The sequence below is a fragment of the Olea europaea genome, chromosome 15 (genome assembly GCF_002742605.1).
Source record: "Olea europaea var. sylvestris chromosome 15, O_europaea_v1, whole genome shotgun sequence".
Taxonomy (NCBI): domain Eukaryota; kingdom Viridiplantae; phylum Streptophyta; class Magnoliopsida; order Lamiales; family Oleaceae; genus Olea; species Olea europaea.
The window spans coordinates 297,840-359,289 of NC_036251.1; the positions used below are offsets into that span (position 1 = coordinate 297,840).

The 61,450-nt window shown below is 35.4% G+C and overlaps 4 protein-coding genes and 2 pseudogenes across 4 annotated transcripts; 2 read left to right on the forward strand and 4 right to left on the reverse strand.

The window, feature by feature from the left end:
- Positions 1 to 12,531: 12,531 nt before the first annotated feature.
- Positions 12,532 to 13,824, reverse strand: LOC111409743 (annotated as a pseudogene).
- Positions 13,825 to 14,515: 691 nt separating this feature from the next.
- Positions 14,516 to 15,645, reverse strand: LOC111410923 (annotated as a pseudogene).
- A 3,018-nt stretch (positions 15,646 to 18,663) lies between these two features.
- On the reverse strand, positions 18,664 to 19,924 carry LOC111410924 (acidic endochitinase-like). The gene has a single exon (XM_023041518.1). The coding sequence runs from the start codon at positions 19,677 to 19,679 to the stop codon at positions 18,783 to 18,785; it is 897 nt and encodes a 298-aa protein (XP_022897286.1). The 5' UTR covers positions 19,680 to 19,924; the 3' UTR covers positions 18,664 to 18,782.
- Positions 19,925 to 20,666: 742 nt separating this feature from the next.
- Positions 20,667 to 23,886, reverse strand: LOC111409744. The gene is made up of 2 exons (XM_023039752.1): positions 23,364 to 23,886; positions 20,667 to 21,494 (listed from the first exon to the last, which is right to left on the reverse strand). The coding sequence occupies exons 1-2, from the start codon at positions 23,726 to 23,728 to the stop codon at positions 21,011 to 21,013; spliced, it is 849 nt and encodes a 282-aa protein (XP_022895520.1). The 5' UTR covers positions 23,729 to 23,886; the 3' UTR covers positions 20,667 to 21,010.
- A 7,593-nt stretch (positions 23,887 to 31,479) lies between these two features.
- On the forward strand, positions 31,480 to 32,175 carry LOC111410907. The gene is made up of 2 exons (XM_023041504.1): positions 31,480 to 31,554; positions 31,657 to 32,175. Exons 1-2 carry the CDS (start codon positions 31,480 to 31,482, stop codon positions 32,173 to 32,175), a joined length of 594 nt encoding a protein of 197 aa, XP_022897272.1.
- Positions 32,176 to 37,099: 4,924 nt separating this feature from the next.
- LOC111409745 (protein ABIL1-like) lies at positions 37,100 to 52,026 on the forward strand. Its single transcript, XM_023039753.1, has 10 exons — positions 37,100 to 37,106; positions 48,551 to 48,555; positions 49,521 to 49,610; positions 50,045 to 50,195; positions 50,274 to 50,373; positions 50,480 to 50,569; positions 50,657 to 50,741; positions 50,941 to 50,993; positions 51,083 to 51,156; positions 51,455 to 52,026. The coding sequence occupies exons 2-10, from the start codon at positions 48,551 to 48,553 to the stop codon at positions 51,605 to 51,607; spliced, it is 801 nt and encodes a 266-aa protein (XP_022895521.1). The 5' UTR covers positions 37,100 to 37,106; the 3' UTR covers positions 51,608 to 52,026.
- The last annotated feature ends 9,424 nt before the right edge of the window (positions 52,027 to 61,450 follow it).

Below are 61,450 nucleotides of genomic sequence, written 5' to 3' on the forward strand. Positions count from 1 at the left end.
GTGCTTAGTGCAGTCTTTGAGATTGTAACGTGTGTAGGTTATAGATCTTGTAAATAGAGAGGCTATAGAGATACCAAAGAAATCTTCGATTGCTTCGAACATTTGTACTAATTTTTGGTTGATATTAGTGGATGTAGAGCACAATCTCATGGTAGTTGCTCAACGGGTGACTAAGTCTAATGACTGAACGTCCGGGCCCTATTCTAGGGCAAAAACATATCGTTTGTCTTGTGTTCTTTTAATTTTTGCAAATTTTACTTTACTGTTTTTACAAATCAATCATTCATTCAAACGTTTTTGAATAACAAATAGGATGAAGATCCTTTCAATGGGACTTGCACGGTTGTTGCAAAGAAATTAGTGAACTGAACTTCAAATTGTAAAATTCAACCAACATTATAGACATAATTTGAATGAAAGGACATTTTGTAAAAAATAATTTTGATTTTTGAATGATTGAGGTATGGAACTGAAAGACAATATGCATAGCCATAGTCATGGCCTTTCTCAAAAGATGCAAAGTTGGAGAAGAAAAGATGTAATGTAAATAACTTGAATGTTCATGGGTTAGGAATAACGACGGCAATGGAGGAAGGCGGTGTCAGGGCGACCATTGCTATTTTCGCTTTGTCAAGGATTTTGGAAGGAGGGATGGTGATTAAAAAAATCCTAATTTACTGTTTCATTTTGTTACTTTTTTGTATTTTAAAATATAATTTAAATTGAAATAAATAAAATAAAAAGATTCAGGGCGGGATTTGTGACCGGGATTATCTCTCATTTTCAGAAGTCAAATTGTTCATATTTTTCACAATTGATACATACAAAATCAACATTTTTTTTTACTCTTCATAACAAATTGTCATGGATGAATGTTTGAAGTGTAAGAACATAAGCAATTTCTATATGAATGAATATGAACATTCTTTGTTGGGATGCTATTTGTCATGATTGGTCTTTCACAATCAATTATACTTCCTTATCTCAAATGTTTCCATTCAGAAATAATGTTTAACTGTTCACTTTATTTTTGGTACTTTATGTTATCGTGCACAATGAATATCACAATGCAACGAACCTAAATTTTTGGTTCGCATGTGCATTCATGTTAAAGTTTCCTAGCTTCACTGTCTGCATTTAGTTCTACTTTCTTAATTATCACATATATGTTTCACTTACAAAAGACATTATATAGTTTACATTTTCTTCTGAAATTATTCGTGGTCGTTTATATTGAATATCACAATACAATGAACCTAATCGTTTGTACCCAAACATGTGCATTTGTGTCAAGAAGACGACCCCTAAATGGCTTCATTTCCGACATGCTTGATGCTATGTGAATGGCAATGTCTTTGGTCCCCTCATTTGAGTTAGGAACAGTCTCTGTTCATGCCAAGAAGAAGCAATTGAAGTTATAGGCCACAATCTCGACTTGGCTAAGAGACGTCAACTCTTAAAGATAATATAAAAAGTCTCATTACCATATATTTTATGTGTTAGATATTTTATGAAGATAATGAATTTGGTCTTCACACGAGGAGGTGTTTTGAAGGTCTAACAGCATAAGTTTTTAAATGTGGTGGTACTGATTAATTATCTTATTCCTAATTTTTAGCTTGACAACGAATCATAAACAATATCGTCCATTTTATACTTCGAATAGAATCATTGGTGTATGATGCACTTTGAAAAGATTATTATTATTATTGTTTGTGAGTGAGTGCTGGAGTATGAACTACAAAATGTCATAGATGAAAGTCAAAAAATAAATTTTTTTAGATGGATATGCAGTCATAGTCTAGATAAGATAACGTATAAGAATATAAGATAGCGAGTTAGAGGTGCGCCATTAAAAGATAAATAAAGAGGATGATGATATAAGTAGGTTAAACTTGTCTTGTATAGACCTAAAGAATCTCTTGTTCCCTAGAGTAACTTGATCTCATGGTATAAGGTCCAATTCAAATTTATTGACATGTAATCCACCATTGAAATGAACCAACATAGCATTTTGTTCTCTCCAAGAATGAAACAATAGTAATCATGTTTGACTCGAATCTAATGAGATGTAAATTTATGGAAAACAAGAATTAATGTTTTTGGGAGAGCTTTATGGGAGTTGGAAAGCAATTCTTTATAAGAATGCAGTTGTTTGATTGTGGTCAAAGAAATGCTTACTGAAAAAAGTCTTAAGAGTGTATTTGATTGATATGAAAAATATTTACCTAAAGAAGAATTTTTTTCCTTATTTTGAGGAAAATAAAAACCTACTCCCCTCAAAGAAAATATTTTCCTTAAAAAGAAGGAAAATTAGCCATATTTTTAAAAGTTGGAAAATATTTTCAATGAGAAAAAATAGTAATCGAACACTCCAAAGTAGGAATTTGGATAAAAGATTTATATTTTTATGGAAAATAAATGCAATCTAACATACTCTAATTTGTTTTAGAGAGGTTCCAAATTGAAGCTTTTCTAAAAAGCTTTGTAGAAACTTGAAATCTACATTATTTTCCTTATTAATTTGTAGTAAATACGAACATATAAAGATTATTTTGAACGCTGAATTTGACTCTCAATTTTTTTTTATTTGTTATTATTTTCATTTGTTAATGAGCGATATATTTTAGAAATTAAATTTAAGATGATACAATAAATTTTATCATATCGTATTTTGTGATATTTTGTACGTTATGTTTCATATTTTAAAATCTTGAACAAAAACATTTGAAATAATACGATTTACAATGAAATTTTTTTTCTGACAATTTAATTAAAATATTTGATTTTATAGATTTTAATTAGTAAAGAAATAATATTTAGTCAAATAATTATGCAGTATGTAAAATTAATAAATCAAAACAACTTTTCAAATTATGCTCAATTTAATGTCTCTAACGATTTTTTATTGACAGCTAAATAATACTTAGTTATTTTTTTTATTTTCGTAATAATTATTTTTGGAAAAACTCTATTTATAAAAGTTCTATTGATAAAAGCTCTACGTACTCACAACATTTGTGCCAAGCGGACCCTTAGTCTTAAGGATTTCTCGTCTGTAAGAGTAAGTTGATATATGTAGTAGTGTAACACGCCCAACTCAAATTTATTAAGAATAAGATTTCGCTCTTTCTTGTTTGTTGATGCGTAATTCTCCATTGAATTGATTGTACTTGACATTTTGTTATTTGAAAGAATCGACTGACAGTTAGTGGAGACAAGTAGGTTGTCTTGAAAGGTTGGTCCCCCCACAACCTAGGCTATAAAACTTTTATATACAAAAGAGCATCAATTAGTGATTCAAAATTGTGCTGCCTCATCTTCTAAGGATATAGATAGAGGTACACACGAGAAATTATGTCTTTTTCTCCTAGCAAAGTTTGTCCTATGGACCCCCTTTGTTTCTTATAACTAATTTGAAGTTTTTCCCCACAGTTAGAACGTTTATGTTTCTTGCAGAAATGAGAATCTTTAATTGGATGGTACATTGTTCACATAATATGTCAGATATCGTGGCTAGGCCTAGAGAAGGGAACTTCTGGAAATTTTGTTTTCCGGAGGTGAAGTTTTACGTCTCCTGTGAAATTTTGTAAGTTACTTTTGAATATATTTGGATAATTCTTTTGAAAAGTACTTCGTCTAACTAAAAAAGGTTTTAAAGAAAACTGACTTAAGCTAACTTCCCCATAAAGCTCTTCTAGAAAAAGTAAAAGTAGAAACAGAAACCCTACCAAATGGGTTCTTAGTGATTTTGTATCCTACTATAGGTATAGCAATGAATGGAGCGAAGTGACAAAAATAGATTCACTGTAACCATCTCCAAATTTATAGGAATAACGCTGTGTTGTTATGGAGCAGTGTTCATTTATTGGAACTATAACAAGGGCATAACAGAAAAGGTTCATATTTTCGTCGTTTCTATTGTTGAGAAGTGGTATTCCTAGTTATTTAGACCGTTTAATCTATCTAGCACTGCATTGAACTAAGTAGTGGAGAATTACTAATGTAGCCGACTACAATTTATTGAGAGCAATGCTTAATTTTGTTGTTGTTATTTAACCAATTTTGAACAAGTTAGTAGTATCAAGCGTACGGTATGGGTGAAATGCAAGACAGCATCTTAATATCCTTGTTTCCCATCACATCTAGTTTGGTGCAAGTTCTTGCCAACACTGTTGAAAAATGAAACAAAAGCAAAACATAATTTACAAGGCTTATTAGCGTTCGAGTGGCTTCTCTTTTAAAGTCAATTTGAAGAGTGACTTCCACCTAATTTGCCAATAATGTGTCTGATAGTTGTGATAGAAATTGTCTCGTGATCGTTACGGAGAAGGGAGGTTGTCCTATCAAGGCCATTGAATGCATTATTATCTTCTCAATATCGACTGTTTTCTATGATATTTACCAACAATAAGGCAATAATTTGTGGGGGTGGGGGGGCCATCCTGCAGAACTTGAAAAGCAGAGTTCAGTGGGTGAATCTGTGAGTTAAAGCAAAACTTTAGAGCCCTAGAGACACTTTAGAAAATAAGTCTCCTCAAGGTTATAAAAACATTTTGAAAGAATCTCCACGGTCTAATGCGGTTTTTATGAACACATTGGTTAAAACTCATTTTCAAAACTGGTTTGCAGGAGACGACTCAGAAGTTAACCAGGTGACTCAACATGACTAATCTTTTACTGGTAGTAGCCTTTTCAGCAGGGCCGGCCCTGAGAAATTTGAGACCCTAGGCGACTAATAATTATGAAACCCTTATATATATCAAAACATGATATGTCGTCGTGTTCACATCTTCGAGAAAAAAACATTAACATGCTCCTAACAGACAATATATCTTATGGAATTAAACATGTTGCGAAACGATGTAATATTTTGCATTTTTTTACTAATTAAGAATAAATTTTTGCATCACTATGTAGGAATATGATATAAGTTGTTTAATTCGCCATTTGAAAAAGCAACTGTAACATATTGGTGTATAACATACAAAGAAACTTATGGAATAAAATAGAATATGAAATCATGTTACACTACACATTTTTTCACTATTTTTTAACATTTAAAAACTAAATAGCAAAATATCAAAATTGGATTATCATCTTGTTGAATCGTGGTTCGACATAGTGTCTTGATCTCTTGTACTTCCGACAGAGTTTTTGAGCAACTATTCAAAATCCCATAAATATATATTACATGATGATATATAAATGTATATTATATACCAATCAATACTTAAATTAAATATTTATAAATAAATAATAGATGACGAAATAATACTTAGAAGTACAAGAACTACATATATGGGTTCCAATTGTTATGGAAATCCGATCTCCCCAATTTTAGCCATAATTACACGAATTTATTGTCATATTCAATTTGACCAATTCTTATGGAATTGTTTTGAAAGATTTTCCATTTATGCGGAGTCAATGTTAGTTTCCTTAATTAACACTATAAATAGATTCCAATTGTTATGAAAATTTAACCCAAAATTCAAGTATTTTGGGAATAAATCTTCGTAATTTTAGAATTTCTTTCTTTTTGTAGGGTACATCGGGAAATTTCCCTTTCTTTTTTCTTTGAGGCCCCTAGAATGTTGAGGCCCAAGGCCGTTGCCTAGTTGGCCTTGGGTCTGGGCGGGTTTGCTTTTCAAGTCGCACCATTTGCTAGTCTTTAAGAAGTCGTATTCTACATTCTAATAATACTTTAACAGACACATTGGATGGAGCTCAGGAATGAAACTAACCTACAAAACAAGCATATTTTAAGCAATGTGGAATTCAAAAGTAGTCGTTATGGTGTTTTTACCACATCCTAAAGTATTAGAATTACAAGCACCATTAGTGGACCAAGCATCAATGGTGTTGGAGAAAGGCCTCACAAAATGGAATAACAATTGTCACAAAAGAACAAAAAGAGATAATGGAAACATGTGAGGGCCCTTTAAAGCCATAAGAAATTGATGCACCATTATTCAACAAGATGCCAAAAATATATACATAATCAGAAATGATTTATTTTTCCAACACAATTTTATTTTCTAAAGAAAAATTAATAAAAGTGTGATGATTAATGATTCATACTCTCAAGAACTGAAATATTGCTCCAAATAAATACACTGGGAAGAAAATTCTGGTTACAACATCAATCTAGACTGATGTCTTGAACACATGAATTTGTTTACATACAGAAGTTTTCTAATTACAACAGCAAGACTAATGCAATATTTGATGTTCAAATGATAATAAAACATAGATTGTATTAACAAGTACTGATTGATCTTTTGCAGTATAGAATTGCTTCATTGATTGAGCTCTCGTTGTCAGCACAAACATTACAAGAATACGAAGAACTTATTCGTGGTGATTCTTGTGGAGAACTTTTTCGACTCTTATTCTTCTTCAGTTCATAATAAAGGTCGATTTTATTGCCTGTTTCTCCAAAATCTGCCCAATCAACCGCGGAATAAGCCGTACTCGGACGAGGCGATGCCTGAAGGGAATTGTTCCAACTCTGAACCTCACAAACTTTTCTCTCAAGATCATCCACTCTAATGTGTTTTCTAGAACAAGCTAGAGTTTCATAAAATGGCCTAACAAATCCAAAACACTTCTGGAACACTCTTTTCGATGATTTCCTCCATTTTCTGAGGAAAAAATACCTAGTACTCCTAGGTTGTCCCGGAAATTTCTTTTCTTGTGACCCTTCGGGAAGCAGCTCAAATCTACTCCTCATAGAATAAGAAGAAATAGGTGTGCCAGGAGCCGAGGTCGAGGTACTAAACGACTCGGATTTGGATCTTTCAAAATATATAGGCATAATATGGCCATTAGAGAAAATTTCATCAGCATGAGCTAGGAGAAGTGGGGATGCTGATACCGGAAAATCAAATTTGAAATTCTGTTCTTTCGATCCAACTTCAATCGAATTCCCTGAAGATGGTTTGAGGGAATTGAGAAAGAAATCAGAAGAGGGATTATTGTGTACTAACCAACTGTATGAAAAACTTTCAGTGGCTAGTGGATTAGAATTTTCCATGTTTGCAAAAAATTATAGTTTTGAGAGGAAAATACAGGAGAATGCTTATATATACACACTAAATGGGGATGGAACTCACGTGAGAAATTTTCACATTGACCGCAATATATAGTATGGTTCACGGTACCCATAGCTGCATGGATTACACACACACAAAATTGGGTATGTGTGTGAAAAAAAAATTCACCATCAACACATTGCATGTTCCATGTTTATCTAACACCAATTTGGTCAACTATATTTTAAATTAGCTACATTTTCATAATTATTGTTATAGCCATTCCTTGGGATGTATGAGACACGAACATTATATCTCTTTCACCCACTTTTATTCAAGAAATGAATTAATCCTTTCCACTCTCGTGGATTATTTATGAATCAACAGAAAATAGAGTGGAATTGGCTACAAGTGTGACTTCTCGATACTAATTAAATTCAATCAATAGGCCTAAATTAGTAGGCATGTGGAATAACTAGGGGCCAGATGAATGCCCTAGGTAATTGAGGCACGTACCTAAGCTAATAAGGCCCAACCACTACCGAGCATATGTATGGAACCAACAACTCTTCTCACCATGAACTATTGAAGCTACTCTTCTGCCTTTGTATGACCTCAGTGTCGACCAGATTGATGACAGATAACTCATGGTCTAATATTCATATGTTCAAAACTACTGCAACATCGGCCTAACCACTCTTATGCTACAGTAACAAGACATAACTTGATAGCTAATGCATATGTACCGTGGCACATAAACACATGTAAGCCTTAGCGTCGCAATCTAAATTCCTATAAACATATGGCAGTCATTTTATGCTGCTGTATATAAAATTTGATAGATTCGTCAAAAGTTTCCATTTCTCTTTGCTGAAACAACTATCGGTTGACTTCAGTATCAGAGTACACCCAGCCACCACTACAGCCACTAACACCTGGTCATGAACAAAACACTTCAGAGCTTTTAGCTCTTGGCATCAGTTGAAAGGTACAACCGTCCAAGTAAATTTTGACGACTCCACACATCGTGGTTTCTTTGTAAGAAAATAGTGGCAATATTGATCAATTCAAACGGAGAAAAAAAATGCAGGCTTTTAAATTAGGCGATAAATATTCAAGAAGTCCCTATTAGAAGGTAAAAAAATAGTATAAAAACTGTCAATATATTTGGCATGGTGCAGAAGGTTGGACTCCAACCCAGAAGCAAGATTAAAATAAAAAATCTGTGTTGTAAACAACTAAATAATGAAAAACAATGGGACCTGAAGGAGATATTTTAAAATGCACAGTTCATTTTTCTTTATATAATTCAAAAGTTTTTGTTGAAATTATTATGGGAAAATGTTAAAGAATAACGAATGGACCGTGCATTCAGACAATGATATTCATTGCTTCATACATTTAATTGGTATAAATAAATGGTTGTCTATCTCATGCTTTCTAGAACATCAAAATTACCTATTTACATGTTACACAGCTAGCTGTGGCTAATCTGCTGGATTTATATTTCAATATCATAATCATAAACAAGAAAACAGTTATGTATATTAACTAGAAAAATCAACTCCCAAATCGATCAATAATATCAAAATCTAATAAACCAGCCAAAACCGGCTTACTAATGGGATACCCTATTTCGTTACAAAATTTCGCTTTAGCCAATAATCCAATCAAAGGAATAATTGGAACATTTCAGGAAAGGAGGCGATGGAATACACTATTGTGGTAGCTGAAACAGCAGATTCTATATTACAATACCTTGCTCCTTAAATAAGGATAAAAATTTGAAAATCTATAAAATAATACGCCATTTTCATGTGATATATATATTTTTTAAATATAAGTTACTCCGAATAACTTTTTATTTTTAAATGTGTTTTGATATGTTACTTTTTCTTATTTTGCATTAAAAAAGTTACTTAGTGCTTGTTTAGGATGATTTTGAAAATTGCTAAATAGCTAAAGTCAAAGTCAACAATTAATTTTAATCACATATTTATGATATGATCATAATTTCTATCATTTTCGATAATACATTTCATTAACTTTTATCGATGTCTGATTAAACTTTTATCAAAAGCTTTGTCAAGCAATTTCTTAATTTAAAAGTAGCACCTTATCTAATTGAAGAAGAATAATTTACTGCAAAAGATTATTTATTTTATTACGTATTTAATTATAAGGGAACTCATGAGTAAACTTTTTTAAGCATTGCCAAACAATGTGACAATAAATCAATGATGAAAACTTCATGAATCTCAAGACTTGTACAAAATTAATTCTGACTATAAATTAGAAATCTAAAAAGTCTTGTTTATAAGGTTAAAGATAAACGTTTTATTAATATTAAGGATTAATATATATGTACTCACAAACTTTGACAAAATGGGTTACACACACTCACAAAAAATGCGGACCCCATATGAATTCAAAAATGCTGGCTGCGTGGTCTCCACCCCTATTGTGAGTGTATTTAAAACTTTTTGGACAAAAGTGTGAGTGCATGTAACATGATCCTAATATTAATTACACGACAAATTTATAGAAATAATAAAGGAGAATGGAAAAAAAAATCATGGCACTGACACCATTCCAAGAGCAAGAAAGGTCCTGTTCTTTTCAAGCTTAAGAAATTGTAATTTAAATGGAAATAAAACAGCAAAAGTAGCAGACAGGGGTCCCTATTCCTTGGGGAAATTAACAGAAATGAAAGGTAAATGTTGAAGGACCAAAAAACAAGAGTGGAAACAAGACACAATCTGTCAATATAGTTGTCTGTTCAATGCATCACTAATTGTGACATAAGATTCCAAACTTCCAAAGATTTCATATTTGTGTGCATTCATCCTGATTGCTTTTCATATTGACTACGCATATATTTTTGGGTTCTGAAAAAAATGTCAGTTTTATTGAGTGTTGTGTGTGGTAGGGAGAAGTTGCGAGGTTGTAAAAACTATTGTATTGTAAATTTTATAGAGTTAATAATTCTCTTACTTTTATGGTCATTGATGATTTGCTCAACCATGTTTAGTTAGCATTATTATTTCTTTTCTGCACTTTTTTTTTTTCTCTCTCTCTCTCTCAATGAGTGGTAACAAAGCTTACAGTTCAAAACTCCGGGATTCCATTGTACATTATGGAAAGTTCAAAGTTTGAGGTGGATTGTTTCGACGGAAAAAAATAATTTCAGTATTTGATGTAGAATATTCAAAGATGTTTTGATGCAACAAGACCTTTACAAGGCGTTACATTGTAAGACGTCAAAGGGTCGAAGGACACAACATGGGAAGAACGGGAAATGAAGACAACGGGTACCATCAGGATCGTTCTTGCTCTCGAGGTAAAGTATAATATTCATAAAGATAAATCTCCTTTTAAGTTATGAAAAATGTTAGAAGAGTTGTATATGTCTTACTAAAAGTTTGAGATCATCTGAATAAATTTAATAATATGTGGGTGATTGAATTGTTAAATGTTGCTCTTAAGATTGAGGACGAGGAAAAGACGACAATATCGATGTCTTCCTTGTCGAAGACATATGAGACCATGGTACCCTTGCTACTAGTTGAAAGACCAACTTGACTGTGAATGACTCTACTGCTTTATTAGAGACATGCAATATCAAGAAGCCCAGTGGTATTTGTCATGTTGATCAAGTTCTCATGGCAAAGTCTAAAATGTGTGTTAATGGTGATCTGAGAGGATATAATTACGCTTGGAGGGAAGATTGATCTCATTCTCATTTCAAGTTAGATGCTGAGTGTTACTATTATATTAGGATAAATTGTTAAAAGTTGTAGAAGCTAAGAACAGTGGAGAGTCTTACGAGGCCTTCGATGATATGAATGTGGCGGATGATGAAAGGAGATGATCTCTACTTTGTCTTGTATTATGATTCTCTCTGTGGTTATTAGATTATGGAATATTCTAGATGTTCATATCGTATGTACCGCACAAAGAGTGGTCTGAGGATTATAAACCACGTGATGTGCATAAAGTTATAATGATCGATAACCAAAAATTGATGGAATTGAATGTTTGAATTATGAGTATTCTATTTATGTTTGAATTGGATTGATGAACATGAGGAAAGATATTGGGGAGATAGATTGAAAGGTAAAACTGTACAAGCTTATAGGGAAGACAATTTGGGTGAAGTTATTGCAACAGTCACGCCAAGGTGCAACTGTGGTAATGGAGTCATATCGAGGTAAAATTGTCTTGATCAAACTGCACTGTAAAACGTGCTTGCATGCTTTTAACGAAATTCCAAATTGTAAAACTTACTTGAAATCACCGAAACAAGGTTCAATCACTTGCCTTTTCTTTGCTTGGCTTCCAGACCGTCTTGTACCGGCTTCTTGGTTAAAAACTCGATCACCAAGGAAGAAGTTGGATGTTCACAATCCAAGAACCAGCTTTGAGATGTTATATTTCCAAAATCAAGCCTTTTCACTCATGTATATTCCTTCTCCTCTTTATACCCGAATTTTGTATGTATCTTTCATGTAAAAATGGAGTAACGAAAGTTGCATAGGAGTTATTGATGGTGGGGAGGTTAATTTTCAAACTCAAAAACTCAACTCCTCCCTCCATTTGTTTTTATGCAATTCGGGTCAGATTAGTCCACATGAGTTAATTATTTCATAAGAATAGACCGATGAATGAAATAAGCCTAACAACTAACTCCATGAGCTACACTCGTTCCAATTGCATTCCCTCTTGGATGGTTTGAATCTTGGCCCGTTTAAGCCCCTTAAAGGTCCAACGAAAAGCATAACCCTTGAGTATATATAAGGATATATAACCCTAGCCACTTTCTTGCATGATTTGTGTGGTTTTGTGAGAAAAATAGAGGAATTCCCTTTGGTGTGTGTAAAACAACACCTAGAAGTGTCCAAAACGATTGTTTACTTTGTGTAATTGGTGGTTCCTTCATAGTATACCTTTGTGGTGTCTTCTCTTAGCTTTTGTGGCCACAAATCATGACTTTTTCTTGTCTTACGTGAGTAAGATTGAATAGCAATCGAGGTGAATTATATTGGTTGTGGTTTGGAGCCAATTAGATTGATTGTTGGTAGAAAAATGTAAGTTGAACTGAGCTCGAAAATCACCGATTTAAATATCTTTGAAGAGAGCTTCCGCAACATCTTAGTAATAAAAGTTTCATTTGAATTCCAGTAGCCATATATTATTTTCCTTTTTATACTTTGAAACTTGTGCATAGTTGAAATACATCATCAACCTTTAAAATCTAACTTTGAGTCTCCATTATTTAGTTCCATTTGCATAATTTGTTCTTTTTACATATTTAGAATGTGTAATGTGATTGGGAATCTTTTTATAATGTGCTTCAATCCGTAGTCAAACGAGAAGATTGTTAGGAATATAACCCTTCAGGCTAATTTTTGTTTCTTCACATTGAGACTTTTCTTGATTCAATAAAAAACATGACTTATTTATTCATACCATGCAATTTTTTGAGCTTTGTAGGACCTACACTTTCTGGGAAATTATAACTTCACGAACGGTTTATGTCTAGAAGATATAATCCCAATGTTGAGACGTTCCGCCTTCGATATTGAAGTCAATCCCATCCAAAACAGCATTCCGAGAGGGCGAGACGAGGATTTCCCACCCAAGAAGTTGTTCCAAAGGTAAGTTGCCAAATCCCTTGCATCCCTGAGTCGAGGCGAGGATATACCCTCTGGCCCCTCCTCCGATCGAAAGTATCACTTTGATTCCTTTGGCTTGACATGATTTTATTTTGGAACTCAATCCAGCACAAACATTGCTGTATGGATCGCAGTGTCCGGTTAGATTGATCATCGGTTTCTGACCATTTCCCAATGTTGCAAGAAACGAATTTGTAGTTTCCTGTGGCACAGGTTTCAGCAAGTATCCCTTCATTCCCATTCTGTCCCCAATATATAGAAATTCTACCAGCTTCTGAACCCACCACAAGTATAAGCAGTAGCAATGAATGGAATGCTGCAGACATTGATTTTCTAAGAGCCAATTTATGCCTTTACTGTGATGTTTTAGCAGAATGCTATGTTTCTTCTTCTATGCTGCACCACTGCAAAGGCACTCGCCTTTTATAGGGCAAAGAAAATTCTTAATTGTAATAACACAGTATCTTACTGATCAGTAGCTACTAATTTGTGCTTATGCTAAGTATGTGTGGCTGAAAAGCTATAGTAGTTTAGTTAATCTAATACTACACTTTGGCCCCATATGGGATTGCCTTTTGAGCCGAGATTCTGACTATCAAAAGAGTCGCAGTTATTTTAGGTGTTTGTTAAACTTAAAATATGCTTGGTGAAATGTAATTACTAAACCAAGTTAAATTCGCGCTTTCAGGCGCTCAATGGAAATTTTGCACGTATGTTTCGAGCATAGAATCTGACCTGCACATAAAAAGGCAAGTTGAAGTCATTCCTTCCTAGAATTCTAAACTCTCAGATGAAGTGTTTAAACGTGGCCGTTACCTACTGTCTGTTTTTGTGTCACCTAAACTACTTTTAGTAATTTTTTTGGCTAAAGAGTGCTTTGATAAGATATTATTGTCCTCTATCAGATGTCATTTAACTATTGTTAATGGTTTCTATTTAAAGTTTAGCTATTTAAACTACTCCCAAAGTAACAATGAAGTGTGTATCTTGAATAATACATTGGCCAGATCTTGGAAGAGGTTTTCTGCCATGATTTTGTATCTAGTGGAAAAATACAGATGATGTCAATTTGTCTAACAGTCAACAATTAATGGATTATCATGCATAAACAATGTTATTTTGTTTCAACTAGAAAATCGTGAATCGAACTAAAAATTGGTGAGGATATAGGTGAAAAATCAAAAAACATAACCCTTTAGAAAACATCCTAGAATCAGCCGGTTTTGACTAGTTCGCAGCCAAAACCAGCAGGTTCATTTCCAGATGAGCCAATTTAAAACTAAAATTAGACTTGGAAGGTTCAAGTCAAAAAATTGTTCCTCTGTTCTTCGCTTTTATTGCTTTGCTTTGTTTTTCTGGTAATTTTTTATTGCAGATTTAGCTGTATTATTCATAGAAAAGCTTAAAAAAAAAAAATAAAAAAAAAATCTGTTGAGTTAAAATAGACAATATTGGATAGAATTAAACAAGAGAGAAGATAAAATATTGTGTATTTATACTTTCTATAATGATCTAATAATACATACCAAACATACATTTAATTAATTTAGCTCATATACACATGCAAATGTAAAAGAGCTGTAACAACCAGTGACAACCTTTGCAAATACACTCTCATCATCACTCATCGTATCTCTTGAGTGTGTCACTCTGTAGATTTTGTATCAGAATCATAAACACCATGCGATATGTATGACACCACATCTAGGTTACTCAGCAACTGAATTATATACAGTCATAGCTGAAATAGCATAATTATAATGAGTTTTGAGTGTAATTTCAGGATTAGTCGAGTTAAAAAATAAGTCACTTTGAAATGGTGAAACAGAAATTTCACTTCAAATAAAACAGGAAAAGGGATCATCATTTATTCATAATAAAATGCACACAAGATACAGAATCCAGCCAATAGTAGTACAGATTTTAGACATGGAAGAGCTATACAGTTTGATCATCATAGTACTTGGACCCTAGCAAATCACCTCCATACTTTTTAGAACCCTTAATAGCTGGAAGAACGGTTGAAGTAAGATCAGACACTGAGATGAAGCCACTTCCAGCGGCGTTTGGGGCTGCATGTAGTCCTAGGAAAAACTTGGTTGCAGGAATTGAAGAATCCAATGTTTCCATGCATTTTTCAGATTGGAAATATTTCCAGCAGCATACTGACAAGGAGTATTATTGAAAAACTGAATCCAGACATAGTTGAAAACACCTGTTGTCAATGCAACCCCAACATAAGCATCAGGGAACGGGCATTGAGGAGCAGCGGTTAAGTACACCTTCTTACCTTGGGTGCTGTACTTGGAAAGATACCTCGCGAGTTCGTCCCAGTGTTGTGAAGTTCCACCTTCAATATCGAAGTCAGTCCCATCTAAAACAGCATTCCCAAGAGTGCGAGACGAGGATTTCCCTCCCAAGAAGTTTTTCCACAGGTAAGTTGATAAATCCCTTGCGTTCTGAGATGAGGCGAGGGTATACCTTCCGACCGCTCCTCCAAGTGAAAGGATCACTTTGATTCCTTTGGCTTGACATGATTGTATATCGGAACTCAATCCGACACAAATGTTACTAGATGGATCTCAGTGTCCAGCTAGACTGATCGTCGGTTTCTGGCCATTTCTGAAGGAAGCAAGAAACGCGAGGATCACTAATGTAGTTGCCTGTGCCACAGGTATCAGCTAGTGTACCTTCATTTCCATTCTCTCCCCAGTATATGGCAATTCCTCCAGCTTCAGAACCCACCACTAGTAGCAATGCCAGTGAAACAATTGCTAGAGAAATCGATTTTTGAAGTGCCATTTAAGACTTGACTGCTATAGATTGCAATTGTCAATAATTTTATATGTTTTGTGCTGAACCATTACATAGGTGCCTGTTACAGGGGCAAAGAGGATTCTGCTCATACACTATCTTGCTGATGCTTGAAAGTGATGCAGTGTGAAGCAACAAAAACAAGGGACAAAATGCTTCAAAAACAAGAGACAAATTAAAAAAAAAAAAAAAAAGAACCTCGTTGATTCTGTAAATACTGGAGTGAAAGACGAAAGAGCAATTAAACAAACTCATGACATCCGTGCTCATCTTCGTCAGATTACTGTTTTGGCTTATGCTTGGTATGCATGGATGAACAATCAGTCAATTTTAGCTGATCGAATACTATATCAAAGGAAATTGTTTAAGGTAGAAGCAGTTCGAGAATGTGAAATATTTTCAGCTAAAATTGGTTGCTTTTAGAAGATATTATGTCCTTTAGCTTCTGCTTTAATAAATTTGCATAGAGTTTAGCCATTAAACCTATTCCCATAGTAGTAATCAAAATGTGTATCTTGTATAAAAATTTCTCCAGATCCTTCAGAGGGTTAAGCCAGAGGTTAATTAAGACGTGAGGTCAGTGATCTGATGCCAGAGATTAAACTAACTGAGTACAAAACCCATGTACACAGACATGTAGTTAACCCTGTGACACAACTGATCCTACTACTCGAATTTTACTATAATAGTAGGAAGCAGGCGTGCTCGGTTAATTTTCTAAAAAGAAAATTTACCTTACACGTACTGTAAATGTCCAAGATTTTGAGCCCAATTCAATATCAACACCATACAGATTTGATACAAATTAAAATTCCTGGGGCTTTTTGTTAAAAGGATAATTTGTAATCTATTTTCAACTAATCCAAATCCAAATTGGAAACTTCAACAACAAAGGAAGATTCAAAGAGTTCAAATTCAAATTGAACACTTCATCCTTCAAATGCTTGATTCATTGAATGGTCAAATGGATAAGGTTTTCAATTCAAGTTGTACACTCAACTTATGCAAGCTGGAAATGAACATAGGCAGCAATCTGATGTTCACTAAAAGCTGTAATCTGGAAATTACATGATGGAGCAGCCATTTGACACTTCTCATGTTCAAACACAGCTGTAATTGAAGACATAATAGCTGCAAATGATGAAGAAAAACAGCTATTATCTAGTTGTGATTGTAGTAAATTCTTAGGTATAGTTTACTCAATGTTTTCTATAAATATGAAGGCATCCATCTAGTGTCAAGTATGTAGAAGAAGTGAGAAAAAACGTCTCAAAAAATAGAGAGAAAGAGTGTGCTGTAGCAACTCATTTGTAATCCCCCAAATTTCATTAGTAAAATCTCATATTTCTCCAATCTCTATCGTTCTACATCCAACACTTTACACGTGAGTAAGCAGTGGAGATTACCCTGGATATACATCGTTTAATTGCCAAGCAACATTGACTTAAGAATTATGTGAAAACCAGGTTCTAGTTCCAATCAGGATATACGGTGTGAACGTGATATATATAACCCTTGGTTGCAAAAAAACTGATTAGACCAGAAGCCAAGTAATGCTTAATTCCTGAAAGGTTCTGTAATCCCTAAATCAACTGATAGTACTAAAAACTCTCAGGGTGTATTTAGAGCAATGTTATGAACTCGACGTTCGTAGATTTTTCCATTCTTATCAAGCTCATGTTCCGAGGCACACATTGACCTCAACTCTCTCTAGGAACTCTTAGGATGCCATGAACACTCCAACGAAGCGTTATCATGTTCTCAACAGCCAACAGGATGCCACACATTTATGACTTGTAGCTTGTAATACCAACAAATTGTTGAGTAGATCATTGAGTTGCAATTTAAGAAACTTAATGATAATTTCATTCTAGACAATCTTTTCAAAACAATACCCTAATGACATTTAGTAAGGTAGATTAGACAGTACTGGACAATATTAAATAATAAAAAGTTAAATTATTGTGTATTATACTTTCAAGTACTATGTAACGTTGCATACCAAACATGCACTTAATTCACCTCACACATATTTGTCTAGAGCTGTAACAACCAATGAGAAGCCTTTTAAATGCATCATCTCATCATCGTTCAACTCTATCTCTCAAGCGGATCACTCGACTGATTTTGAGTTGAAATCATAAACACCCAGAAACCGCTAAAAAAAGATTGAGCATGTGGGAGGATCCAAACTAATTCTGATTTCAAGAAAATGCATCTCTCTCCCCAAGCCATGGCCAACTTCCTTCAATCAATGCCGAGATTTCAGGCTTGACCACGACCATAATGAGATTAAAAACTGATGCTTCCTTGGCTGTGTAGAACATGCATTACACCAAAGACAAAGACAAAGACAATCCAACCGGAGAACAAGGGCCCACCTTCACGGCTTTATCTGCAGTCCCTCTGCCTAGAAGGAAAAGAGAATATGTAGGAAGATGGGATTAAGCTTAGTCACCACATCACTGGCACAACCTGAGGGCTAGGCAGCGTCTACAGCCGTATAGTCAGTCCCTCACGCTCTTTTCTTTGATAAAAATCGTTGGGTTCTCGGTCTCCAGCTCTGGGAGAACTTTACCTATAGCTAACCTAGAGAGCTTAACTTTAAAATAGCTCAGGTCTGCACCGAGAGCTTTACTATAAGATAGCTCGGGCAGGCACTCTTCTTCATTTGCTGAGAATAATTGACTAAGCCGTGCCACAAGGGGTCATTCTCCATACGGGACGGGGCCAAGCATTTTTCCGAATTCTTTTTTCTAGTTATAAGAGTCGCTATTTCAGCCATAACAGTCGTGGGACGCTTAATTGTGAAAGAAAACCCCTTACCACAAGAAATATCATGCCAAAAAAAAAATAATAATAATAATAAAATAAAAAATCGATAAGCAACTTTACTAATATAATAAGGGAAAAGCCTTTAATTAATATTATGTCTTAACTAATATTATATTAATCTAATATTAGAAGAGTTAATTTCAAAGGAAGCGTCGCCCTAAGTGATAACAGGGGGAAGTGGCAGTATATATGGCACCCCACCTAGGCTATTCAGCAAACTGAATTGTAGATGCTCTTAACTAAAATAGCACGATAATATAATGAGTTTTCAACGCTAAATTCAAGATCCAAATTCAGCCTTAAGTCACTCGAAATGGTGAAACACCAAATTCACTTCAAGTAAAACAGGAAAGGGGAACAATATGTTATGCACAATAGAATACACACAAGTTTTAGAACCCAGTCAATAGTAGTAAATATTTTAGACATGGCTTTTAATGGAAGAGCTGTATCCAGTTTGATCATCATAGTATTTTGACCACAGCATAACACCACCATATTTTGTAGAACCCTTAATAGCTGGAAGAACGGTCGAAGTAAGATCAGCCACCGGGATGAAGCCACTTCCAGCGGCATCTGGGGCTGCAGGTAGTCCTAGGAAAATCTTAGTTGCAGGAATAGACGAAATCCATTCTTTCCATGCATTCTTTAGATTTGAAATATCTCCAGAAGTGTATTGACAAGGAGGGTTATTATAAAACTGAACCCAAACATAGTCAAAAAGGCCAGTTTTCAAAGCACCCCCGACCCAAGCATCAGGAAACGGGCATTGAGGAGCAGCGGTTAAGTACACCTTATTACCTTGGGTGCTGTACTTAGAAAGATACCTGGCAAGTTCATCCCAGTGTTGTGACGTTCCACCTTCAATATCGAAGTCAATCCCATCCAAAACAGCATTTCCAAGTGGGCGAGCTGAGGATTTCCCCCCTAAGAAGTTGTTCCACAGGTAAGTTGCTAAATCCTTGGCATCCTGAGACGAGGCGAGGGTATACCCTCCGGCCCCTCCTCCAATCGAAAGTATCACTTTGATTCCTTTGGCTTGACAGGATTTTATATCGGAACTCAATCCAACACATGCGTTACTGTATGGATCACAGTGTCCGGCTAGATTGATCTTAGGTTTCTGGCCATTACCAAATGACGCAAGAAAAGCGAGGATCACAAAATTGTAGTTGCCTGTGGCACAGGTATCAGACAGTGTACCTTCATTTCCATTCTGTCCCCAGTATATGGCAATTCCACCAGCTTCAGATCCCACCACTAGTATTAGCATTACCAGTGGAACAATTGCTAGAGCAATCGATTTCCGAAGAGCCATTTAAGAATTGGCTACTATGGATTGAAATAGTCAGTAATTATATTTGTTTTGTGCTGAACCATTTTACAGGTTAGTGCCTTTTATAGGGCAAAGAGGATTATGCTAAAACTATGATAATACACCGTCTTGCTGATGCATGGTAGTGATGCTGCAAGAAGCAACAAAAACACAAGACAAATTAAAAAACTTGTTGATTCTGCAAATACTCGAGTCAAAAATAAAAGTTCCATTAAACAAAACTGTGGCATCCGTGACCATCTTCATCAGATAGCTACTATTTTGGCTTATGCTGGGTATGCGTGGACGAAAAGTCACTCAGTTTTAGCAGATCTAATACTATACTAAAGGAAATTTGTTGAGTGGGGAAGTAATTTTAAAAAGTAAAATATTTTTAAGCTAAAATTGGTTGCTTTAGAAGATAATAATGTCCTTTAGCTGTTGTCTTTCTGGTTTTGCTTGAAGTTTAGCTATTTAACCTGTTCCCATAGTTGCAACCAAATGAGTGTCCTTGAAAATAACACAGGCAAGATTATGTGGAGAGTTGAGCTCTGACAAATCTCGATTTTGTATGAAAAATGTAGAAGTAATTGTCAATCATTATTGAATTATTTATACAGAAAAGAAATTACATGGAAAGACCAAATGATTAACTTAAGAGGTGTCAAAACGTAATGATCAGCCTCGACCTATTCACCCAGCACATGGATGGCTTGATCAGGACTTACAGCTAAAAAGCGTTCAGCCAGGCTATAGGGTCTTGTGGCCAACTGGGGCCATGGATCTAGCAGGCTGCATCGTTTTTCTTTACAGAAAAAATAATAATAATAATAATAATAAAATTAAAATTAAAATAAAAATTCACAGAGAGCCCATAGGCTCTAGGCCAACATTTTCGTAGAGAACCTATAAAGCTTGACACGGTTGATGCCAATGCTTAAAACAGCGCGAGCACAAAAGCCATGTTCACAAACATATGGTCCCCCCAGGGGCACAACGCTCAGATCCTATGTATTAATTTTACTACGACAGTAGGAAGTAGATGTACTCAACTAATTTACTATACAGAAAATTTACCTTATACATACAGTAAATGGCCAAGTTCTTAAGCCCAATTCCGTATCAACACCATACATTTTTGATACAATTCAAAATTCCCAGTGCTTTCAACTTCGAACTAATTAATTTACATTACCAAGCAATCTCGACTTCAGAAGTTTGTGAAGACCAGGTCCCAGTATTCCAATCAGGATATATGGTGTGAAAGTGACATTATATTATAGCTATACTGACCAAAACTTCGTAATTACAAACCAACTCTTTATTGTCCGTCATCATTCAGCCTCGGGTTTTAGAGAATTGATTAGAAGAGAACCCAAGTAATGCTTAATCCCTGAAAGGTTCTGTGATGGAACAATGTTCCTCGTGGAAGAGGATGAGAACTCAAAGTAAGTGGGTTTTGGAGTTGAAGGGCAGCCTATAGATTGAATCAACTGCTCCACAGATAATCCTTGAAACTTTTGGGGTCCATTTAGGGCAATGTTGTGAACCCGGTGTTCATAGATTTTCCCATTCTTATCAAGCTTGTATTCTGAGGTGCCATCAAATCGGCCTCGGCTCTCCCATGGAACTCTTAGGATGCCGTGAACACTCCAACGAACCATTATCATGTTCTCCACAGGCTGCCACACACTTATGATGTCAACTGACATGGCCCTAAAAAATATCCTTCCATGAAATCTTAATGCCCAAAAGATTGACTTGTAATTCTCAATACCAACAAAACAGTTAAGGGGGTCTTTGAAGACAATATCATCCCTAAGGCAAAGCAGAATGAACAAGGATTAGTACAAAAATCCAATTTCTGGGGAAAAAAATACATATTGATAATTATAGACAAATCATAAAGCTGGAGTTGTCTTCATCAATTTATGCAATTAGGCTTACTATTTTTCACTTGACTTTAAGCACCTTTGGCTAAGCCTAAAAGAAGTAAAAGTACTTTGTTGGAGTAAGTTTATAACTAAAATCTAAAGTTATGCAATTGGATTTACATTTTATACTTGAATTTGAGTGTCTTTTTGCGAAGCCTAACAAAAGAAAAAGTACGTTTTTGGAAGGTAAAAACGTACCTTTACAAAGTAAGCTTATAAACTAAATCTCCAATTTTATTTTTTATTATTATTTTTTTTTAATGACCAGGGGTGTCTGAACCAGCTTATGCGCACCTCAACTAATTCCACGGTCCAAAAATTAAACCCCTATTTGGCCACGATTTTTTAAAACTCATTTTCCCCCAAACTCATTTCTAACTACACATTTTATGAGACCCACAACTTTTATCAACTTTTCAACCATACAATTAATCAAACTAAATATATATATATATATATACACACACACACTAAAAATCAGATTTTTAGCCAAACCAAACGGGGGCTAAGTACTTCTTATAGAGCTCAAATGCATGTTTGGCAAAAAAAAAGTTACTTAAAATTAACTCAAGCCTAGACACATGTTTAGTTAAGCTTAGAAGTTACTCTTTTTTTAAGGCTTAGCTAAACATGCTCCTTATAGCATAAAATTGAAGATCAACCATACAAGCTATTTAATCACTGTCCTAACAAACAGATAACCATACATCCAATATATATATATAATAAATCGCATTAGCTGACCATGATAAGTATGGGATAAGGTTTTGTTGAGATCAGTGGTATATAGATAATCATGCCCCATGTTAACTTAATTATTTCCTTTCCTCCAACTATTTTGTTAACTGTCACAAAACATAAACAACAGGAAATAAGATTTCACGACAACCAAATTGTCCACCAACACACCCCGTCATCAGATTTGAATAACTACTGGTTTCTCCCTTTTAGATTCTTCTTTTTCATTTCGATCCTATATCGGTTAGAATTAGTTTGCTTGAACTAGCATAAGTAGCTTTACGCACTAAATAATGTCAAACAGTTTACCTTTTATTGTGTTTCCGCAAACCTAATAGGTTGAGTAACTCTCATACAAAAAACGAAATTAGATTTTTATCATTCCTAAAGGAAGAAACTTATAATATCGAAGCCGCTCATGGTTATTTTGGCCGATTAATCTTCCAATATGCTAGTTTCATATATACTAAAGTCTTTAGCAAAAGCAATAAAATGAATACCTATAAGAAAAATGAAGCAACTAAGGGACAGTAGAATCCATTGGCCCTCTTGTTATTATATTACTTCTAACAAACGTTCATAGATCAACACATGGATTCATCTTATCAATCTAGAGATAATCTAGAATTAAATTATGTTACAGAATAGAAAATAACATCCTGGTCTCACAATGGAGGCAGCAACACAGATTAAGCCTGTGTGTGATGGTCATTATTTGGGAAAATAACGTGTTGAATTGTGATTTCTAGGAGGATGTGTTGTTAAAAAGTCGAGAAAGGTTTTGGATTTATGTGCACAATATTTTATTGTGTGATCGTGCCATTGAAAATGAGTACATTAAAATTAAAAAAATTAAAAATAAAAAGGGGGGGACATTCAAATAACAGGGGGGACTAAGTATACCTCGCACTCAAAAAATCACATACAAATATCCTTAATTTGTTTGAGCAATTTATAATCTCTACAGAAAATTAATTAAAAATAAGATGAGAACGAAAAAGCTTGACTTTCAAACCTGTAGATATCAAAACTGAGTTCTCTATAGAAAAGCTCAGGGAACTCTTCTCGGAGGGTCCGAATAGCATAGCCCGTATTCACGTAATAATTCTGCTTCCTTTCTTCCTCATCCACAACATTTTTCGCAGTAAATAACGCCATACCAGTAGGCTTCACCGGAGCAGAGAATTTTCCGTACAACCAGCCCAACTCATCATAGCAATTACTCCTCGATTTCAAAACCTCAGTTGCAACCTCTTCCAAATCCCTAACAGTCGAACAAACACACACCCTAAAATTTCTGTTTCTTGGATAAATTTCAGCAGGAATTTCACGCCGGTGGCAGGAAAGGGAAGAAAATCCCGAGGGCATTAAGAGAGCCATTTGCTGCTGATCAAAGAGGATTAAAATTGAGTGATGATTCTTGAAATGGACATTTTTCTTTGAGCTCAATTATGAATTTTCTGCGGTGCGAATATTCGATAGAGGGGAAAATCAACGTCGGGAAAAGATGATGGAAAATCTGTTCAATTTGAAGAAAAGGTTTTGGATAATTCTGAATTATCGGTAAAATAAAATAATTTATTTATTTAGCGAAAAACATTTGATTGGTGGAGAAAGTGGATAGGCCTTTTATTGAATTGGGCGGTTTAGGTCATGTCCGATTACTCGGCCCAACACCTAGGGAAAAGTTTCATATATAAACTTTAAAAATAATAATAATAAAAATAAATAAATAAAAAAGGAACAACACAATACTAGAAATTATGTCACATGCTCTGTTCTTTTCTTTTTCCTCATATGCTATCATAGTTTACTATTCGTCAAACTTTATTTTTTATTTTTTTAAGAAATACTATTTTAAAGCCAAATACAAATGCAGAAATACAAACATTCATCTAGACACACTATACAAAAATCAACCTACAGAACACACTGTAGACATATAATAATAATAATAATAATAATAATAATAATAATAATAATAATAATAATAATAATGGATTTGGTCAATTTAAATCATTAGCCCAGTTAAATTTTAAGACTATTAAAGTCCATAAAAATCCAAAGGCCCATATCACATTTTAAAATAAACAAACAAACAAATAAAATCATAATTACTCAATTATTCATTTTAATTAAATATAATTGAGTAATTATCAAAATTAGCACGAATTCTTTCCTATAAATAAGAACAATGGTCCATAAGATAGGGGTAGAGGAAGAAGAGGTGAAAGCTGAAGCAAGAAAGAAAGCAGAGAATGTCATGAAGTGCTGAAGAAATTTAAGCGGGAAGAAGGGAAGAAATTCTCTCAAACCTAAACTTAGTGAACCCCAAGAAGATTAAAATCTTGTTCGAATCAAACAAGTTTATGCCAAATCCAAAAAGATCAAAGTCTTCTTCAAAATTCAAGTCCAAGCTCAAGCCTCAAGATTCAAGTCCGAACAAGTCAAGTATCGACATATCAAATTTTCAACAAATTCTTGAAGAGCAGGATTCAAGTCATGTGGCTGCTCGTCTTCAAATATTCAGATCATTAATCAGAGGATTTTTGCAATTACAATAAGGTCAACATCACTGATATCTATCAAAATACAATTTGTAACGATTTCTGTATTTTAATACACGAAATTTCCTCGTACAAATTTCTTGGCACGCCTAGTGGGACCTTCTTGTTCTTTCATCTTTTGATCTCAAAATCTTTAAGTTTCAACTACTACATCAGCAATAGCAGGCGAAACAAACCATGACTTATCTTGAAGAGACACTTGCCGAACTCTTCAACGCGACCAGGGCCCAAACAAAAATTGGGAAAACTCAATTGGTCACACCACTAAAAAGTTCTCCAACAAAGGCAAAATGAAAATTGCCTTCAAGAAGTCAAACTCGCATTCGACAGAAAAGACCATGAGTTTAGCGAAAAGTTCTCGTTCGGGCTGCATCTCTAGTGGTAGATCCTTGTCTGGATCCCCTCATGCTACTTCTCAGCAAAAGATGCCTCATCTGAAGAATCACTTGAGCCAGTGATGGTCACAGAAGCAGCTTCGGGCTCAGATGATAGAATCCAACAAATGACTTTAGCCATTGAAAAATTAACAAAGTTGTTGGAAGACAAAGATGCACAAATTGCTGCACTCATACACAGGCTAGCTTCATAAAATCCACCGACTAAAGAAGATCAGGAAAATTCAGGATCTTTCAAGGCCAAAGAGTTAGAAGTCCAAGAGCGCCAACAAAAACAAGATATGCACGATTGAACAGTTGTTCAAAATGTGTTGCGTGACACCATTCAACTCTCCGTTGGCTCTTTATCTGTCCAACAACTTCAACATATGATTGCGGACACCATTCGTGCCCAATATGGTGGTTCGTTGGAATCTTCACTGGTTTATGCCAAGCCCTATAGTCGTCGAATCGACAAAATAAAGATGCTACTCGGTTAGTAACCTCCGAAATTAAAGTGTTTTGATGGAAAGGGCAATCCAAAGCAACATGTTGCTCATTTTATTAAGACGTGTAATAATGCAGGTACTTGCAATGACACTATGGTAAAGCAGTTCGTACGCTCCCTCAAAGGTTCTGCATTTGAATGGTACATAGACTTACCGATAGGGTCAATTGATAGTTGGGATTAGCTCGAGCGAGAGTTCCAAACACGTTTCTACAGCACCAGACGAACTGTTAGTCTTCCAGAACTTGCTTGATCAAAACAGAGCAAGGAAAAACCAGTTATGGAGTACATTGAACGCTGGAGGAACCTCATGCTTAATTGCAAAGAATGAATAAGCGAAGCATCTTCCATCAACATGTGTGTACAAGGCATGCATTGGGGATTACTCTATAATCTCCAAGCAATTATGCCTCACTCATTCGAAGAATTGGCAACACGTGCTCATGATCTGGAGCTCCTAATTGTAAGGCATGGGAGTTACTTGCCAAGTGATACATGTGACAAGAAAGATTCTAGGAAGGAAATAAAGAAGGATGTCAAAGCAAGTAAATCCAAAGAGGCTATGGCGATTTTTACTGTTCCTGCAAAGATAGCCTTCCAAGGGTCAAGCTCGAACCCAAAGCCGAAGCCAGAATTTAGACCTAACAAAGGACAAGTCCAAAGCAAGGGTCATGTGATTCTAAACGAACTTAAAGCAAAGGAGTACCTATTCTCAGATTCAGAAGTTTCTGGAATTCTAAATCAACTCCTTGAACAGAAAATAATCGAACCTCCAGTACTAAAAAGACTCGAGGAAACTGGTAGGATCGATCATCCTAAATACTGTAAATTTCACAGAATCATTAGCCACCCAGTGAAAAATTGCTTTGTTTTGAAAGATCTTATTGTTTGCTTGGATAAAGAAAATAAGATCAAACTTGAAACCGGAGAGTCCAACAGTCGCCTGCTCGATGGTTTCATTTGGATCATTTGATCCAATTCCCATTGCAGGGAAGAATCAAACATTTTCTAATGAACACGATGCCTGTAAATCCTCAGTTGAGGAGTTTGGACCTCAACTTCCGAAAGGATCCATCCTAGTAAAGTTTGAGGTAGACGGAGAAATCACTATCATTTACGTCCATCCGGGGATGAGTAGGCCAAATGCACCCAATTGTCCAACTTTTTATGAAATTATGATAGGTGACTTGGATGTTTGGGATTCTGACTCAGAATCTGAAGACGAGATCAATGACGGTTGGTCCACCTTTATAAAGAAGAATGAGAAATATCGAATACCAAACAAAATAGGTAAAATATTACCTTCTACGCCTCTTGCAGGAATAGAGTTGGAGCAATTGGGTACCAAAATTCAACGCAATAAAAAGGAAATATTAGAAGAAGATCAGGGGGCATAGAACCTTGTGAAAAGACATTGCCGAAAGGCTCCACAACTCCCAAGTTCTAGTATTCATGACAAGATATTAAGACCAAGGAACAACCAAAGAAGAAAGTCTAAAGCCAAATCAAGAGGATTCATTAAAACGATGGAGGTAGAAGCTACTTCACGCTTTCCTCCCAGACTGCCAACCTTGGGTGATTATTTTCCCAAGGGTTTCTTTGATAATGAATGTTTTACCTCCAATGTTATTAATGTGGAAAAGAAAAATGAGATGAAAAATGCATCTTGACAGACATCAAAATAGAATAAAACTATCTCACGGCTCAATAATATTACTGTCAATACTAGTCTAGCAAAGTCTCTTAGTCTTCTTTTCGATGATCGAAAGGCTTTGGTCGTAGCGTTAATCGATCTAGAACAATATGAAGGCAAAGTTCTAGAACATATTGGATCCACAACTCCTCAAGACTGTATGGCTACCATAACATTCTACGATGAAGATTTACAACTGGGTTCTCATCCACATAATAGACCATCGTATGTCAGTGGTTATATTCGAGAATGCAAGATAAATCGCATAGTGATCGATTGTGGATCTGTTGTAAATATTATGTCAATCAAAACAATGAAAAAGGTTGGAATTAATGTTGGTGATCTGTCCAGAAGCAAAATCATGATTTAAGGATTCAATTAGAAAGGTCAACGAGCCATTGACATGATTTGCTTGAAGCTGCAAATAGGAGAGTTAATCTCCTCAACTCTCTTCCATGTCATTGATGCTAAAATATCATACAAATTACTCCTTGAACGTATTTGGCTACATGAAACTGGTGTGGTACCTTCCACTTGACACCAATGCTTCAAATATAGCCGAGATGGAGGTTAAATGTGTGGTAGCTGAGTCTAAACCATTCCTTGAAGAAGAATCACATTTTGCTTATGCCAAATTTTACATGGAAGATGAAGAGTGCAATTCTGCAGGGTTGACCATGTCTGGATTCAAAATCAAAGAAGATGCAAATGATCATGATACCTATGGTGTTACTCATCATCAACTGATCAAAGACAGCCAAATTTACATCCGAAGGATTCTCTAAAGGAAAAAAATCTCAAATAGAATCAACCGACGTTGAGGTGTTGAGAAAAGAGTTAACTCTTCCAATACTTAGTATTCCAAGATTGTTTCTGCCCCCATCAACTCATGGTGGTCCCAAAAGAACATAAATCTATATTGGAAGCTTCGACATCTATCCCAAACATATCAAAGCTTTGTATTTCTAGCTTGTCCAAACAAGAAGGGGCCGCTAAATCAAAACAGACTTTCAAAGAATGTTACAATGCTCAAGTTAAAAAGTTGTTCAAAAATGCTGGATTTGAAAAATGAGAGTCTCGTAAATTAGGTGATCTTGATACTGTCATTTCAGGAGGGCGTGTCCCTTCTAATTCTGATGGAGCCTTAGTCTCCCGACCTAGGTATGGTTTGGGATATGATCCTAATCCACTAAGGAAGATTAAGGTCAAGAAAGTTTCCTCAAACCCCATCATAGTTCAATTTATGAAGTGCAGAAGAGAAATCAGAACAGTCAAGACTTTCAATGTTCCATTGAATTGAAAATGAGAATGCCAGAGTTTCAGTGTTTAAAAGGTTGAAAGGAGATTCCTCTCCAATGGTCGACGTAAAAGGCAAAATCTTTGTCTTCCAAATATTAAGTGAAGATTCTTCTTCTTCTACCCAAATTGATAGAAGTGCACAAGCTCCCCAAATGTCTTCACAAAGACAATCTGTATTTTCTCAACTTGGAATTAAAACTTCTAATCCAAGTCCGAAACCACAACGGTTAAGAAGAAGATGAAGACATCAAAAAGTTCGTCCGTCTCTACAGGGTAACGAAGATAAGGACTAAGTCTCTGTCAATCACATAGCCTTTGAAGAAGCTCCTGACTCAGACTCTGAATCCGAAAGTTTTGTCACAATAGATGAACCTAAACAAGCCCCACCTACATTTGAAGAAAGTGGACAAGCTACTGTGGATGACTTGAAACAATTAAACTTGGGGAGCAAAGAAAACTCTAGACCAGTATTTGTAAGTACCCTCGTCAATCAAAAAGAGGAATCCAAGTAATTAGTTTGCTTCAGGAATACAAAGATGTGTTTGCATTGTCTTATAAGGAAATACCAAGGTTAGACCTTAAGGTTGCAGTGCATCATCTTGTAGTAAGACATGGAGTTCGACCAGTCAAGCAATCTCAAAGAAGATTTCAACCAAAACTGATCCCTCAAATTGAAGTGGAAGTCAACAAACTTATTGAAGTTGGATTCATACACGAAGTGAAATACCCAACATGGATCGCGAACACTATCCCTGTCAAAAAGAAGAACAGGTAATTAAGAATTTGTATTGACTTTCGAGATCTGAATAAAGCATATCCGAAAGATGATTTTCCACTTTCGATAACAGAGTTGATGGTGGATGCAACTATCGGGTATGGAGTCTTATCTTTCATGAACGAATTTTCTGGATACAACCAGATATGAATGAACCCGAAAGACGAGGAGCTCACATCATTTCGTACCCATAAAAGCATATATTATTATAGAGTTATGCCTTTTGGATTAAAAAATGTGGGAGCAACCTACTAGTGGACAATGCAAAAGATTTTCGATGACATGCTGCATAAGAACGTAGAATGCTATGTGGATGATCTTGTTGTTAAAATAAGGAGACATGACGATCATTTACAAGATTTACGGGATATTTTCAAAAGACTTCGAAGACATCAACTGAAGATAAATTTGTTCAAATGTGCATTTGGCGTCATCTCTGGAAAATTTCTTGGCTTCGTTGTTTGACATTGGGGCATTGAAATAGATCAATCAAAAATTGACGCCATAATCAACATGCCAAAACTGCGAAATGTACGTGAACTGAAAGTCTTCATGGAAAACTTGCATACATTCGAAGATTTATCTCTAATCTCGTTGGACGCTATCATCCATTCAACAAATTGGTGAAGAAAGATATACCATTTGAATGGGACGACGCTTGTCAAAATGCTTTCCAAAACATTAAGCAATATTTGTCTTGTCCACCGGTACTCACAACCCCAGTCCTAGGGAAACCACTGACTCTTTATGTTGCAGCACAAGAATATTCTCTAGGAGTACTTCTTGTCCAAGTCAACGATGAATGAAAAGAGAATGTACTCTATTACTTGAGCCAGACACTGGTAGGCACTGAACTGAAGTATTTACCTATTGAAAAAATATGCCTCGCCTTAATCTTCGCAGCTAAAAAGTTGAGACATTATATGCTATCACACACAATAAATCTTGTTTCGAGGATTGATCCATTGAAATACATAATGTCTAGGCTAATTTTTTCTAGAAGGATTGGAAAATGGGCACTACTATTGCCTAAGTTCGATATCAAATTCATTCCACAAAAGGTCATTAAAGGACAAGTTTTGACAGATTTCCTTGCTGGCGAACTTCAAGAAGACTTTCTCGATGAAGAAGTTCTATTTACTGAAGTCGTACCATCATGGAGGTTATACTTCGACGGGGCAGCCCGAAGCTATGGTGCAGGAACAAGAATAGTCTTTGTCACTCCACATGATCTTGTCATGCCCTACTCTTTTGCCTTAACAGAGAAATGTTCAAACAACGTGGCGAAATATCATGCCCTTATCCTTAGCTTAGAAGCAGCATTAGATATGGATATCCACCAACTGGAAGTCTTTGGAGATTCAAAATTGATAATCAACCAAGTTTTAGCTGAGTATGAAGTTCGTAATTCAAACCTGAAGCTATATCATGAATATGCATCAATGCTTATGAGACGATTTGATTCGGTAAAAATCAAATTCATCATGAGCAGTGAAAATAGAGAGGCTGACGCCTTAGCTAATTTGGCCATTTTTTTAGCTAGGTTAGATGGAGACTTCTCTCACTCCATATCAATTGGTCAAAGATGGGTGCTTCCATCGTTGCTACCCAGTAATTTGGAAGAAATAATAGCGTTGAAGTAATCGAAGATGAGGAAAGAGAAGATTGGAGACAGTCGATAATCTATTTCCTTCAACATCAAAAGCTACCAGATAATCCACGACGAAAAACTGAAATCAAGAGGCGTGCCTTTCGCTTTATCTTTTATAAGGGAACACTTCATCGATAATCATTTGATGGAGTTTTCCTTCAATGACTAAGTAATGATGAAGCAACACAGGTCATGGAAGAAGCTCACTCTGGAATTTGTGGTGCCCATCAGTCTGGACCCAAACTCCATTTTTGAATAAAGATGATGGGGTATTACTTGCCAACTATGGTACAAGACTCCATGAATTATGTAAGAAAATGTGAAGCTTGCCAAGTCCATGTAAATTTCATCCATCAACCTCTGGAACCATTACATCCAACAATAGCTTCATGACCTTTTGACTCATGGGGTCTTGATGTAATTGGACTTATAACTCCAAAGTTTTCAGCAGGGCGTGCATACATCCTCGTCGGAACCGACTATTTCTCTAAGTGGGCCGAAACCGTACCATTGAAGGAAGTAAAGAAAGAAAATGTTGCAGATTTCATTCGTATCCAAATCATTTATCGATATGGTGTCTCGCGGCATATCATAACTGATAATGTCAAGCCATTTTGCAATAGCCACATAAACAATTTATGTGCAAAGTTTGGGTTCAAACAGTACAACTCTTCTATGTACAATGCGTTAGGTAACGGATTAGCAGAGGCGTTCAACAAAACGCTATGCAGTATGCTAAAAAAGGTTATCTCCAAATCAAAAAGGGATTGGCATGAAAAAATTGGCGAAGTCTTATGGGCTTATCGGACTCTAACACAAGCCACTCCTTACGCCTTAGTATTTGGGGTGAAAGCTGTACTTCTTCTGGAATGTCAAATCCCGTCACTTCGAATTTCCATTCGAGAAGGTTTGACAACTGAAGAAAATGCTCGTCTTCGATTGGAAGAGCTAGAAGCTTAGGATGAGAAGATGTTAAAAGCACAAATGCACTTGGAGTGTTATCAATCTCGAATGACGAAGTCCTTCAACAAAAAGGTGGGACCTCATTTCAAGTTGGAGATCTAGTACTTTAAGTGCATAGGCCAATCATAATCACAAGAAAAACAGAGGGTAAGTTCCAGTCTAAGTGGGATGGTCAATTTCTTGTTACTCGTACATTCACTAACGGAGTGTACAAGAAATTCATTCAATTTGTTTACCATTTGTTGTATTAAACAAAAAAAACCACAAGAAACATGAAAAGGAAAAGTTCATCCAAATAAAAATAGGAAGTCAAAATTCATACAATATAGTCTTAAAAAAAGATTAGAAATTCTTGACGTCATCAGGATCACTCGCTATTGATCACTCGCCGAAACTATCTTCAAGGGTTTTCTTTTTCTGGTCAATAGAGGCTATGCTAGTGACATCTTTTGTTTGTGCTTCTTCCAATGCCGACTTCTTAGGTCCAATTATACTCTTTTGTTCCCGCTGGGCTTGAAGCTCATCACGGAGTCTATCTAACTCAAAAGTTAGCTGACTAATTTTGCCTTTCAACGAAGAACACGTGGAATCCTTTACTTCCAGCTGAATGTTCAAAAGTTTCAATTGCTTAGCCTTTTCTTTGACGGTTAAACAATCCAAGTATTGCTTTCTTTTAGATAAGTAAGAGTCAACTTCTTTCAGAAACTCATCCATGCGCTTCATCAAAGGCACTGGGTCTGCATGGAATGAGTTGGTAATCACATTTTGAAGAATTAAATTATTTTCATCCCACCAATATCGAATGTTGGAGAATCCATACTTCAAGACGTCTTTAAAACACTTTTGAAGGTAATTAGTCATGACTTCTTACACAGCAGCCTTCAGATAATGAAACTCTTGGGTAATTCCAGGTGGAGGGACCAGACATGAAAGAATATATTGGTGTAGTACGATGATTATTTATCTGTGAAGGCGAGATACTAACTAAAGCCAATGAAGATGGAATGACAGGGACTCCTTGATTGGTCTCTGAAATGTTAGCTCTCGCGGTCCTTGAATTCACTTCATCTTTAGTATTAAAATTATCCATGATAATCACCGAAGTACCTCCATTGATGGTACTCGGATATTTGCGAGGAGGGTCATGAGAATCATGAATACCATCTATTCCTTGAAGTGTACCAATTTGCACGTCATTCTCGCCAGTCTGATCTTGCAGAAAATTTGGATTCATGGAGAAATTTAGTTCTTCAAGGATGCTTGGAAAACCTACAAAAAATGAAGTACGGTTTAAAAAAAGAAGAAAGTGTAGCAAACGAAAACAGTGAACATACTTGCATTTCGTGTCCTAGGTGACATGTCTAAAAATCCACCATCTGATGGTGTGTTCGGAAGGCTGATGTTAATGTGAGAAGCTCCAACTTTACCTTTTGAAAGACTCGAAATAGCTTGAAGTGGCTTCAGTTCTACCGATCGTTTGATTTTGTATATTGGACGAAAGAAGGAGCCAGTCCTTGGTCCCAAACATGAAGTACCTTGAACGGTTGAAGGAACAAATCCTTGGTCCTCAACATAAAGTGCCCTGGACGGTCGAAAGAACAAATCATTGGTCCTTAACACAAAGTTCCTTGGATGATAGAAGGAACCAGTCCTTGGTCCTTAACACAAAGTGCATTGGACGGTCGACGAAACAGGTCCTTGGTCCTCAACACAATGTGGCTTGAACGATCGAAAGAACATGTCCTTCGTCCTTAACACAAAGTGTCTTGGACGAAAGAAGGAGCCAGTCCTTGGTCCCAGACATGAAGTGCCTTCGACGATCGAAGGAACACGTTCTTGGTCATTAACACAAAGTATCTTGGATGATAGAAGGAACCAGTTCTTGGTCTTTAATACAAAGTGCCTTGGACGGTCGAAGAAATAGGTCCTTGGTCATCGACACAAAGTGCCTTGGATGGTCGAAAGAACATGTCCTTGATCCTCAATACAAAGCGCTTTGGACGGTCAAAGGAGCAAGTCCTTGGTCCCCAACAAAAAGTGCATTGAATGGTTAAAAGTGGCAGTCCGTAGTCCTCAATGTGTACGAATGTTTGGAATTTTAAGTTTGTTCATAAACATATATTTCCTGAACTCATAGAATAATTGTAACGTAAAAAAAAATAATTTAAGCTCTACAGAAAGAAAATTTTGAACCTCAAAATCCTTGATTTGCTCCAAAATAGTGAATCCCTGAAAAAAGAAAAATGAAAAAATGGTAATTCTAATCTTGTTAAAATAAAAATACAAAAACAAACATAATAATAACAACAATAATCAACAAAAAAAGGATAAAAAAAGAAAGAAAGAGAGACAATCAAAATAAAGAGAGAGAGAGAGAGAGAGAGAGAGAGAGAGAGAGAGATGTGTAAAAGGAAATACGTTGAAAAGTTCCAATTCCAAATTGGTTCAGAAACCAATAACTAAAAAAAATGTTGAAAATGAGGTTTCTGCCGAAAATGGCAGAAATCAATTTCAACAATTGGTTCAAAAAAAAATAATAAATCAAATCAAGAGTTAACAACAACAACAACAACAACAACAACAACAACAACAATAATAATAATAATAATAATAATAAAACTGTTCAAAATGTAGTTTCTGCCATTTTCGACAAAACCAATTTTAACAATTGGAAATGGGTTAAAAAAAAAACAAACAAACAAAAAAAGAAAAGAAAAGAGAAAGAAGGTGAGAGTTGATGTTAGAGCAAAAAATAAATAAATAAAAAAAATAACGAAAACTGTTTCTGCTAAAAAAGCAGAAACCAAGAAACCAATAACCATTGATTTCTGCACATCCAATTAGTAAATTGGTTTATTGGTTTTCGCCGCCACAAAAAGTAGCGGAAACAAAGAAAATAAAAAAAAATAAAAAGTCAAACACTGAAACCAAGAAGTATTAAAAAAAAAAATTCTGGTAGAAACCAAGATTACCTGTTGGATTTTGATTCCAATAAACAAATATTTGTTTCTACCATATGTTGGTCGAAATCAAGAAAAGAAAATATTAGAAAAAAAAACGAGAATGAGAGAGAAATAAATAAATAATTCATTACCTCTACTTGCAAGATTTAATAGACTTGTTCCCAAGTTTCATAATTCCTTTGTATAAATAGGTGAATAACGGACTTCACTTAAACTCAATTTACCATGAAACATAAGAAGCTTATTTAAATTAAATTTGTTATGAGATGTATAAAACAAACAAATAAATAATCAAAATCCGACAAAAAAAAATTTATTCTTGAATTTGGAGAATAAGAAATTTATTAAATTCACTCAAACGTTCAACCTGTATTAATTTACTAATGGGATGTTTGAGGTCAAATCAAATAAAAAATAAAAAAAATCGAATAAATCAAAAAAATAAAATCTAAAATCAAGATTTATTAATTTATTTATTTCATAATAAATAAATAAATTTTGAGGGAGGCATTTGTAGACATAAAATAATAATAATAATGGATTTGGTTGATTTAAATCATTAGTCCAATTAAATTTTAAGACTACTAAAGTCCATAAAAACCTAAAAGTCATATCACATTTTAAAATAAACAAACAAATAAATAAAATCATAATTACTCAATTATTCATTTTAATCAAATATAATTGAGTAATTACCAAAATTAACACGAATTCCCCCTATAAATAGGACAAATGGTCCATAAGATAGGGGTAGAAGAGGAAGAGGTGAAAGCTGAAGCAAGAAAGAAAGCAAAGAACGCCACGAAGTGCTGAAGAAATTTCAAGGCCGGAAGAAGGGAAGAAATTCTGTCAAACCTAAACTCACTGAACCCCAAGAAAATTAAAATCTTTTTCGAATCAAATAGGTTCACGTCAAGTCCAAGAATATCAAAGTCTTCTTCAAATCAAATCAAATTCAAGTTCAAGTCGAAATCCAAGACTCAAGATTTAAGTTCGAATAAGTCAAGTCTCGACAAATCAAAGTTTCAACAAATTCTAGAATATTAGAATTCAAGCCACGTGGCCCTTCGTCTTCAAATATTCAGATCATTAATTAGATGATTTTTGCAATTACAAGAAAATCAACATCACTTGTATTTATTAAAACACAATTTATAACGATTTCTATATTTTAATACACGAAATTTCATCGAGCATACGCATGAACACCCAACACCAAACCAACACTATGACACTGGTGAATTATCGACATACACACAAACCTGTGAAGAATTATCCAAATACAGAAGAACTCCGAGGAATCATCATTAGTTCCGTCACCACATGCTCAACCCAAAATCACCATCAAATTTGTGAAGTTAACACCTCCAACTCATTCATATCAGTAACTTGCTACCACTATGGATTCTAGTAGCAATGGAAGAGATGGAAGCTGGGGATGTTGAGATTTAAGTATTTTAGTGTTGATTGGTGGCATTGATTAGAGATGTTGAGCTTGGCGGCATCTCTTCTCAGATAAATCTCCTTAATGACTCTAGAGTTGCTAATGGTGAAATTAGGGATTATGATTTGTTAGAAATTGACGGGTGTAGTGGCACATGTGTTGGTGTAGATTTGATGGTGTGTCGTGATGGTATAGATCTAGTGGTGATTGAAAGTGGTAATAGTGATGGTGATGATGTTGAAAATGGTTGTGAGATGAGATGGTGATGTAGATTGATATTGGTGGCAATGGTGGAAACATGTGACGGTGGTAATATTGGTGGTGGTTTCGACATCGATGGTGGCAGCATTGGAAATAGGCGAACATTTTATACTTATCGTAACATATATGTTACACACATTATGCTTTTTGTAACACGTGTTGAAAAAATGCAACACATGTAAAAAAGTTTGACCTTGTTTAGAAAAATATTTGTAACTCATGTAAGGACAGATAGACAATATTTTGAAAAATATTTTGTTCTTTCAAGTTATTTTTGAAACTTCCCCAAAATCCAAACTAGTTTTCAAAATATTATCCTACCTATCTTCAATAAAAATACCCTTTTTCATTTTTTTACACCACTTTTCACTATTTTGGTAACAAAAGTATTACACATTGTGTAACACGAATACCAAATGATGTTACTCGCCACCATCACCGAGATTATATTAAAGTAATACTTGCAACAAGTTGTATTACGTTGCCACCGGTATCACTTTCATGCGAGTAAGACTAGTAACATATTGTGTTATGCCTGACACTGCCACCTTGAACTCACCATCAATGCAATTAAACAGTGTAATATTTGTAATATATTATGTTACACCACCTACGTCGCCACCATCAACATCGACAACAGCCTCCCACCACCAAGACTACTTCCGCCACAATTTGCACCACTTGTTACCATCACCACTACCACCTGCAAAAATCCTAGCCTATCTCATTGACGACTATTACGGTTGAAGACAAGCCTCTATGCGGTCACCACCCTCCATATCCACTATAAACCATCACATCCAGAACCTAGCCCATTCCATTGATAACACCACCACAATGATCAAATTTCTGGCAGCAACCTCTCTACAAAGAAACAAGTGAAATCACCAAACTTTAACCTTATTTATCATTGAATCACCATCTCCATCACCACCTATCCTCCCCATCACCAAAACCAAAAAGAAATCACCAAACCCTAAAATAATTTACTTGAGACGGAAATTTTAGAATTGTTTGAAACTTAACTGAACTACTACAAATTTATGGTGCGATTGTGATTTTGAACATTATTGGTGGAGATCTCATAGCGGTGAAGATCGTGATGAAATCTCTACCATTAGATCGTCATGATGGTGGTGGGCAAAGGCAACGAACAATAGCTAGAATTTTTGGATGAGAATTTGAAAATAGTAATTGGGACATGAAAGTAATATATTTGGGATATAAAACATCTAAAAGTAAGTTGTAATCTCAATTTAAATTCATATTTGTGGTGTAATTTCCTTTTCTTTCAACCTATTGACTTTGTGACAAACTCTCCTTATTCCTCTCTATTTTTTTCTGGAAAAAAAAAATGAAAATCATTCAAAAGTTTTCATAAGTTGATGTTCGAAATATAGTTGACATACCTAAAATTTGATGACTAGGATGAAGTCATTAAAATTTTGTCAAGTTCAAGTGAAACATCATTAAATGTGTTACATTGTTTGATGTTTTCAAATAGTGATTCGAATGTTGTTAATTAATGTTAAATGATTCAATTGTCAAAAATTGAAATTCAATGATTGAATTACAGTTGGGTGAAATTAACTAAGTCACATTGATTACCATTTATGCATATGTTAGTTTTAATGGTCATTTCAACAAATTTTCTTTGAAATTGCACCAACAAATTTTCTATTATATTGATTCAATNAAAATGGGTTGAGTGGCTGCTTTTGGCACAAAATTTGAGTGGAACCCGGTTGGTTATTTTGGAAGTTCAAGATTGATTTGTCTCCTCCTCCTTAAGAACATCGAAATCATGTATTTACTTGCCAAAAATAATGTTCGAATGAATGAAAAATTGGAGCTCAAAGTGTGCCAATTGAAATGAGTTTATGTTGTTGGAGAGAAACCATTTAAGGTTTGCCCCATGTAGGAAAATTATGAAAACAAATACTACCTTAAATAGGATTGCACTTTGGAATGGTACGATCATGTGCAGTATAAACGGTCTCTCTACGTGTGCATGCAGAGGGGCCAAATCGAACCAAAATAAGCTTTGAACGAGGAAATTGGCACCTTAGAAGAGCCTACGTTTTGCTAAATTTTTTCCTCCAACTGACCGTTTGAATTTCGGAACTGCTAAAACTCTAAAATTCATAACCATTATATACGACTTAATGGCATTCATGGTGTTGAGCATATATAAGTAACCCGATTTCTAACAATTCTATACAAGAAGAAAACATACAATCCTGCACATAGTCATAGAACAGAATTTCTGTGTATTTTTGGTTTGCATAGTGCATAGTTACACAATCGGTGATATTGTTCAGACATAAATTCAGTTCGACAGAGTAGGAGTAGTATTTGAAGTGCTCAAATCCTACTGTTCGTCCGTTGTATTCTGGAAAACAGACGACCAATTTAATCCTCAAGCACCTATGGTGAGGAGGCAAATTTGTTTTAAGAAAACGGTGTTCACATAGGTCTCGGTTAAAATTTTCTTATTTTTGGCTAATAGTTTACTTGTTCTGTTTATTAAAAATTAATCTGCTTTATTTGGCCAATTAGATTAATTTGTTCATTTTATTGCATTTTAATCTGCTATATTTTGCCAAGTTCACTGCATATACGGTATATGCAAGACCGGTATATGCAAATACGGTGAGCTGTTGCATATACGGTAAGTTATTGTATATACGGTAAGCTGTTGCAAGTACGGTAAGCTGCATATACGGTATGCGTAAATACGATATGTTGCATATACAGTATACGTAAATCCGATATCTAAATTGTATATGCAGTATGTGTTTGTCCGGTATTCATTTCCAACCATTCTATCCGGTACATTTAGTCCAACAAAAAGTGAGGTGGAGAATTTCTTCATTAGGTTCGAATTCTTCGAATTAAGTTGATTTTCTATGTTTCTTTAAGTATATTTGGTTTCGTGTAATTTTAATTAGTATAATTTGTTGTCTTTTCCGTGGGAGGGGAAGGGCAAGATTTTATTTATTTTTCTGGAATTTCAATAAATCTTGACAATTTTTGTTTCTTGTAGTTAGTCTGTGTATGTAAATGTATGATGTCGAATTGCATGTCAATTCACTTTATTTGAAAAAAAGTTAATCTTGGAGCTAATTGTTTGCTGTCAGCCTGTCATTGTATGATATAATTTACTTCTTAAGTGACTTTCTCTTCATGTTTACAGTGCATGACTGAAGGTACAGATAATTTATGCATTTAAGAAGTAAATATATTAACGTACAGTTCTGCGGAGAGTAATAATTGTTTTTGCATAATATGTTTTTAATCCTCACACAATGAGAATATTCAAGATATTAGTTCTTGTACATGATTTCCTTGGAAAGTAGAAAATTAACGATGTGGAGGATAACAATACCTGTGCAATGACCAATCTTAGTTGATTTTTCTGGTAAAGTTGGTAAGTTTTTACAAAATCAGCGGTAACATTTCCATGGAAAATTTGTACTAGCTATGTCTTTGCACAAACTCTAGATATCTTCTTGAACCATTCTTCTTGTTTGCAGGTTTGATTTTGTTTCTACAACTTCCCCTTACTCCACATAAAAAGGCTTTAAATTGATTTAATAGTTTATTCAATATTCTAACATTACTTCTCTGTGTAAGAAAATTTACCGCATATGACTGAATTATCATGTAGTGTAGTAGTTGGATACACAGTCTACTGTGCAGGCCGAACACTAATTCTTCATAGACAAGTCTTCTGCTAAGATATATATAATTGATACAAATCAATAAACTTTCAAATTTGTCAAACAAATGGAACTTTCGAGTTGGTGAACTAACAAGATGACCAATCAGCATTAAGCTCCCCATTAACCAATCACATATTCTACAAGCTCGAACTGGAGCAGAGAGCTTGACTGTACTGATTTCTTTTGCCCATTATTCTCATCCACATAATGTGATAATTAATTATTTAAAATCATCATAGAGTTGGCACTTTGTGATGCACTGATAACCTCTATATAGATTCTTTCAACTCCATAGGACCTACCTACCCGAATGGGCATGGGACCTAACCCACCTGAATGGGCATGTAAAAATGTTCGCTAAGATAAAGTATTTCCTGCTTAAACTAGCTGTGCATAGGTAATCATTTTGACAATCTTGTCAGCAGCCTACTATTGAATTATTGATATTGCTTACCACAAATTGAAATCTTGAAAATACGAATGTACTAGTATGGGATTTTGGGAGAGGTGAAATTAAAATGGAAGGAGAGGTGAAGGCATTAAAATGGAAGGAGAGGTGAAGGCATGAAACCTTGGTGGCCAATTTCCTACTTGCTTCTGACATTATGTGGATTATTTACACCGTCTAAGATCACTTAGTAATGATATGATAGTTGGGTAACTAACTAATTTTTAGAAGTGCTCATTATTGATGGCAAAAATTGGATCAGCTTTGCATCAACTTCAGGGAAGGTTGGCTATTCAAAATCTTCCAAATGAACAGCTTGGTTGGTCCCATGTGGTGGTTAGGGCTGGACAAAACTCCCGAACCGAACCCGAACCGAACGGAACCGAACCCGACGGTTCTTCTCAAATTAAATACCCGAATGAGTATTTGAATCAAGAACCGACGGATATGGTTTGATTCTCGATTCTAGGTCAAGACTCGAAGAACCAAATAAGAACCGAATTTCCGTAATTTTTTTAATTAATTTATTTTAAATAAGTAAATTTATTTTATTTTTCTAAATAAATTTGTTAACTAGTTAATTTAGTTCAAATCACAAAATATGATTTTCCTATTTCTAATTTTCAGTTCAAAATCAATTTAATCGAATTGACCTCAATTTTATCCAAATCTGTTATTGTACCGTAGTGTCGTTTCTACTAGAGAAAATCGAATTAAAACTCCACAACATCTCTCTTAATTATTTTGAGCTCGCTATCTTTCTCTTTCTGTGATTTTAATAATCAAATTTATGAATAATTCAATAAAGAGAGACGTGAAACACATAAGATTGAACTACGTTATTTTGTAAGAGTTAATATTGAACATATCATTAATTAAATTAACGTAACTTTGTATATATTAAAAAATTTAATTATAATACGGAACCGAACCGGACCGAAACGAACCGAATGGAACCGAACCCGAACGGTTCCGTAAATAAATTTGGACTCGATGGTTCCACTTACTAAATACCCAAAAATTTCGGGTCGGCTCGGTTCTTGTTAGAACCGAACTGAATCGAACCGGACCATGTCCAGCCCTAGTGGTGGTTGAGCTGAAAGTTCGACCACTGTACAGATTCCAATGCTTAACTTTGAAGAAAATTCTTGGCACAAGTATATGGATTTTAGTGTTGTCCTGGGTATTTTTCACCTGGGGATCCCCAGATATAATGTGCTTCTATTTACAGCATAAGTGGAGGACATAATGATCAGTTTACATTTGAAAAGAAATTGACTTATATTATTTCTCTCCTAAATTGTACAATGAAAAGAGTCCATATATATATTGCGAAGAAAGCTAAAAAAAGGAATAAAAATCTAATCCCCTATATTTAGTAAGAAATCAAAAAATATATAATATACAACACTATTTATGGTAAGAAGGATCTCCTCCAATTTTCTTCAATCAATCCATCTCCTTCCTGCAGTAATTTCGGGATTTTAACACTCCCCCTCAAGTTGGATCGTAAATGTTGATCATATCCAACTTGCATATGAAATCATCGAATTTTTGTCGAGGTAGTCCTTTGGTAAATATATCTGCAGTTTGTTCCTATGTAGGAACATAGGTCATGCAAATAATTTCTTCCTCAACCTTTTCCTTTATGAAGTGTCTGTCTACTTCTATTGTTTGGTGTGATCATGCTGAACCGGAAGGAAATATTGACCGCTGCTTTATTATCACAATAAAGTTTGATTGGGAACTTTATTATAACCCGCAATTCTTTTAGAAGCTTTCTTAACCACAGTCCTTCGCATATTCCTTGAGCAATAGCTCTAAACTCAGCTTCAGCACTGCTTCTTGCTACTACACTTTGTTTCTTGCTTCTCCAAGTTACAAGGTTTCCCCATACATAGGTATAATACTCAGTAGTTGATCTCTTGTCTTCTACTGAACCTGTCCAATTTGCATCTGTGAAGACTTCAACTTCCTTTCTTTCTCTCTTCTTGAAAAATAATCATTTTCTTGAGGAGCCCTTGAGATATCTGAGGATCTTGTAGACTGCTTCCAGATAACTTTCCTTTGGTGAATGCATGTGTTGACTCACGTGACTTACTACGAATGCAATGTCAGGTCTAGTTTGTGACAAATATATTAGTTTTTCTACTAATCTTTGATACCTGTCTATTTCCATCAGTTCCCCAACGTCTTCAGATCTCTTTCCCGCTTCCATGGGTGTGTCACTTCGCTTGCATCCTAACATGCCAGTTTCGGCTAGAAGATCAAGATTATATTTTTGTTGTGAGACACTAATGCCCTTTCTCGATCTTGCAATCTCCATTCCCAAGAAGTACTGCATTGTTCCCAGATCTTTCACTTCAAATTTGGTGGCAAGGCTCTTTTTCAATCTTTCCATTTCCACTACATTGTCTCCTGTTAAAATTATATCATCAACATATACTATTAAGATTGTCTTAGTCCCGTCTTCAAAATGTTGAAGAAACATAGTGTGATCTAACTGTCCCTATCAATATCCTTGACCTTTCAACACCTTTGCAAATCTATCAAACCATGCCCTTAGTGAGTGTTTGAGTCCATATAAAGATTTCTTGAGTTTGCATACCCGATTTTTCTCATTCATTTTACAAAATCCCGGTGGTAATATCATGAAAACTTCTTCTTGCAGTTCTTCGTTTAAAAATGCATTTTTAATGTCTAGTTGTTGAAGTGGTCAATCCAAATTTGCAGCTAATGATAGAAGAACTCGAATTGTATTCAATTTTGCTACTGGTGCAAATGTTTCCGTGTAGTCGATGCCATATGTTTGTGTGTATCATTTTGCAACCAATCGAGCTTTATATCGTTCAATAGTCCCATCAGCTTTGTATTTCACATTAAAAACTCATTTGCACCCAATTGGTCTCTTCCCTTTTGGTAGGTCCAATACTTCACAAGTTTCATTTTTCTCCGACGCTTTCATTTCCTCCAATACTGCCTCTCTCCATTTAGGAATCTCCAAAGCTTCTTTGATATTTTTTGGGATTTCTGTACTTGTCTAGATGAGATGTGAAAGCACAAAATTCAGTAGATAAGGTATTATAAGACATGGATTTTGAAATAGGGTGGAGAGTACATGACCGAGTTTGCTTTCTAAGAGCAATGGGTAAATCTGAAGTTTCTGATGCTTCATGAGGATCTGGAAAGCTATCATCGGGTCCGACTCTTTTGGTGTTTAGGATGTGAGAGTCTCCTTGTACTTTGATTTTGGCTTTCATGAATAGACTAGTATCTCTTTATCATTTTATTTTTCTACATTTCCCCCTGAGTTTAAGTCCCCTTCTATAAATGGCATATTCAATGGTGAAATAGGTTTTATAGGTGGTGTAGGTTCAGGAGGAGAAAGATCGAAATCTAAGAACCGATCTTTATGTAAGTTCTTCCCCTGAAGAGAGGTTTTTTCAAAATATGGTTTAGTTTCGAAGAAGGTAACATCCAGGCTGACAAAGAGTCTTTTTGTAGAGGGATCATAACATTTGTAACCCTTTTGAGTAGGGGAATACCCAATCAATACACATTTAATAGCTTGAGGATCAAGTTTACTTCTGTGATGGGAGTGGATATGGACAAAAGCGGTACATCCAAGTACTCTTAGTGATAGATTAGAGTTGAGACGAGAGGTTGGAAAGAACTTTTGAAATTTTTGGAGGGGTGATTCGAAGTTAAGAGTACGACTCGACATTCTGTTGATTAGGTAGGTAGATGTTAGGATAGCATTTCCCCAAAACATTTTGGGCATATTAGTGGTAAACATCAAAGCACGAGCAACCTCTAAAAGGTGTCTATTTTTTCGTTCGACGATCCCATTTTGTTAGGGAGTGTCGACGCATGAGCTTTGATGGATTATTCGACGTGTTTGAAAGAAATCTCCCAGGATGTTATTGAAGTATTCTGTACCGTTATCAGTTCGCAAAATTTGGATTTGTGAAATTGTGTTTGAACCATGGAATGGGAATTGAGAAATACAGAGCGAACATCTGATTTCTCCTTTAGGAGGTAGACCCAACAAATTCAAGTGTGATCATCAATGAACGTAACAAACCACTTTGCATGATTACGGTTAGGGATCCGCGAAGGGCCCCACAAGTCACTATGGATTATAGTTAAAGGTTTAGATGGTTTATATGTAGAATTTGGAAATGATGCACGTTGATGTTTTGCAAATTCACATATTTCACATTGAAAATCAATAGGCTTTTTAATCAGAAAAATAGAGGGAAATATACATTTCAAGTACTGAAAGTTTGGATGACCCATTCTAAAATACCATAACATAATATCACTATCTCTAAAGACAGATGTAGAATCACAAAAAGTAACTTGACGTTGTTTACTCACATCAGCTTCTTCAAAGTAATAGAGTCCTTCTCTTTCCTTAGTATTGCCAATCGTCTTCCCCGATAATAGGTCCTGAAAAACACAATGAGATGGTAGAAATTTAGCAGAGCAATTTGAATTTTTGGTCAATTGACTTATGGACAGTAGATTGTATGATGAATTTGGAACATGGAGGACAGATTTTAAAGTTATAGAATCAGAGATTTTTATACTTCCTTTTCCTGCGACTGAAGAGAGTGAGCCATCCGTAATTTTAACTTTAAAATTACTGGCACAAGTGGAATATGTGGAGAATAGATGGTAGGAGTCCGTCATGTGATCAGATGCTCCCGAGTCAATAATCCAAGGAGTTTTAGATTGAGTTATAGACTTCAATGCTCTTAAGAAGTTACCTCTGTGCGCTAGTGAGCTCGTCAGGTTGTTTGTAGAGGATTGACTCGATGATTGGAAGCTTGAAAACAATTTGTAGAGTTGCTCCATTTGTTCAGAATTAAACGCACTACTAGACTCAGATTTTTTCGTTTGATAATCAACTGATGTCTGGTATCCACGATTTTTATTATTTTGCCTCAGTTTCCAATCGCTCGGTTTTCCATGTATATCCCAACATGTGTCTTCTCTGTGCTTTGGTTTTCGACAATGCTCACACCAAAGCCGACCCTTTTGCTGTTTTGGACCTGATCCACTTGTTGCGCCTTTAGAATATAGGCCAATCATTCCTAGCCCAATGCTAGATTTATTTTGCCCATGATTAAAACCAGCTCCATTGTGCAAATTAGTAGGCCCAGTCATTCTAGGCCCGTTACTAAATTCATTTGGCCCATGATTGAAAGTTGCTCCTCTACCCGAATTAGCAAGCCCGTTATTAGAAGGCCCAATTCCTTTAGACATCAAGCCAGATACTTCAACATTTGGAGACCCGAACACACTGGTTTCACTCAACATTATCTTGCGCTGGGTTTCTTCTCGTCGTACCTCTGTGAAAACTTCTCGCGGCGAGGGAAGGGGTCGCTGGCTAAGAATTCGCCCCCGGACGTCATCTAGGTCGCGGTGGAGTCCTACCAAGAATTCATACACGCGTTCGTTTTCCAGTTTCTTCTTGTACCGAACACTATCTTCAGCACACGTCCATTCTTCTTTAGAACTTTGGTTGAGTTCTTGCCATAACCCATTCTTCTCAAGGTAGTAGTCAGTCACTTCTCGTTTCCCTTGCTTCGTTTGCCACAATTTTGATTTGATTTCGAAAATTTTGGAGGAGTTCTCGGAATCTAAGTACATCTCTTTTACGGCCTCCTAAACCTCTTTTGCGGTTGGAAGGAACAAGTATGTCTTGCCGATGGCGGGTTGCATAGAGTTGACCAGCCAGGCAGTCACCATCGAGTTCTTTGACTTCCATTTTTGGAGAAGAGCGGGGCTGGTTGCAGCTGGCATCTTAGTTTCGCCTGTCAGGTACCCCAATTTCCCTTTTCCATCCACAATAAGTTTAATCGATTGGGCCCCTCACGAAAATTCTTCCCGTTCAATTTTTCTACTGTAAATTGGAAGGATGAGTTTTCAATTCCTCCTGTAGACGTTGCTTCAGATTCACTGTTGTATGACTTAGAGGTCATTGAGCCTCTGTTATTCCCTATTGCTTCAGCCATACTCTGACTAGGCTAGAAGATACCACAGCTCTGATACCATGAAGAGAAATTGACTTATATTATTTCTCTCTTAAATTGTACAAGGAAAAGAGTCCATATATATATATTACAAAGAAAGCTGAAAAAAGGAATAAAAATCTAATCCCCTATATTTAGTAAGAAATCAAAAAATATATAATATACAACACTAATTACGGTAAGAAGGATCTCCTCCAATTTTCTTCAATCAATCCATCTCCTCCCTGCAGTAATTTCGGGATTTTAACAACAGTCGAAAGTGTTGCCAAGTTCAATACTGATGTATTTAGCATGTTGGAGATGTTCTATTGGTAGAATTAGGCAGTAACCAACTACTGCAATGACATGTCAATTTGCATGTTGCTGCATTTATCAGCTACAATGTTATCATCTCAAACTTTGAGCTTTGAATGAGTTAAGCTTTGTGCTGAGCTATGTATTTAGCTTGCCTGTAATGTTAACCTCTGCTATATATTTTATGATAATGTATCTTTAATAAATGGGAGAGCTGCAGCTCATCTCATATACTTACTAAGTGACTAATTTTCAAGTCGAGCACAAGCTCATCTTGGCTATTCTGTCTGAGGTATAACACTTATTAACCCTTTTAGTTTGTCAATTAAATTCTAAGAGGTTGTGAAATTTCTTACTATTCCGAGCTTCTCCTAGAGTATCTTTCTTTTTGAAAAGCATCTTTTACATAATGCCCCTGTTTGGTAGGGATTAAAATCAACATTTTAATCTAAATCAAAGTCAACAATTAATTTTAATCATATATTTCATGGAACCAACAACATTTCAACTATGCATTTCATCAATTTTTATCAAAATATATTAAAAATATAATTTTAATCTCGTACCAAACTGGGACAATATAGAGCATCTTTAAATTTAAAGAATAAAAGTTTTTATGCACTCAGTACAAGACTCTTTATTTTAGATTCTTAGTTTTATTTATGCAAATAAACATTTATATAAATTTCTTTTTTCCTATAAAACCATATGAGGTGCCAAGGGCTAAAGTATTAAAACTTGTAACTTATTATATACAATTAATATTGTTGACCCCAAAATGTTGAAGCCAACAAATCCCTTGCCTCCTCCTTGTCAAACCATCCTATTGTTTTTTCTGGTAATCAGAGCACATTAAGAGCTACTTTATGGTGAAAATGACCGCCAAGTGAAGGCAAGAGTGTAGAGCATAAGAATTTCACTAGGGATTTCAATTTCGCTCTCTTTCTCTCTATGATTTTTTGGAGTATTTATAGATACCTCAAGCCTATGGGCTTTTTAATCTTTTTCATTCAAATAGACAAGTGTCATTGTGCTATTGGTAGAATTTTAGCTAGTTTGGCATTCTAGATGATTACTTTTGAGACACGTGTAGCTCTCTTATTTGTTAAGACACCGTTTTCAACAGATTTCTTATGTTACTTTTTTTGCAAGCTCTCTCACCGTTCGGACACGTGGCAGCTTCACATAGCTTCCACATGGCCCATAAGGATGTGCGGTGCTCGTGAGACTACTGATAGCTTCATCCAATTCTTGTTAATATAATACACGAAGTTTCAATTAATCCTAAGTTTCTAGGTGCACCCATGTTGACTTCGCTAGATCAATATCTTTTGTATACGAGGAAGGGGCTTATATCACGTGAGGAGCGGCAAGACGAAGTGAGTGTATATCTTCTCCATGGTGAAGCTATTGTGGAGAAGCAGTTTTAGGGTTCAGCTTATATCATTGTTTTGTTATTATGATCAGACATGTAGCATCCTCATTTTACATAAGTCCTACTGGCCCCTACTTGGCGTTCATGTGGTAATTTGTGACATGCGGAAATATATAGTAACAAATTTTAAATACAAAAGGAGAGTGGATTCGGCTCTCCATGGATAGCTAGAGCCACTCTAGTTTAAAAATGCTAAATTAAAGAGTGTGTGTGAACCTGGATCTACTCTTATTAAAAGAGTGTTTTACTTTTTAAAGAGTCTCTTGGAGATGATCTAAGTTTTGTTCTCAGCTGTGTTTTATTGACTCGCATATAATGTTAACCTCTGCTGATATCCTTTATAACAACGTATCTTGAATAAATGGGTGAGCTGCACCTTATCTCATTTATTTACTGTAAAAATTTTTGGATCCAATTCGAGACTCTTGGCTATTTTTGCCGAGGATAACACATTAACCCTTTTAGTTTGTCAAATAAATTCTAAGAACTCTTGACTTTATAGATTCTTACTACTCCGAGTCTCTCAAAAACTATGCAATACAGTTCACTAGTCCTCAAATTGAGTAGATTCCAATGGGTCAAACAATTTTCACTATTATGTTTTGGCTCTATTTAGAGGAAATAATTAACTTAAAACTTTTCTACAGATTTGGTGTCTGTTTTTCTTGTATTACTGCTGCCATTGATTTTCTGATTTTGGCAAAATAATATTTATTCATCAAGTCCTTTCTTTTTCAGGAACTCAAGAACCTCAGGCCTCAACTTTATTCTGCTGCAGAGTATTGTGAAAAGTCGTATCTTCACAGTGAGCAGAAGCAAATGTAAGACTTCAACTTACTGAAGTACTCGATGCTTCATTTTGTTTCTTAAATATATAGCTCCTGTTTGGTTTAAATAAAATTTAGATTTTTCGTAGATTTTGATAAAAGTTGGTGGAATGTGTGGTTGAAAAGTTGTGGATTCCATTAAATATGTGGTTAAAATTAATTATTAATTTTGAGTTCGATTTAATTCCAAGTTTTTAGCTAAGCTAAGCCAAACAGGGGCATAGTTTGTTTTGCTTGATTTTTTAAAAATAGTTTGTTAAAATTAATTCTTAACTTTGTGTTGCTTTATCATTGCTCTACTCTTTTATCAGTTTTAAGAAAGTTGACGAGTTCTTCTCATAGGGTGCCTTTTTGTACCTCTCTTATAACTTTACTACTCTTATAGTGTGACTCTGGAAGTTTAGTATCACCGGTAATTTGTGTATTAGGGTACTGGACAACCTGAAGGATTATGCGATACGAGCTCTAGTCAATGCCGTTGATCACCTAGGAACTGTTGCTTCCAAACTGACCGACCTCCTGGAGCAACATACTTTGGATATTTCAGCCATGGATCTGAAAATTACGTGCCTGAATCAGGTACATTCACTCTTAGTAAACATATTTTTTATGAGGATTGAACAATAATCGGGACCAAATTATGTTTTTCAATGTCAGCGACTTGTAACATGTCAAGTATATATGGATAAAGAAGGTCTTAGGCAGCAGCAGTTATTAGCTATCATCCCAAGGCATCACAAACGTTACATCTTGCCTAGTAAGTCTAATTATTGAAAAGTTACTTTGAAAATTCTTACCTCTTATTTTATCCGTATCGTTTTGGTTATTTTATTTACTATTTCTTTGGTTTTCTGCAATGTTAGATTCTACGAACAAGAAGGTTCACTTCAGTCCACATATACAGACAGATCCTAGGCAACATATCCTAGCAAAACCTCATCTTTACTCTTCAGGTAGCCGATGTCTGCATCGAATGGTTCTTGATTCTAACTGCAAAATAATACTTGGTTAAATTGATTATTTAATTCTGTCTGAGGTAGGTGCTTCTGCAGCGAAAACTCTTTCGTGGCATTTAGCATCAGAAACCAAGTCTACCTTGAAAGGGTCTCCTCGTAGGATTATGAGGTTAGTACTCGGTTTTTAGTTGTGTGTTTGGAGCACAGACAGGAGTGGACAATATAATAAACAAGATTCAAGCTTCTTTTTCTTCAATAATACTGTCCAATCCATCACAATCCATCCTTCCGAAGAGCCATTATTTCCCTGTTCCGATCACATATTATGCCTATTTCATAATCAAGATCAATGATATTCTTTTGTGCAGCAGTGAGGACCCAAAAACATCTGGAAGAACCTTTAGTTCATTCAATATCTTAGGTATGCAAAAGCTATATCTGCACTCATTGTTATGTTGGATGACTTGCTACTAATATAAAAGCAAGTATATTTGTGCTATTGTCAAGCAGAGGTGGAAGAGAGTGCCCGTACGAAATTCACACCAGCATCAAGTTTTGCTATACAAACACGTGTTGCTTGGAGGGTAATGTCAAAACTTTATTTCGTATCTGCCGAGTGAGAACAGATTATGAAATTCTTGGAATTTATGTTTAAACTTTTTTGCTGTTTTTGAGAATATATGGTTTTTGTAGGAGCAAAAGGTGATTCTTCAGTCGGTATTTATTTATTCAGACAGAATTTTACAATTTATATTATCTGGAGTCGAGATATTTTTGTGTCCATATGACAAAAATTTCTTTTCTTTTGGACTTACTCTGGTACACCCTGATCATATAACTTTTGGGTAAGATTAGAATCACTAGTCAGAACTTCTATTGCAGGATTCTCAGGAGAGCTCCAGTGTTTTGATGCCATTTAGATCGTTTGGTAATCCAACTCGAAGAGAGACTGTTCGGACTCCAGTTCGTAGCAAGAGTGTGCTTTCATCCTTCTTTGTCAAGCAGAAGAATCAAAAACTGAAGACAATTGCATGAAACCTTTTGCAAACGCAAAGTACTTTCACTTGCACTAAATTTTCTTCCATGTTGAAGCAAATTGCCCGTAATTATATCATGCTCTTCTTGATTTTGGGCTCCATCAATGAACAACCATTAGAAGGTCAGTATCAGATCATATGAAGCCATCTATCATTCTGATCAATGACAAGTTGGAAGTGTATATTAGTGGTTACGGAAGACTCGGAAATTGTCTTGTGCAGAATATTAATACTTAATTCTGTATGGTGCCTTGGCTTCGTTTGATGTAGTGGGATAATATTATCATTTCTTGATAAAAAATAATTGTCATAATCAAATAGAAAATGATCTAATTATTGTTTTATTTGGCTCTGGTTAGATGTGAGCATTACATAAGATAAAAGGGAAAATTGCATTGCTAGTTCTTACCATTGGAAGTGAGGCATGTCCAATTTTGTTTCTCAGTTTGGTTGGTGCTTAAATTTTTTTTTGAAATAAGACCTATTTTAACGAGGGCTATAAAATTAAGACCAATTTTGCAGCTTCTAGTTTGTGCCCTGAAAATTTGAATTATGCTATTGAACTGTTTGTAATTCTTAGTTCACGTCAATATTTTTTTATTTCTTGTTTTTTGCTAACTCAATTTGTTATTTATTTTTGTAACAGGAATGAATATTGTAAAATGCACCTATTTTAAAATATATATATTACTTGATAATATATTAACATAAAATTGTTCTTTTTTTTCTTTTTTTTATTACTAAATAATCTTATTGAATAAATTGTCTTATAACAATTTCAATTTTTTTTAATCGAAAATGTCTTATAGTTTTTGGCACTGTTCTAAAAGGCGCGCCTAGGCGTGACGCGCATTGAAAATGCCAAGCGAAGGAGGTAGGCACGTTCGTTGACCGCTAATTCATGCCTTGGCGCGCATAATTTTAAATCACGCTTCTTTTAAGTTTTAAACTAAAAATTAAAGCCCAATTTTCATTTTTCAGTGCCCTAATTGATGAGTGAAGACAACCTCCCGAGGCTCCCAAAAATTCCTCTCCGATTGCAACATTTCGGCACTCTCTTACAACGGTTGCCTACTCGATCGTCTTCAAAAAACAATTTTCAATTTCTATACGTCAGTAAGTCAAACGGAAAACGAGAAACTATTGCTTGTTGAAGAATTAGTAGATTTAATGGTTGAAGAATTTTAGGTTCCCAACTAAAAATTTAACTATTGCTTGAATATTGTCTCCATAGTAGGGGTTTATAAAAGTACAGAAAACCAAAAATGAAAGAGACAGTGAGGTTTTCTCTAGTGAGTTAATGGAGTTGTGGGTCTTGTGGCTAATGAAAGAGATACTGGTTAATTTACAGTGGAGTTCACAGTGGGGTTTTTCATTTTCTCTAGTGCACTATACACTATTAATTTTATCAATTCTTTTTTCATATCAAATGGGGTTGATAGATGGATAAAAGTATCATGGATTTATTAGTGTATTTGTGAATTTGTGATCATTATAGTATTGAATTGATTCACGAATTTGGCATCCTTGATCAATATAATGTTTAGTAATTATAATTAATAATTATTAAATAATTTTTTTGATTAAAAACTTAAAATAATATTAAAATAAGCAAAACGTTTTTTTACTCATTTGCCTCACCTAATCTCGCGTATCCCTTAGGTTGGGGTCAACGCGTCGCCAAGCATTACGTCTTTTAGAACACTGATTTTTGATTTTGAGAAACAAATTTTTAATTATTTTTTGCAATCTCAAAATAGGCTCTCAAAAAATAAAACTAGAAATGAATTCAAAATTCAACACTGAAAATCTAAATTGAAATGCAAACCAAAAGGTAACTTACCTTTTGAATAATAAAGCTAGAATTATTCCAGTATTTAGTGACACGTCTTTGTGCCGTAGACATTGGACTCACAATCCACTTTTACTACTTGTCCTGCTATCATACACTTGAGATCTTTCTGATCATATATTCCCAATATACACTTCATAGACATTGGAGTTGTGCACGAGGTAATTATGAAGAATGCTTCTGCAAAGGTGATGCAGTCGTTTGGTCATTATTTATATGAAATATATTTGTTTGAGTAGCAATATTGAAAATTTGGGGCGCTACCATTTGAGAACTCACTCGTGGGACATGATATCCCACAAATCTTCTTCAATATGTGTAAATATACATATAACTAGAACTCTGCTATGTGTATAGAGGAGAGATTCACATAATTCCTCCAGAACACACACGACAGGTGGGAGGTAGTTTTTTTTTTAACACTATTTATCCACATGGGACCCCTCACCATGTGAGTGTTCTGTACTGTTTCTGTGAAATCATTTCTGTACAAATGGAAAAATTGATATAATTAATAACTGAACTAGCGATGAAGGTATCAATACACAAAATTTGTTCTTTTTAGTTGTGCGCCAAGCCTTGGGATCCGGAAGATGTGCCGGGTAATGTTTTCCTAGAGCCCAGTTCGACTTCCTCTCAATCCAGTTTGACAAACATGTCGATAATAGCTTTGCCACCATGCATTATGTCCATTTTCCGCAATATTTTCAAAAGACATTGAACAATTTCCTCCCGCCCTGATCTCGGAATTGCAAAATTTGATGGGTGCAATTTTCAAATATATTTTTTATTTTCTAGATGCAGCAATAGTACATTATATGATAATTTTTATCATTCCGTAATTTGTAATCTCCTTTTACTCAAAAATAAAACAAGTTCATATATAAGTGAGGACCGAAAGAGTCGAAAGGGAAAGGAAACCAATCCGTTCTATTGTCTTGATAAAATAATATCCGCAATATTTATGTATATACATATTAATCTTTGGAGTTTCGATAAGACTAGAGTAGTCCAAACCCTTTTTTGTTGGTTATTATTTCAATATTTGATCGATTTATGATTTACTTTTAACAATAATATAATTTATTTTTTGAGAATTGAAAATATGTAAAATTAATTGTTCCAATAGTCACTAAACTTAGGTTCATGTCTTCGATTGATTACCAAAGTTTAAAATGTTGAGTTTTGGTCACTGAACTTAAATCCATGTCTTCGATTGCCAACTGAAGATTAAAATATCGAATTTTAGCTATTGAAATTCGAAAAATGTTGTGCATTTCTCGTTAGCATAAATATTGAACTTTGAAAAATTTCAAGTGTACAGTGACTAATATACAACATTTTTTAAAGTTTAGTTATCGAAACTCGACATTTTAAATTTCAGAGAGCAATCGAAGATATAGACCTAAATTCAGTGACCAAAACTCGACATTTTAAACTTTAGTGACCAATAAAAAATATAGACCTAAGTTCAATGACTGTTGGAACAATTAACTCGAATATGTACATAAGTATTAATATTTAGAGTTTCATTTTAAAATGTTAACCTTGTTAAGATTTAGAGAACTAAAGACCATATACTGTCAAACAGACTGAATTAAAAGCTTTTACTGATGGAGAGGTGGCAAATTTATTTAGTTATTAAATTACTGTTGATAATAAAGTGTCTCTTTCACCGGAAAAATACACCACATATGTGATTAACGGCTTATTTGTATTACCCTTGCTTAGAGGAGGCTGAGACACTGCTTTTGACCACAACACTATATCCATTCCGTTTATCAGTGTACCTGTCCCAAAGCATACGATGAACCTTTAGCAAATGGCAGAACTTCATTTGTCGGAACCTGTTTTTGGAACATAACCACTTTCGGCAGCAGCCTTAAAGAGTCAGGAAGTCCAATGTAAATCTTTTTAGCAGGAATTGACGATGTCCATGATTCCGTGAATTCTTGAACTTGATTGAAAAGTCACTGCTGATGTATTTATATGGCAGATTGTTGTAAAGCTGTACCCAAACATAGTCGAATATCCCGATTTTCAGTGCATTTCTGAGCCATTTGATCTGGGAATGGACATTGGGCGCTACTCTTAAGTACACTTTCTTGCCCTTTAGGCCAAACTCGTATAACTTTCCGGCAAGGTCTGAATAGTGATCTTGCGCGGCTTCAATTTCGAAATCTACACCTGAAGGATCATTGTTGGAGGATATAGTTAGTGTGCAAACAATGTGGAAAATCAACAACGTATTTAACTATAATTTTATATATTCTAAATGTCAATGAGATTGACAACGATTATGCTTAACAACCAAATATTATTCTACCACTATAATATGATTGATCGTAAAATATTGTAATTATATTTACCTTATTTGAGATGTATGTAATATTGTTATTTAATAAAAGAGACCCAAAACGGGCAAAGGGCATTCAGTTTAAAAGAATTCATATGGTATCAGAGCTAACCCCGTGATCTTTATATTAAATCCTTGGTATTGGAATAACCCTACCTCTCACAGTGTGGGTTCCCTCGTGGTGGTTGACGATTGGTACCGTCAACTCTTTAGTGCATCAATTGATGGTGAGTGTGGATTGCTCTGGTGATTGATTGGGCTTGAGTTTGGGTGTGGTCATAGCGTCTGCGAATCAGAGCGAAGCTCGTGCAAGTGTAGCGTTCGTGGTGGTGCAGTGAGTATGGACTGCATAGTAATTGATTGGGCTTAGGTATGATGTAGGGATCGTGAACTGCATTGGTGACTAACCGTGTTCTCCTCAATGTGGTTTTGGAAAGCGATCAATTTTGTATGGACAGTGAACCACAACCATGGAGTATTTGTAAGTTTATTTGGGCCTGAAGTGTTTTTATTAGGAAAAATTTATATTTAAGGTGTATTCTTTACACCATTTTAAAAGCCAGATAAGAAGTTTGAAAATTCAAAATTTAAATTTGTATTTAATTAATTAAAATTATTTATTAAATAAATATATTAAAGTCACAGTTAAACAATTAATGGTCACAGATTTATTTACCAGTAACATATCATCAAATTAATTGGTCACAGATTATTTCGAGATCACAAATCTAAAATTTTATAGGTCACAGATTATCAAATTTTAAGGTCACGGATGAAATCGTTGAGGTCACAGATTATTGTTTTAATCACAGATCATCAAATTTTAAGCTCACGAACCAAATTGTTGAGGTCACAGATTATTGTTTTAATCACAGATCGTCAACTTTTAAGGTTACAGACCAACCTTTATGGTCACCCCTTCCACCAGTCCCATCCAGCACCAATCTTGGTAACAAACCACCACCATCCAATTGTCGATTGCACTATACCACCGCAACACCACACCCGATCCCGATCCAATTCCACCACAGCACTTGGTCACAAACACTATCCATCACCACCATTGCACCCCTATCACGTCACAACAATCGATCAACACCACAACACACCACCTGAGCCACCACAGCACAGTACCACACCACTATTGCACGTACCCAACCACCGCACCACCGCATCCATCTCCACTGCACACCTCACTGCACCATAGCACCACCAACACACATAGTTAAATTGGCCGCACACTTCCACCTCCACTGCACACCGCACACCACCACTACCACCACAATCGCACTATACACCACCACTACATCAACAATAGCCATGACTGAAAATCCACAATTACAAAACCCACACACCATCGACCAACACAATAAATCACCAACACCGCCTCAACACCACAACAACACCCAAAACTACCACTAGAGTTCTCTACTACAGAGAATAAATTCACCAGCACAGCCGCCACCACAAAAATCGCCATCACCAATTCACCACCAGGTCTACCACCACATAAAACACCGTCCAATCCACCACCATTTTAGTTGCTGTCAACGTGTTCAAGGCACTATAGTCTTTAGATCCACACAATTGCACAAGCAAAAGCAGTCACACTGGCAGAAGAAGCAAAAGGGGTCAGATCTAGCTGCAACAGCACTCGTCCTCATCGTCGGCCACGACGGCGACATCGTCGCTCACGATTACAGAGGCGTCATCGTCACACGACAACTTGCGGTGGTCTCCGATGAGGAGAGACGTGAGAGACAGAGAGAGCAAACACTCGTCCTCGACCACGACAGCGACACCGTCACTCACAGAGTGTTGCAGCTGCGTCATCGTCTTCATCGAGCGGCGAGGTTGCGGTGGTTGCCGATGATGAGCTACGTGAGAGACAAATCAACAGTTGAGAGAGAGGGTGAATTGAAATGGTTAGGGTTGGAATTGGGGGAGATATTTAACTATCATATTCATCCCGGATTTGTAAATAACAAAACTTCATACCAGATTTTTGCACTGTAAAATTAAAACATCGGGGACGGTGTAATTTCTTCTTTTATTAGACTGACTAGTTATTTGGGCTTGGATTGTTACTAATTAGTTTCATTTGCATTGTGGAATGTTAGTCTGTGGTGGGTTGACTGTTGGTTATAATTTTTTTAGTTAATTTAGTGTGGGTAATCTCTTTGCAATATAACATCATGTCAGTTGAAGCATGTTGTGTGAAGTTTAAAGGAAAGAATTATTTGATATGGGAAATTCAATTCAAGATGTTTTTGAAGGGAAATGAACTTTGGGGTCATATTGATGGAACCTCTAAAATGCCTAAAGATGCTAAGGATCTTAATGCATGGGAAATAAAGGATGCTCGTATTATTTCTTGAATTTTGAGATCTATGGAGGCACACATGGTGAATAATTTATGTCTTTCACCATTGCTACAGATAAGGCGATATGGAAGTACTTAAAGCGCATTTATTATAAAGACAATAATGCACGAAGATTTCAGTTGGAGTTTGAAATTGCCGGCTATATTTAGGGTAATCTTACTATTGAACGATATTATTCTGATTTTCTGAACTTTTGGAATGAGCACTCGAGCATAATTCATGCTAAGGTCCCTGTGATGGCCATATCAGTACTACAAGAGGTTAGTAAGTAGGATCAGCTTCTTATGAAATTACTACCCAAATTTGAAGTAGTTCAAGCAGTTTTATTGAATCGCAATCCGGTTCCTTTATTGAATGTATGTGTAGATGAATTTTTGCTGGAGGAGCAATGGATGGCTACCCTAGCTTGTATTGGAGCTAAGTTCTCCTCATCTGAGGTGGTTAACATTGCTTATGTTGCACAAGGATAGTGGAAGGGTCAATTTCATTGTTTCCATTGCAAAGGACATGATCATTTTGCTCGTAACTAGCTTTAGAAAGTTTGCAATTACTGTAAGCAATCAAGGCATATCATCTAGAGTTGTCAATCACATCCTCCAAATCGAAGAGCTAATGCATTTCAAGCTAAGTTTCGAGGTTATACTCCAGCGTCCTCACAAGCTAGCACCAGCCAACCTATTATTACACCTGAAATAGTCTAACAGGCGATTGTTTTTGCCTTCTCCAACTTTGGGTTACAAGGGTTAGCTTATTTTTCTTCGTGGTTTGTCGATTTAGAGGCATCAAATCATATGACAGGTAGTTCTAATTCCTTATATAACATCCGACACTATACTGGCACTCAGCATATTCAGATTGCTAAATGCAGTACTCTTCCTATTATTGCTATTAGCAATATTGGATCTTCTTTTGATAATGTTTTTGTGTCTCTGGGTTATCTACAATTTTGATTTTAGTTGTTCAATAGTTGATAATGATTGTAATGTGTGTTTTTCTTGTGCTGGTTGTATTGCGTAGGATCAGGTATCAAGGAAGGTGATCACGAAGGAGACTAAAGTTGGAAGATTGTTTTTGTTATATTTTACTATTCCTACTGCTGTCTTTAGCTTGTCTTATTGTTGGACAAAAGCATGAAATTTGCAAAAAAGATTAAGGCATCCAAACTCTTTAATTTTGTTCCATTTATTGAAATGTGGTTTTTTGGGTAGTAAAGCTTAGTCTCAGTTCTCAAATCTGAATTTTGATTGTGATACTTGTAAACTTAGGATAAATAAAACTCTTTCGTTTCCCACTCATGACAGTCATGTTGGATAGATGCTTTAAAATTATTCATAGTAATATTTGGGACATAACACCTATTATTTCACACGCTCAGTAGAAGTACCCGTTAGACCTCCATTCTTCTTTTCATTCTTTTTCTCTCTCTTATTTTCAACTATACAATTTTTCATAAAATAATATTACACGCAAATCAAAAACTTTTCACTCTTTTTCAACCATACATTTTAAAAAAAAAAATTATTCCAACCATTAAAATTTGGAAAGAATGGGGGCCAAATGGGGCTAAATATTCTACTGAGTCTGAGCATTGTGCTATGTTTTCTGCCTGTTCCGAGATTGTTTGGCTATGAGGTCTTCTAGTGGAGCTTGGATGCCCTTCACTTGAACATACTCCTCTTCATGCTAACAACACTAGTGCCATTTAAATTTTCGCTAATCCTATTGTTTCATGAGCACACTAAACACATTAAAAAGGATTATCACTCTATTCGTGAGGCTTTTGATGGTTACATTATTTCTCTTTCACACATCACATCTGATGTTCAGATTACTAATATGTTTACTAAGGTGATGACGAGACAACGATATCAGTTCCTTGTCAATAAATTGACGCTTCTTAATCGTCCAGCATCAATTTGAGGGGGATATCAATGAGATTGACAACGATTATGCTGGACAACCAAATATTATTTTACCATAATTTCATATATATGACTGATTGTAAAATATTGTAATTATATTTACCTTATTTGAGATATATGTAATATTGATATTTAGTGGAAGAGACCCAAAACGGGCAAAGGGCATTCGGTCTAAAAGAATTTACACTAGACTGTCTATCATGTCAACTTTCCTTTAGTAAAAATAGTGGATATCATGTAAATTCAGTGACTAACTTAAAAACATAAAAACTCAACGTCTATTTATTTCCTTAACATCTAATACAGTGTCACCAAGTGACCTGGAACTTAATCTTCACCTAAGAAAGTTATTCGACAAATGACCCCCCAATTGGCGTGCATTATCTACAGATGACAATGAGTAGATCCTGGCGCATCATCTGCAGATGACCAGTTGGCTCACGTTGTGGCAATAGTGTAACAATATGCAAGTATACTCGAATATCGTCCATCTCAAACTCGATTTAACTTGAATGCTATATATTTGATTTGTGATTCAAATTTATAGTGTTCTTGTGAAGCGTCCATTGATAGAATAATTCCTTGTTGCAGTGGATCATAAACTGTTGAAGCGACTTGGATAACTCATTTCATAGGTACTCCTCAACCTCAAGTTCGACTTGTGATTGCCCTCTGCGATTGATAGTCGCACATGCGACATAGAACAAGCCCTTCACCAAAATAGCTTCAAAATTGTACGATAAACAATCAAATCATCCATCAATAGAAGCACCCACCCAATTGTCTTCTATCATAAATCCTTTGATTTTCTCCTTTCAAAAATCAGCCAACAAATGATGCTGTCCTCCACCATCAATTGTACGGAGGATTCATAATCCAAGAATTAATGGTCTCATCATGTGACTAACTTGTTTGTAATTATCTTGATTAGGTCTTTAATCAAATAGCCTGTATGAACACAAATGACGACTCAATCGTAAAGCAATGTATAATACATTTTTCAGGCCTGATCTCCCGCTTTCAGTAGGCTGGACAAAAGCTTTTCACTGTTGACGTAGCCAAAAAAAAAAAATAATAATAATAATAATAATAATAACTTGAATTCAGCCATCCTGAGACTGCATTTTAATAATTATTTTAGTTGTTCATAAAAGTGTAAATTAAGGGCATGTTAAGTATGTAGGAATAAACATCCCCCCTCGCCCAAGCTCAATATTTATTGTTTTAAGGTTAAAAAGATAAAAGTTGTAGAAATTCTTTTCTATGTATCATTAGCCCAGTAGAATTTTTTTTTTTTTTTTTTTTTTTTGGGGGGGGGGGGGGGGGC

Coding starts and splice junctions, on each gene's coding strand:
- LOC111409744 (XM_023039752.1), bottom strand. CDS start 23,728: ATGGCTCTCTTAATGCCCTCGGGATTTTCTTCCCTTTCCTGCCACCGG. Junction 21,495..23,363: donor CTCAGTTTTGATATCTACAG/GTTTGAAAGTCA, acceptor GCTTTGCCTTAG/GGATGATATTGTCTTCAAAG.
- LOC111410907 (XM_023041504.1), top strand. CDS start 31,480: ATGGGGTATTACTTGCCAACTATGGTACAAGACTCCATGAATTATGTA. Junction 31,555..31,656: donor GTGAAGCTTGCCAAGTCCAT/GTAAATTTCATC, acceptor ATAACTCCAAAG/TTTTCAGCAGGGCGTGCATA.
- LOC111409745 (XM_023039753.1), top strand. Junction 49,611..50,044: donor CACAGTGAGCAGAAGCAAAT/GTAAGACTTCAA, acceptor TTTGTGTATTAG/GGTACTGGACAACCTGAAGG. Junction 50,742..50,940: donor TCTCCTCGTAGGATTATGAG/GTTAGTACTCGG, acceptor TCTTTTGTGCAG/CAGTGAGGACCCAAAAACAT.
- LOC111410924 (XM_023041518.1), bottom strand. CDS start 19,679: ATGGCTCTTCGGAAATCGATTGCTCTAGCAATTGTTCCACTGGTAATG.